At 42.9% G+C, this 72,089-nt stretch overlaps 1 protein-coding gene across 1 annotated transcript; it reads left to right on the top strand.

The window, feature by feature from the left end:
- The first annotated feature begins 28,944 nt into the window (after positions 1 to 28,944).
- On the top strand, positions 28,945 to 46,629 carry LOC144752750 (uncharacterized). Its single transcript, XM_078640607.1, has 2 exons — positions 28,945 to 29,009; positions 45,817 to 46,629. Exons 1-2 carry the CDS (start codon positions 28,953 to 28,955, stop codon positions 46,627 to 46,629), a joined length of 870 nt encoding a protein of 289 aa, XP_078496733.1. The 5' UTR covers positions 28,945 to 28,952.
- Positions 46,630 to 72,089: the final 25,460 nt, after the last annotated feature.

Here is a 72,089-nt window from a genome sequence, read left to right on the forward strand (position 1 = left end):
TAAAGGAATTGGCTTGGTAGTTTGGTTTGCCCTGTTCCCATCATGCACTGGGACAGGAACAGACTAATTTGCCTGTAGCCAGGTTCTGAGCTGGGATGGTGCAGTGAGCTAAAAAACGGTGATGGATCAAGCCCTGATCTTTGGACTGGGTAAGAGTGGTCTGCTTAATTGAGACACTCTGTTCATCACCACCCCCTTTTCTGAATCATTTTGTCCACCATAAGCGTGGAAGCGTATACTTAGATGTGAGTCCCTTGCTCATTGCACCATCAGGATTCAAGCAAGCCGGGCCGGCGACGGCTGAAATGCCAGAAACCGGTCCCCGGAAGCTTGTTTCCTTCCCAGTATAAGAATTGGCTTGGTAGTTTGGTTTGCCCTGTTCCCATCATGCACTGGGACAGGAACAGACTAATTTGCATGTAGCCAGGTTCTGAGCTGGGATGGTGCAGTGAGCTAAAAAACGGTGATGGATCAAGCCCTGATCTTTGGACTGGGTAAGAGTGGTCTGCTTAATTCAGACACTCTGTTCATCACCACCCCCTTTTCTGAATCATTTTGTCCACCATAAGCGTGGAAGGGTATACTCAGATGTGAGTCCCTTGCTCATTGCACCATCAGGATTCAAGCAAGCCGGGCCGACGACGGCTGAAATGCCAGAAACCGGTCCCCGGAAGCTTGTTTCCTTCCCAGTATAAGAATTGGCTTGGTAGTTTGGTTTGCCCTGTTCCCATCATGCACTGGGACAGGAACAGACTAATTTGCATGTAGCCAGGTTCTGAGCTGGGATGGTGCAGTGAGCTAAAAAACGGTGATGGATCAAGCCCTGATCTTTGGACTGGGTAAGAGTGGTCTGCTTAATTCAGACACTCTGTTCATCACCACCCCCTTTTCTGAATCATCCTATCCCTAGGGCGGATGAGCTCATTGACCGACTAGGGGCTGCCCGATACCTGAGTACTTTTGACCTCACGTCAGGGTACTGGCAGATCGCCCTAACAGACGGAGCTAGAGAGAGGTCCGCCTCTTCCACCCCAGAGGGCCACTACCAGTTTAGAGTGATGCCCTTTGGACTGAAAAATGGTCCTGCCACCTTCCAACGGCTGGTGAACCGGGTCCTCTCCGGTTTAGAGGCCTTCTCTGCTGCCTACCTGGACGACATAGCTGTCTTCAGTAGCAGCTGGGAGGACTATTTGGGTCACCTCCAGGAAGTGCTTCAGGCTCTGCAGCAGGCAGGCCTGACTATCAAAGCTAGCAAATGCCTTATAGGGCAGGGGTCGGTAGTCTACCTAGGACACTTGGTAGGCGGGGGCAAGGTGCAGCCCCTACAGGCCAAGATAGAAACCATCCTGGCCTGGGAGCCTCTAAAAACACAGACTGAGGTCAGGGCATTCCTGGGCCTCACAGGATACTACCGCAGATATGTCAAGGGCTATGGCACCATTGTGGCCCCCTTGACTGAGCTAACCTCTAAGAAATACCCTAGGAAAGTGATCTGGACAGAGGCTTGCCAAAAAGCCTTTGACTCTCTAAAGCAGGCCACGTGCACCGCTCCTGTGCTCAGGGCCCCTGACTTCTCCAAAGAGTTCATCGTCCAAACGGATGCCTCAGAGCATGGCATAGGGGCAGTACTTTCGCAACTCAATGAGGAGGGACGGGACCAACCAGTGGCTTTCATCTCCAGGAGGCTACTTCCCCGAGAACAGCGGTGGAGTGCGATAGCGAGGGAAGCCTTTGCGGTGGTCTGGGCTGTGAAGAAGCTGCGGCCATACTTGTTTGGCTCCCACTTCCTGATTCAGACTGACCACCGGCCCCTCAGGTGGCTCATGCAAATGAGGGGCGAGAATCCCAAATTGTTGAGGTGGTCCATTTCCCTACAGGGGATGGACTTCAGGGTGGAACACAGACCCGGAGTAGACCATGCCAATGCTGATGGTCTCTCTAGGTTTTTCCGCCTTAGTGATGAGAACTCCCTAGAGGTTGGGTAGTTGTCCCCACTTTCAGCTGGGGGGGCCACGTGTTAGACCTGTCAGCCTAAGGGTGGTCTCCCCTACATTTTTGCCCTTTTTGCCTCCCATTTTTATCCTATATATATTGTTGGACTTAGGACTCTTGGCGCCTCAGCACTGCTAAACAGTGCTGAGGTGCAGGTGCTCTCCCCTAAAACCTTGTGAGGCTGGCATATCTGCCACAATCCCCTGCTAACGCAGTAAGGGTTAATCCTCCATAGGCTAACATTGGGAACCTCCCCTTATGGACTAACTTCTGACAGGGACCTAATAAGTCTATCATGTTTGATCTTGTTGGACTCGGGGCGGGGAACCCTTTCCAATGATATATAAGGTTTGGGCATTCCTTCGCTAGGGATCCCACTTTTATAAAGGGGACCTTTTCCTGCCTACACTTAGATTAGGCTGCAGACTCCCCCCTCCCCTCTGTATACTGATAGCCTGCCTGGGTTGGGAGGTGGGAGTGGTGATTCACACCTTCTTCCCTGGGATGAGCTGTGATGGGCTGCCCACTGTAGCCTTAACGGCCTGTCTCTCGTCACTGTGACAGCTAGGTCAGGGAAGGCAGGGAACATACCAGAACTCCCTGGACTCTTCCAGAAGCCCCTGCCCCCCAGACCCTTCCAGAGACTTCCACCACTTTCTAGCCCCTAGACTAAAAAGATATATGAGGGAGGGTCCTGGCCTCACATTCTTGTTACACTGCTGGACTTGGAAGAATCCCTGCTGGAGTGAGGACTGCTGCGCAAGAGGATTGCCACTGGGAAGGAGGCTGACTGCTCCAGGGAACTGCTGCCCCACAACCTGCTGAGCTGCCCTACTGTCTGCTGATCCTGCCCTGCACGGGAGACTGCAACATCACCACCAGAGTGTCTCCACAACATCCCAAAGGAACTACTTTTCTTTGAATCACATTTTAAAGAGTCTTCAACCTTTTAAAGATTGCCTTTTTGGGACTGCACCTTTTTTAAGCTAAAGGAAACTACCTGTCCTTGGACCACAGTGTTTTAAAGACTGCCCTTTGGAATAGCAACAACACTCTCAAGATTTGCCCTGCAATGCTGTGCCTGCCCTCAGCACTGCTTGCCCCGTGATCCTCCCGAGGGCTCTGTGATTGCCTCTGCTTCTGGCGCAAGCCGACTGAAACTGGCCCTGAGGTCACCGCCACTGGGACCGGAGCGCGCTGTGTAGCGCTGAGAAGCGAAGCACTGTGTGGCAGGAGGCTCCGTCGTTGCCCCGGACTTCGAGGCACTGTTAACCGCTGCTGCTGCGAGGGGGCGGGGTGCGGGTTGGCCGGGTACCTGGAGTGTGAGCTTTGTGCTTGGCTGGGAACCGTCCTTCACTGACCGGCCTACGGGGGCATAATTACTTGGTAATTGACACTGGGGCATTTTTGAGCATTACCAGCAGCGCCTGGGCAGCCGCACTTCCTACGCTGGGAGCATCATTTCTATGAGAGGCACACTTATTACGCTACAAGGGAACTTTGGCCTAAGAACCTTCCCCCAGTGAATTTTGACCATAAGAACCTACCTCAAGTGAACTTTTGCCATCCAAGGACACTTTGAGAAAGACATTACCAGCAGGAGCCCTTGGCACACATGAGCTTGTGGTGATTTGTTCAGGCCTGGGAACTGGATTCATTCTTATTAGTTATTGATCTTGCTTAGAAACTGGAATCCTTTTTATTAATGATCAGGCCTGGGAACTGGATTCATTCTTATTGATTATTGATCTTGCTTGGAAACTGGAATCCTTTTTATTATTGATCTAGCCTGGAGCTGGATTTACCTGCTTTTGGTTCTCTCATAATTTTTAGATAAAGAAATTCTTATTCTTATACAAAACTGGTGTGGTGTTCCTCTTGTGAGTGTTTTACTGTGTCATCGCCGTTGTGTGTTGCACAAATACTTTACACATTGCCTCTGAAGTTACGCCTTTGCTGCTCTGCGCCAAGCTACCAGGTCGGAAGCGGTGGTCCCTACTTGGACTAGGGTGCATACCCCTGCCAACTAGAGACCCCGGTTCTAACACAAGGTATACATTAAAAGGCTACGGTAGTCCCTAAAGCAGCAGAAAATAACGGAAAGAAAAACTAACAAACCTCGAACAAGGTAAGATGCGATGAAAATACAACTCTGTGCTAGAATGATAGGAGGCTCCCTCTGATGATCCCGGGGGTCCCAGTATTTACGTGTTCCCTCCGAGGAAACGGGGGCTACACAGGGCCAAAGACAGAGATATAGGTAAAGCAGCCATGGATCCACTAAAACGGCCCCCATGAGGTCACACTACCCCCAATACATGTAGCGAGACCCAACAGCAGACATACCTTAGATCAGAATGAAAGAATGCTCCCTCTGATGCTGCAGAGTAGATCCCGGGGGTCCCAGTATTTACGATTTCCCTCCAAGGAAACGGGTGCTAAACGGGGTCAAGGTAAACAGAATAGGTGAAACAGTGTTACGTTGACAGTCTTTCCTATCAGTTTTCCTATCGCGCATTGTCCCCTGTGTACCCCCGTCCCTGCGCGCGACTTACCTTATTTGCATATGTTACGTCAGATGGCTTGTCCTATGACAGTTAGCCGAGTTGACAGTTATGTTGAGAGTTGGTCTGTCCATGTTGTGAGCTGGTGACCGGAGCGCTGCCTTGTTTACCGGGTGTGTCATTATATGAAGAATAAAGCTCTTTTAAATGCACTCGCCTTGAGCTTTACTTAACAATTTTGGCGACGAGGAAGGATCGACACACCGAAGAATCCACGACTGGAAAATTAAGTGAAACTGAAGAGGAAGGCAGCGCGAGGCATCGGGAGAAGGGTATGGACATGCACGAACAATTTATGAGCAGAGAATAAGCGCTTTCACCGGATCTTTAGATTGATGATTGAACATTGGGTGTTCGAAGGAAACAGATAAAAAAAAACTGAGGAAGACCTGAAGCTAAACAGTTGACATCGGCGAAATTGAAAATGAGGTGAGCCGCGAATGCTGGGTGAGGTAGAGTGATCCGTGAGGGAACACAGTTAATACCCTGCAACTGTGAGTGAAACTGATTTGAGGAGACGCGACAAGCGTGTGAGGAAAAACTCGCCTCAGATCTCCAGCTCGCATCCGGAGTAAACGTAATGACGTAACTGCCGTCTGGGAGCCATTTTGAGTGAGGAAGTCACCGAGCTAGTTACGTGAGTGAGGGAAATAATAGCGTGAGGTGAAACTGAAGTGAAGCATTGACAGCACCGCGCAGTTCTTTATAAATAAAAAAAGAAATAACAGCACGTGTGTGGAGAAAATACATGTAAGAATACTTTTAACAAGAAATTTAATGAGAAACTTCATTGGAAAAAATAAAAGAAGGACTGTATTAGGTTAAAATAAGAACAAGATTTTAGTGGTCCATTTAAGGAGAGATCACAACTAATTCAAAATGGCAACAGGCAACTTATACAATCGACCACCCCCACAATCATTCCTAAAAGGTAAAGGGGAACCGTAAATTAAATGGGAAGAATGGAGAGAGTTCTTCAATAATTACATAACAACTTTTGACAAACCAGATGAAGCTTTACCACCTGAGGAAAAGAAAAAGATACTGTTACACTGTTTAGGGGCAGGTGGCCTGAGGGTGTACAACAACATTGCAAAAAAAACACGTGGCGTAAATGAAGGAGATGTGTTCAATAATGCCATGGAAGACTTGGACAATTATTACAAGCCAACTGTGTGTGTAGCAGTTAACAGATATACATTTTATAGGCGTAAACAAGGGAAGGAAGAAGGTATAGAAGATTATGTTTCCGCTTTAAAAAATTTGGCACTGACATGCAAATTCGAGAACATGCATGATGACTTGATAAGAGCCCAAATAGTAATGTGTGCGGCTAATCCCGACATACAGGACGCATTATGGGCTAAAGGAGAGAAACCACCCAATGAAGTAATTGAAATAGTAAAGAAGAAAGAATTAACGGGTCGTTGTGCAAAAGCAGTCATAATAGAGGACGAGAATAAAAAGGAAGAAACAGGAATATTAGCTAAAATAAGCGGAAGTAGGAAGAAGCACTTAATAAGGAAAAATGTAAAGGAGGAAGATAATGATACAAAAAGTGAAACTAGAAAATATAAAGATCTGAGATGTTTCAGATGTGGGAGCAAAAAACACTTGGCAGATAATTGGGAATGTCCCGCAAGGAACAGTAAATGTACCCAATGTGGACTGATAGGTCATTCTCAGAAGGTGTGCTACAGGAGAGTTAAGGGGGAAATGAATTATGTTGAAGTGAGCGAGGAAGAAGAATCAGAATCTTCGGAGAAGTCAGAATACAACCTATGTGTGCTCATCATAACAGAAGGAGATACCAATGACAAGGAAGAAGAGTATGTAAAATAAACGGAGTGTATCATCACCATGGGTGGGGTGGACATTGACATGGTCGCTGATTCTGGGTCAGATTGCACAATTGTAAACGAGAATGTGTGGAAAAGTGAATTGGCACGAACACTAGGAGAAGAGGTAATGGAAGCTAATTTAACCCTCAAAACATACACAGGTGAAATCATTGACCTGGTTGGATGCAGAGAGATGGAATTGAGTTTCCAAGGGAGAAGTACCTGGAGTAAGGTATACATTTCAAAAAAAGGAATTTTGGTACTGGGATGGAAAGAGCAGAGTAAATTAAGAATAACACTAAATCCCAACAATTCTCAACAAGTGAATTGGTTGGTTCAAAACGGAAGACAACAATATAACCATTCCATGTTGTTGAGCGAGAGGACTTCACAGGCCAAGGACAATGATAGATGGAATAAATCTGCATGTAGAGATGGTAGAACAGGTGAAGCAACTGTGGAAAACAACAAAATAAAACTAGGTACTTACAAGGAGAAAAAGGATGACAAACACGAAAGTAAAGAAGGCGAGATCAGGAAAGGTGAAGGAGTAAAAGTGGAAGAGAATGAACTGGTTGAAAAGGGACAATGTATACCAGCACAACTCAAGGGGAAAAGAGAGGACTTGTGTCTGGATGAGCTAGAGTGCAACAACAAAGTGGATTACTTTGACTGGCTATATCTTGTGGAGTCAGAGAATGAGGGTGAAGAGACACTAGAACCCTTACAACGTCTACACCCTAAGGTTGTTTTTGAGATGACCGAAATGCACAATAGGTCCAGGAGAGAATACGTGCACAGCAGTAAAGTGGACTCTGCCGACTCTTTCTGTACAATTGAATCGTCCATGTGGAAGGAAGGAAAGGTACTAGAGGGAGTTTTTACGGATGAAATGGATCCTAGGGACAGTAACATCACCGGTGGCCCTAGTACTGTGTGCAATCCTAAGGAAGAGGATTATCTAGCGAGTGACACAGACCAGCGTGAAGAAGGATGTGCAAGGAAGAGGAGTCTCGTGCACAACAACATGAAGGACTACTATGAATGGTTGTTCTATGAGGAGTCAGAGAACGGGAGTGAAGGGACACTAAACACCTACAGCGTCCACACCCAGAAGTGGATTGGATAGCGAAATAGAAGCAATTTGAGTCTTTGGAGAAGCACGAATTCAGGGGATCTGAGGACCCTGCCGACCTTTTGTGCGGAATTGAATCGCAAACTTTGGACAAAGATCAGGACTGGGTGGAAGCCATCCCGGATGGTAAGGACCCTGTCGACAGGGACAACACTAGTGAATCGGTAATAGAGAACTATGAGAGGGCCGATGTGGGACTTTACACGAATTATTACAACGAGGAAGAAACCAGTCGCACGGTTGACATGAACGTCTGGTGGTCAGGTTCATGAAGTACAAGGACTTCGTGTTTTACTTCAGTTCATGTTTTTTCCTTCTTCCTAGGGAAGGAGATGTGTTACGTTGACAGTCTTTCCTATCAGTTTTCCTATCGCGCATTGTCCCCTGTGTACCCCCGTCCATGCCGCGCGACTTACCTTATTTGCATATGTTACGTCAGATGGCTTGTCCTATGACAGTTAGCCGAGTTGACAGTTATGTTGAGAGTTGGTCTGTCCATGTTGTGAGCTGGTGACTGGAGCGCTGCCTTGTTTACCGGTGTGTCATTATACGAAGAATAAAGCATGTTTAAATGCACTCGCCTTGAGCTTTACTTAACAAACAGCCACGGATCATTACACCGTCCTCTAAGGGGCCACAGAGACTCAATTAAGTATAACGAGCACAAACAGCGACCATATCTTAATTCGAAATCACAACGTCCTCAGGCGGCAGCATGTCTTCCAACAGAGCGCCGGTGGAATGCGCCATACTATCCTTCCATCTACAAATATATGGCCCCAGCCCAATGGTAAATACACACACCTGATTAAAGCAGAACGATAGAAAGGGGACTAACAGGACTCAAATACGGGGGCCATGATGGAACAGGCAACACAAACGAGGTAAGGAGCGCCCGGACTTTAAACAAAGTGAAAGGGCTAATGGAAAACTCACATCCGGAAAAAGGCGCCTTATTAGAACGGGCAATACCAACCCGCGATATAACATAAAAAGAGCCAACAATAGCTCGAACTGACATGGCTCAAACAAAATCCAGATAGTAAAAGAAACCATTACTAGGGAGCCAGGGAAAAAATAAGAAGAAGATCTCCACCAAAGCAGAGAAGTGTACCTAATAATACGAGTACCAGATGAAGCCGACACCGGAGAAAGAATCAGAGCAGTGCATTGTGCCACGGTATAGATTAATTCAGACCTGTAACCGCTGTCTGTAAGGTATAGGTCCAAAAAACCTCTCTTTTATCTCTTAAGCCATTGATGTTATTGTCATGGGGCTTATGCACTTTCTCCAAAATTCTCCATTTGACATCAGACAATGACTGTTGTTTTTCGTGCCAATGTGCCACTAGGGGGGCCCCTCTTTTATTGTTCTTAATCGCAGACCTATGTTCGCTGAGTCGGATTCTAAACTCGTAACTGGTCTCACCTACATACCCCTTTGGGCATGGGCACAAAATCAGATAGACCACATTGGCCGATCTACTATTCGTCATTTCCTTCAAGGGGAACTTTCTCTTGCCCCATATCAATTCTGCGGAAACAATCGCCGAACCACAGGCATGGCAATTTCCACATCTGTGGGTACCATAGATGGGATTCTCCCCAGTGATGGATTTCTGGAGAGGCAGCACAGTGGTGTTGAACTTGGAATGAACCAAGTGGTTCCGTAGGTTCTTGTTCCTGCGGAACGCAAAAACAGGTTTAGGAATGGCTACCCCTTGGGATCCTGAGTTAAGAATGTGCCATTGGGAACAGACACTGTGACGTAGTTGGTTATTGATACTAGAATGTCGTGTGACACAGACGAGTTTGGGGTCACTGCTCTCCTTATTGTTTTCTAGCAGGGCATCTCTATTATAGTATTTCGCCCTCTTATATGATTCTTTAAGGAGTCTAGGAAGATAACCTCGTCTAAGTAATTTGTTTCTCAGTTCTTCAGCGTGAGTCTCAAAATTTCTCATGTTGGTGCAGTTACGCCTCAACCTCAAAAATTGGCTAAACAGTATACCATCTTTCTGACTGCGGGGGTGGAAGCTCTGATATTGAAGGAGCGTGTTGCGCGCAGTAGGCTTGGTGTAGAGTGATACTTCTATCATTCCATCACAGGCTTGAATCCAGATGTCCAGGAATTCAATTTGATTCCTGCTCGTATTGGTAATGAATTTAAGATGGGAGTCGCATAGATTAAGCCAGAGGGTAAATTCTTCTAGCTGTTCTTACGGTCCCCTCCAAATGAAAAAAATATCGTCAATGTAACGATACCAATGACAAATATTTTCAAAAAAAGGGGAAATTTCATTGAAAATAAAACGGTTCTCAAATTCTCCCATATAAATGTTAGCCACGTTTGGGGCGCAAGCTGCGCCCATACTCCCTGTACTTGCTTAAAGACAGATTTGTTAACCTCAAAATAATTTTCCTGAAGAACGGTACCTAGACATTCCAGGATAAACAAATTATCAAAGTGATTGTCGTGCCTCTCTAGAGCTTTTTTAACCGCTTCTAATGCACCCCTTTGGGGGATGGCAGTATAAAGTGCCTCTATGTCCATAGAGACAAGGATGTCAGTATGGTGGTTAAACGTCAGCCCCTCAATAATGCTGATCCGATGTCCAGTATCCCGGATCTAAGCTGGGAGCAGCTGAACCAAAGGTCTCAGAAATGTATTGACATATTTTGACAGTGGTTCGGTAATCGAACCAATTGTCGAAACGATAGGCCTATAGGGGGGTTGTAAAATACTTTTGTGCATTTTGGGTAACCCGTAAAGTATGGGTATACTGGTTTAGGGCTGATTAAGGTAATCAAATTCCTGCTGGCAAATAGTCCCTCTACCTAGCGCTCCTTGTGTGAAATGTAAGATGTAATTTTTAATTCTTTTTCCCGGGTAAGAGGTCGGTCGCTGATAATGTTCTGGGATGCTAAGCATCGCTTCAATTTGCGCTACATAGTCCAGGGTATTCAAAGCCACTCTCCCCCCTCCCTTCTCACAGGGCTTAAAAGTAATATCCTGGTTTTTAGACAATGTTTTAAGTGCCATGTATTCCTCATAATTGAGGTTATATACAGGTTTTGGAACAAACTTAATCAGGTTCTGGATCTTGGAACATACAATTTTTTCAAAAATACCAACCTCTGGCCCGACTTCGTCCAATGTAGGTGTGAAAGTCGAGTCAGGCCGAAGTCCTGATAAATTATTATTAGATGGTGGATCATGGTTTTCAAAGAATTTTTTTAATCTAATCTTTCTGAAAAAAGATTGTATATCCTGATTGAGTTCAAACTTGTCAATTCCAGTAATCGAGACAAATGATAAGCCTTTGGACAATAGGCTCAAAGTGTAGGTATCAAATTGAACCTTTGATAGATTAAAGATAGGAATGAGATCCCGTTGCTCCGATGCACCATTGTCTCAGAGTCTAATCCTACGTCTCTTATGGTGTTCAATATCTCCAATACTGGTTCCTCCTCCCTTGTGGATGTCGAGGATAACTCTCTGGGTAAAATTGTTCCTCCACTTGCTGATATTGGCCCCTGCACTGGGATCTGAACCTGGTTCTTGGGGTGAACTGTCTGTTCCCTAAAAAACGACTGCCTCTAAAATGTTGATCAAAGGCTGGTCTCCTGTAATTATTTCCCCTATAATACTTTGGTCCAGCTTCTCCTTCAGAGTCAGAAGACTCAGAGAAGATCAAGATCTTTTTGTTAGGCCAATAGGGAAAGTCTCCTTGATAACTCTGCTCCCTAGGGATATTATAATACTGGGCACCCAAATATGGGTAGACTCTTTACTCGGAGAAAAAGCAGATATCCTTTTTAAGTTTCTCAATTTTCTTTTTTATCAAATGGTCACTAAAGGAGGCAAGATCAAAATTAACCTCCTTGAACTTTTTCTTAGCCTCTTCAACCGGATTGTTTTTATTAAGAGTTTCCGCAATCTCTGCTATTTCTTTCAAAAGTGCATCAACCACCTCATTGGCTGTTTCAATAATAAGAATCATTAAATCCCCAGAACATCGGTTGGCAATGAGCGACCACTTTTCAAGGAATTTTCTTATTTCGATGAAAAGACCTGAAATATTTCTCACACGAAGACCATTCGGAATAACCCCCGCTTTTAAATAGGCTAACATGAACTCAGTATGGGACTCAGTTCTTCTGGCTTTCTTTTTAAGGTTCAGTAATTTCAGCCATTCATCATTATCTGTTTTATTCAGAGTAAAGGGGCGTTCAGCAGACATACTCTGTCCAATGAGTTTAGAAAAATCCTCGTCCAGAGAATCCAAAGGTTTTAATTTTCTCCATAGATCAATCCTAAAATAAAAAAGGGGGTCAAGACAGATTTCAGAATTCAAGCAAAGCACGAAGATACGAACACAGCCTCCCCTGATAGGTAGAGAGAAAAATTAAAAAATAATAGTATGTACAGAAAAGGAAACAATGTAGAGGTGAAGGTGGAAATCTCCAGTAGCAAGAAGACACAAGAGCAACCCTCACAGCAGTGTGCTGGGGAAAATATCAACAACAAGCGAGGGTCCCTGAATACAGAAATACTAGGAAACTAGAAACACTGGCAATGACTCATCAGTGCAATAATGCGCGAGATACCCTTCCTGTATTATTGTTTTGTTTTAATAAAATATTTCAAATCAAGTAAAGTAAAGGAAGTGTACAGAAATTCCGTGATTTAACTAAACAGTGGAAATTGCCAGAGCTTTTCCAAAAGACGCACCTTGTGTCTTTGAAGTCCATGGAATAGAGTTGGGCGAACCATCAAATTAACAGAGAAAGCCGAGCCAGAGCCGAGCCAAAGGGTCTGGCTGTCAGGTCTCTACGAGCCCATGCACGAGCTGAGCCCTAAAAATAGTTGTTACATAACTTATGCAACAAACAGCATAGAAAAATATGATAGCCTCTTTAAAAATAAAAAGCGTTTCACCATCATTCTGAATATTTGTGTCAGGCACACATCCTGAAATCATGTATATGAAATTGCTCTCATATCTGATAGCGAAGAAAAAAGAGGCACTGGGGCCATACTTTCAAGAACGGCCATAACATTATCGCCAATTTAGTGGCAGGAAACTGCCGTTAAAGAGGCGATAAGGGGCTTGAAAATATGCCCTTGAGAATTCCCATAGAAGGCAAGGTTCAGGAAACTGCCATTAAAGCGGCGATAAGGGGCTTGATAATATGCCCTTGTGAATTCCCATAGAAGCCCAGGTTCAGGAAACTGCCGCTCAAGCGGCGATAAGGGGCTTGATAATATGCCTTTGTGAATTCCCATAGAAGCCCAGGTTCTGGTGTGAACCTGGGCTTCTAAGGGAATTCATAAGGGCATATTATCAAGCCCCTTATCGCCGCTTTAGCGGCAGGGTAATTTTATCGCCGTTCTTGATAATATGGCCCATGTAAACTAAAATATTTTATTAGGATCACAAAATTTGCTCATGCAGGGAAGCCGGGATTGGTCTAAGGTTTTCTTGTTTCACATTAGGCAATCCACCCATTCAATGGCTACCTATTTCTAACTATTTTAATACCAAAGGCTTTTGCTTTCTTTTTAGTTCTTAGCACTCATTAAAGGTCAGCTCATTTTGGGCTCAAAGGTCCAAGAGGACCTCTAGCTGAACCAGAGCCGAGCCAGAGTGAGGCATCTGGCCCAAACCTGGCTCCAGCCTTAAACAGCTCAACCACATCTACCATACAGGGACATTTAGAATAAAATAAACTAAGTCAGAACCTAATCCCAGAAATGTCCATGCTGAGTGTTTTGGGAAGAAACCAAGAGTATGGGTTAAAGGAAAGACACAAACTAAGAAAAACAAATGACAAGATCTTTGGTCTCTAAGCTAAAGAGTATTGTCCACCCCTATTTATTTCTAATGCGGAACCCTGTATGCAAATCTCTGCCCCTCTTCCTGTTTATATCCGGACCCAGGCAGAAGGACAGGGCTGAGCAGTGACTCTGACCTGCACAGACATGGCCTTTCTGGTGGTATTGTGCTTTCTCCTGGCTGTGTCCACATGTAAGTAAGGCTTTTTCGCAGGTCGTATGTTGGGGTCGGTAATAATGTTTATGGATCACATTACTAACACTAATATCTGCTGTTTCCCATCCTGTAGGTGTCTTCTCCCAGTTAACACTGGTGCAGTCTGGGGAAGGACTTCTGAAGCCCTCACAGTCTCTGGAGCTGACCTGTGCGGTGTCTGGAGCCCCCATCACCGACAGCAGCAAAATATATTCAATACATTGGGTCCGGCAGCCTCCGGGGAAAGGGCTGCAGTCGGTGGGGGGGATTTGGCATGATGGTACTCACCGCTACCCCCAGTCCTTACAGAGTCGATGCACAGTCTCGAGAGACACATCCAAAAACCATGTGTTTTTGCAGCTAAGGCAGATGACAGCCGACGACCAAGGGACGTATTACTGTGCAAGAGATGCACAGTGAAACAGAGCAGTGCAGGATCTGCACAAAAAGGGAAGTGCTGTGTAAGTGCCATTGGCAGAAGATGCAGTCTTGTGACTACGTTGCTTGACGGGTCTTTCGGGCATAATAAGGGGTTGGCAAATGAAACCCTTCACCCACAAAACAGGGATTACATTTGGAAGCTTTACACTTTGAAAGAAGACATGTGCGGAAAATGCAACATACGCATGTAGCATAATCCTCATCATGAACTAGTGTCCTAAGTAATATGTTGATGAAAACGGTATCATGAAGACAAATTAAAGGAATTATGAACTTTGGTCCACATAATATGTTGACAAACTGTATTCTGCAAAGTTATCACACAAGGATAAAATATTTTGACAAAAACTCTTCCTGATGTCTGAGATCTATGTGTTTATGTTGTATTTCTCCATGCCTGCAGGTGCAAATAATGGTGGGTGCTATTCCCAGGGCCATAGGTTGTACTTTTTAGGTCAAGCCTAGTCAGCGCATGCGCTATCAGGATGACCTGTAGTAGGGGAAAAAGATTAGAAATGGACTTATGTCCCGCCTGCTGCCTTCCTATTGGTTCAATCCACCGTCACTCTTGGCTGTGTTATTGTCCTTCACAAAAACTTGTTTGGCCAATGGGAAATCCTCCCTTTATGTCCCTCCTTTTCGTTTCCGTTTCGCCAAATACAGCACCCCCTAAGTACCATATTGTTATGCCTTAGGTGTTGATGTCTTCCTCTGAGGACTTCTTATCTTGTTTTCTTTAACCGCGCTCTGCCAATGTGCGCCTTCCTTTTCCCGAGCAAGGCAGTGCTCATCTGACCCCCGCTGATTTCTTTACACACGGCACCTCTTTCCGTGCGTGAGGCTACTCCGGCACTCTGCCAAAGTGAGCCTTCAATTTGCCCAGCTGAATGGCAAGGAGAAGTCAGTCATGGAAGTGGCCCTTGCAACGATTCTAAAGATCTGATGTTAATCAGTAACATTTCTGATGGACAGAGGCGCACGTCTGGTGATCCGGTCACATGCGAGGCCTCCCCTCTCCAGCTGCTGCCACTGCAGCTGTTGTAGTTTCCCTGCCCGTATTTTTACCTCGCACGTTCCCTACCTCTCAGTCTAGGAACGCACAGATCAGCAATAGCACAGGAGAGAGCGATTCCGTCTTCGGGCAATGAATCACATCACAGACCGATGGGGGTTAAAAGGTCTCTTTTATTTCAGCAACGACAATTCAATACAATAATACAATCAATGAATTTGCATGTAACCCCACATGAAATATCCCCAATGAAATGTCCCCATATTTATCCCCCATGACTTTTTCCCCACCTTGATCCCCTATGAATTTTTCCCCCATATTGATCCCCCATGAATTTTCTCCCACCTTGAACCTCGACCCCAGCCCCTTAGTTTGTCTTCCTTCCTACCTTCTGCCTCATTCCTCTGTCCTCTGTTTTCCCTCTGTCCTAAGCTATTCTGCCTGCCCCAACCCTTCCTGCCTGCCTCAATCCTGTCCAAATCTGTTTTTCCTGTCCCCCCACCCCTAGATTTAAATTGGGAAAAGTTCGCCTTTCAGCAAAGATGATATCAAAATCCCAATTCAGTGCAGTATCCACAGCCAATTAAGATGAAGACTCCAGATCGTAAAATCTTGTTGTCAAGGCACAATTAAGGGACTGTCGCCAATACAGCCCTTAACCCCAAATTGCCATACCAATATATCAAGTAACTTTCTTCAATATTCGGATACAATTTTTTTTTATCGAAAGTTCAACCCCATCAGGTTTAAAAAATCTGAAAATCATTAACACAAATTAATCTTAATAACTCAAAGCTAAAAACTTATGTTAGATCTACAATAAATCAGATCAGTCATCATGCTTGTCAACTTAAGACAGGAATGTCCCACGATCCGGAAGCTTGTCCTGTATGCCGAAGAAGAGATTTGACAACATGGAAAGAAAAAAGATGTTAGCAAGACCAAAAAACTATGCCTACAATTCATTCAAATCTCTCACATATCTTAGAGTTTTGCTGTCCAACAGCCCAACCTTGCAGTTACTGCACAGAAAAAAATCCCTCTGACCGCTTTCGAATCTGACCCTACTCTAATAGCATGGATACCAAATTCTGAAAGATGTAAGACCTAACAAAAGCAAAATTTCTTCGAGAACCTTAACAGCTGTGAACCTGTCAATGCAGACCCAACCTGATTCTGAACCAGAAAATTTGTATTTGAATAACTTCCAGATTGTTCAAAGTGTAACCAAGCTGACCATGGGCATAGCGGACCGCTAAGCTTCCGCAATATCACCATAGCCCCTATTTTTATTTGGTCTGTTTTATATGATTCTAAGAGAATATTAACGATCTTGGTGTGGTTGACACATTGGAATATTTTAGCCCAGGAAAAAACTGATTTTCTTAACAACTCAGATATCCTAAAAGTTCCAAAGAATAACTATAACATGCAGACGTGAAATAATGAAGCTTCCAAAGTGGAACAACAAAATCTAGGCAGTGTCGGTACAAGTGCCTCCCAGTAAGGAAAAAATATGTAGATTTGCACAGCGCAGTGACATATCCCTTTATGTAAGACCATCCTAGGAAAACATTTTTTTATTTTTTTTTATTCATTTATTATTTATTTATTTATTTGTTTATTTTTTCCAAATCACCTAAAGAGGGGCCATAACCCTAAAAATACTTACCATAGAAAGAAATACCCTAAAGCTTCCCCGCAATGGTGGTAAGGGATATATCCTTATCAATGTTTCTCAGAATAACGCAGTATGTCATCGTTACTCAGTAAAGAGCCTAACTGGATCATTGTTACAACAAGCCGTACATGACTGGAGAAATTCGCCCAAGCCCTTATGTAAGCTAAGCATGCGCTGATAACAAAAGAGAGTCCCACCAACATTTTTATCTGCATCCCGCTAGAAACCATACCTCCTGATGAATCCAATCTGTCCCTGTTCTGCTTTGGGTGCCAAACCCAAGGAATACTGTTACTGAGAACAAGATCATGCATCTGCTATAATATTGTCCAGACCAGATATATGCTTAACTGTAAACTTGTATTAAAAGGCACACAACACAGCATGACACAGCACACAACATAAATCTCTGCAATAACTTAAGCAGACTTTTTTCTTTTTCCCTTTGACCAGTTACCAGATCCACTTACAGTTTGTCGTGGATATGACAGGCACTGATTTGTTGTCATGGGTACTTAGCCCAAACTGTCAACACTACGATCAGAGGATAGAATTCAAAGCATGACATACTGCGATTCTCATTAATCCACGCACCCTTTCCAGCCCAAAAAACCCAAAGCCGATATCTCCTGGCACGTGAGAAATATTTTGTACTAACCATACAATACGTTCGTCCAGAGACATGATAGGAAAAAATGTTTAAAAAACTTTAAGAAACATTATCCCAAACTCGGAATCGGATGTCATGGACAGAGACATTCTAAATCTGTGATGAGGAAAAGAAAGGGGCAGCCATAGCGGTATACACTTAAAATATCGAGTTTTTAATATCGATTAGCATTAATATCTATTTCAAAATATAGAATGGACAAAATATCGAATGGACAGAATATAGACAACAAAAATATAGAATGGACAGAATATAGACAACAAAAATATCGAATTTGAGGTAAGTAGGTTAATTTAAATTTTTTAATAATATCCAATTTGTTAAAGTGATTTTTTATGTTAGTATATGTGTGAAAAGTGTATAATTATTTTATAATTTATTTTAATTCATTCATTTTATGGTATTTCATTTTTGCGTGATATAATTCTGTAGCGGGTTGTGGGTTTATAGGGGCACAGGGTTGGAATTAAATTTTTTAATTTAATTGGTATTTATTTTTTATTAATTGTTAATTCATTGTTAATTGGTAATTAATTAAAATATAATTGGTGATTAATTTTAATTGATTGATTAATTGATAATTATGTTAATTTTATTAATTTATTTTCTGTAGCGGGTTGTGGGTTTATAGGGGAATAGGGTGGGAAGTAAGTTAAGTATAAATAATTTAAAAAAATTATTTATTGATTGGTATTCATTTTGAATTAATTGTTATTTAAATTAGTAATTGACAATTACTTAAAATATAATTGGAAATTAATTTTAATTGATTGATTAAACGATAATTATGTTAGTTGTATTAATTTATTTTCTGTAGCGGGTTGTGGGTTTATAGGGGAATAGGGTGGGAAGTAATTTAATTATAATTAATTAATTTTTTTAATTTATTTATTGGTATTCATTTTGAAATAATTGTTAATTAATTGATAATTGGTAATTAATTAACATATAATTGGGGATTAATTTTAATTGATGAATTAATTGATAACTATGTTAATTTTATTAATTTATTTTCTGTAGCGGGTTGTGGGATTATAGGGGAATAGGGTGGGAAGTAATTTAATTATAAATAATTAAAAAATTGTATTTATTTATTGGTATTCATTTTGAATTAATTGTTATTTAAATTCGAAATTTGTAATTACTTAAAATATAATTGGTAATTAATTTTAATTAATTGAATATTTGATAATATGTTAATTGTATTAATTTATTTTCTGTTGTGGGTTGTGTGTTTATAGGGGAATAGGGTGGGAAGTAATTTAATTGTAATTAATTAAATATTTTTATGTATTTATTGGTTTGTTGTTGTTCTAACTTTTAATTATTTTATAATTGTTAATTTTTTAATAATTAATTTTTATTTGTACTTTTAATTGATTATTTATTATATTATATAAAATTGTTAATTACTTTTAATTAGTTTGTAATTGGTATTAATATTTAATTTATTTTTATTTATTATGTTGCACTTTCTCGAGTGGGAATAGTAAGTTTTACCCCTACGCTATCCAACGCTTTCCCTACTGTTGCACTCTCTGGAGTTGGAATAGTAATTTTTACCCTACCGCTATCCAACGCTTTCCCTACTGTTGCACTCTCTGGAGTTGGAATAGTAATTTTTACCCCTACGCTATCCAACGCTTTCCCTACTGTTGCTCTCTCTGGAGTGGGAATAGTAATTTTTACCCCCCACGCTATCCAACGCTTTCCCTACTGTTGCACTCTCTGGAGTGGGAATAGTAATTTTTACACCTACGCTATCCAACGCTTTCCCTACTGTTGCACTCTCTGGAGTTGAAATAGTAATTTTTACCCCTACACTATCCAACGCTTTCCCTACTGTTGCACTCTCTGGAGTGCAAATAGTAATTTTTACCCCTAGGCTATCCAATGCTTTCCCTACTGTTGCACTCTCTGGAGTGGGAATAGTAATTTTTACCCCTACGCTATCCAACGCTTTCCCTACTGTTGCACTCTCTGGAGTGGGAATAGTAATTTTTACCGCTACGCTATCCAACGCTTTCCCTACTGTTACACTCTTTGGAGTGGAAATAGTAATTTTTACCCCTACGCAGTCCAACGTTTTCCCTACTGTTGCATTCTCTGGAGTTGGAATAGTAATTTTTACAACTACGCTACCCAACTCTTTCCCTACTGTTGCACTCTCTGGAGTGGGAATAGTAATTTTTACCCCTACGCTATCCAACGCTTTCCCTACTGTTGCACTCTCTGGAGGTGGAATAGTAATTTTTACCCCTACGCTATCCAACGCTTTCCCTACTGTTGCACTCTCTGGAGTGGAAATAGTACTTTTTACTCATACGCTATCCAACGCTTTCCCTACTGTTGCACTCTCTGGAGTGGGAATAGTAATTTTTAGCCCTACACTATCCAACACTTTCCCTACTGTTGCACTCTCTGGAGTGGGAATAGTAATTTTTACCCCTATGCTATCCAACGCTTTCCCTACTGTTGCACTCACTGGAGTGGTAATAGTAAATGTTACCCTTTCCGCTATCCTACGGTAAGTTTTTTAAACTTTTTTATTAATATTACGTTTATATATATTTATGTATTAACAAATCAATTTGTATTTTTTTTACTTACATTAATTATTTATTATTTTTAAGGTTATTTAAGTATTTTATGTATGTTTAAGTTAATTATATTTATTATTTAATTAATTTTTAATTAATTGAAAGCATTTTAAAAAATTTGATATTTTGACTAACTATATTTTTTACATCGATATTTTTGATTCGCTATTTTTGGACTTACCTGTTTGGAGATAGGAGGTCGATATTTTGGTATTGTATATTTTTTCCTCAATATTTTTGTAAATCGATATTCTTGACATCAATATTGTTTCAGTGATCCAGCCATAGCAAAGCCTAACCTCTGACAGAAAGATCTCCCTGCATTTGTTACCCTGCGAGCAAAATTGAGGTGACCTAGTAACCGCTGCATTCCAAAAAGAGTTAGGGGCTCATTAAGATGGCGGGCGGATTACCCCCGCCAGGCTGGCGGTAGCCACCGCCAGCCTGGCGGGGGCAATCCGCCCACCATCCGCACCTAAATGACCCCCGCCATATTAGTATGGAGGGGGGGACCGCGGCGGACAAAAAGACCGCGACCGGGGCGGAAAAGGTCTCACATGGTGGTGGTGTCTAATAGACACCGCCAGCCGTATTAGCATGGGCTGGTTTAGATGCCTTTCCATGGCGGGTATGGCACCACGGAAAGGCATGCGGTCTTCACTTTGGGGGGCCCTGCGGGCCCCCAGAGTGAAGTAGAGGTGGGGGTGCACAAACTGCCGCGTTCTACAGCAGACGCCTTTCCTGCACGATCTCGTTCTGGGCAATACCATGCCTGAAGCTGCCCGGGGGTGGACATTCTTCGAATGCCACCCCCAAGACCCCCATTTTGAATGAATTTTGTTATTTTGGTGCTGTGCCAAAGCTACTATTAAACACGTGTCAGTGCCGGGGAGCATCAATGTTTGTCATAGTATGGAGCCATGGAGCATGGTTAGCAGCCCCAGTTCCAATATGTTTAGGCGCCAGCAGCTGCCTGGTGTTTCGGTCAAAGGCTGTGCTTTTCCCGCGCACTGTCAGTGACACGTAATTCTCCGCAGTTCTATGAGGAATCGAACTGCCTTAACTGCATGTCTAATTTGACCAAACAACCCTTAAAACATACTGACAGCTTCACACTATAAGCTGTGTTTGTGGGCCCAGACTGCAAGTGCTTCAGGGTTCCGTGTTTGACCTCTGGTTTATAGTTCCATTCCTGGTGGTTTCACTCTGCCTTTCACCTTTCAGAGGCTGGTAAAATGAGTACCGTTTGAATAGTGTAACAATATACACCCACATTCCCTCACGAAGCCATACCCTTTGAGCTGACCTTGAATTCTACAGTCATGGCTGGGGTTTGGCCCGGTATCAAAGTGAGTAGTAGGTGTGAAGGGGCGGTGAGGTAGGCAAGCAGCAGCAGAGGGGAGGGGTCGCCCTGGCTGTGTAAGCTTCCTGCTGCCGGCTCCTCTGTGCCGAGTGTGTCTCGTGTCTGGGTCACCAGTGCCTCTCCGTGACGGATACAGGGCGTGGCGAGTGAAATTCCACACATTTCCTTTTTTTCCTAATGTTCATTACTTTGAAAGCACCCGCAGTGGCTGATAACGAGAGCCTACACCCTTTTCAAAGGGCAGGGCTGGTGAGGCAAGACCCTTTCCTGTTAAGAACCTTATTATATTGTTCTAAATACAGCCCTTCTTCTGTGCTCTGTGCACAATGCATGTGACTGACACCCAGTCTGTGGGATTCATTATTGACATCCTCCAGAGAAGCATCAGAGACTGGGATTCGAACTCGTGATGAAACACCGCATTTGTCAGCAGCGAGCTGCCTGCTCAGCAAGGGATGATTCAGGCTCTTCCCAATAGGGAGCACATCATTGCATTATGGCAGTGCTATCAGCAGACCCCCGTGCTTTTAATGCGACATTACTGGCATTTAAGGGAGCATCGCTGTCACTTCTCAGAAGGGCTGCTTTGCTACCATACTTGCATCAGAAGATGTTTTTTTAAGTGTTTTCACCTACAGCCTGTGATTGACTGCTTAATCTTTTGTGACTTTTGGAAGTAGCCAGACAAGTAATTATACAACAGAAAGTTAATTTTCTCAGGGGGCCTTTTGGAAGAGGGGGGCCTAGCCAATTGCCCAATTTTGCCCACACCTTAAAACATTGCTGATTCTGCTGGGGCATTACTCATTCATTCACTCGTCCATACATTACATCAACCTATGAGTGTGTGTTAAATGACAGCATATTGCTCACATTGTAACAAACATTGGTATCACAGTACAGTGCGAGTTCATGGACCATATATATTTTCCTGGAAATCCTGAAGCTAAATTGTCTCTATTCGAGCTCGTGGATTTATTTATCATCACTCATAAAGCAGAATGACCTCATCCAAAACAACAGTGAGCCAAATATATTAAGGCACACATATTTTTGCTCATTTTTGAGCACTGTATTCTGCAATGAAAACCGATTGCTTGAGGCTGAAGGATATCGAAAAAAAGGCAGGGTCTGTGGCACCAGTGAGACATTCGCACATCTGTTTTTCAAATGAGCCAGAAGGCGTTGCTTGATATTTTCCACTCACAAGTTTATGAGTTAATAATAACCACACCCATACTCGACCGAGGACTGTAGGGAGGTTCTGTGAATCTGACTATTCGTGTGTCTCAAGGAGGTTTAGCATAACCGGAAGCTTAGAATGTTGATATTAGTCTTTAAATTCAGAATTACATGGGAAATCGTTGTTACTGTCTACTCTATACACCCCGCCCAGACGGGTGCTTTCTAATGAAGCAACCAGTAGAAAAGAGCCTAGCGAGAATATCCACAAGTAATTCAAACTGCTAGAAGTAACAAGCATTTGCAATGCAACAGATCTCGCATTTACGCAAGTTCGAGCTAATGGCATTGTAAATGACAATGCCTTTTATTTATGTTTTGGTTTTTAAAACATAAATAAATCTCATTGTCATTTACAATGCCAATAGATTAACCTTGCGTAAATGCGAGACCTATTGCATTGCAAATGCTTGTTCTATGTTTGCTTTCTTTTGATAGATTGATTATGTTAGTAGAGTGACGTTTTTGAGTTCCTGATGCTAGAGCTTAATTTGTAAAAACATAAGTGCCAGTGCTCTTGTCAGGAGGGCTCGGAGCTTGTACCACCCATCGGCCCTGCCAGTGCAGCAAACTACAGTATCCACAACTTATAATCATAACAATCCTATAAGTGTGAGAATTCAGACATCCGGTGTTATTCATTTATTACATACTCCTAGTCACCCAAAGCTATAAGAATGGCTCGGGCGGCAGGCATTACTCATTGTAAAGTACATTCAGTTATTAAACAACCTTTTTTGTGCTGAACCCAAAATAAGATAAACATACTACCATGTGGAGGATTATCATAAGTGCCAGTGTTGATAATTAAGTGCTGGTGCCGAACACCGGAAATCACCAGCTCAATTAAGTACTGTCTGACAACTGCCCTGCTATCTGACATGGGGTTTTAACAGAGCAGAAACATATTAACCACCCACTCACCTTGGGCTTGAAGTCCTTCCCCTTTATTTAGAGTTTTTAATCCTATCCCTTGTGGACACAATAAAATAGCGAATTTCAACCGAGAGATAGTTTTATTTCACATTATTTTCCCACTGCCATCACCCACACCTGCTACATATCTAGGGATCATCTATCCAGAAGACCTGTTCCTGATTCAAGGAGTTGTAACCCACACCAAACCATGTGGTTGTGGACTCAGGAGGAACCCTATGATAATGAAGCATGCCACCTAAAGGTGGGTGAGGGTATTCGTTCTAAAAGAAATTGACGCGCAGAGACATAGAGACAATATTTTCCTGCAGCTGGCATACTGTGCAATTCAAAGGCAAAAGACCCGAGTTTTTAGGTCGAGCCTTAGCGTAGCACGCATGCCCTGTGCTAAGGCGAGGGCCTCTTAGAGCTGACATGCACTTTTTACAAGCTGGTGCTTGTGGCTGTTTTTCCTGCAATATTATATATATGTTGGCGTTTGCGTGCGTCTTTAAAAAAAAGACCGCACACAATTGAGTAAAGGCGGGCGCATGTCCTGCCTTTCCCAGCCAATGTCCCTGTGTAGTATTGACTCCACACAGGAATAGCGGAATTATAAGTTTATTAGGAGGAAAGCACAGGAGCAAGGTAGGACACAACCTAGGCAAGACTTCTTCCCCAGCAACTGTCTCCACAGAAGCTAGGAGAGAATCCTGCAACAGCACAGAATGTTAAAGGAAAACAATTCTAAAGAATTACTTAAAGGCACTACATGACACATCTTCTTCCTTATAAAACAAACAAAAAAAACAAAAGAATCAACAAACAAAATCTTGTAACCATTTGGGTTTGGAACAAACACGTTTCTCAAAAATAACAATATCGTTGGCACTGTTAGAATATTTAACAGTAGTATTGTTGAAGTTTTGAATAAGTGAATTACTATCACCAGATATGTTGGTAGAATCCAAAACAATAGCATCACTAGTATTTTCTGTGGGAACAAAAACTTCATTGGTGACACTTTCAGGAATACCTTCATTGGTGACACTTTCAGGAACAGAAACACCTTCAGAAAAAACCAAACCACCATGATCCTCATTTTGAACAAGATGGTATTCCAAAGTAACATTTGAGGAATGTTCAGAATTAATTGAATCAGTACATAAATCTCTCTTCCCTTTATAAATAGCAATTCTCTTTAAATTCCACACCTTTCCATCACTCAAAAGAACAGCATTCCGTAAAACCTTTTTAATCATTAACGGTTTTGAAAATTTAGATTCACCTTTGCGAACCTTAACCCACATGCCAGTTTCAACATCCACAGAACCAGTAGCAAATTTGTTATCAAAATTTCTATTATACTGTAAATGTTTCTCAATAATATTGTCTCTAACTTCATTCATACATATGTCTAAACAGCTTTTCTTATGCAACCAATTTGGATTATACTTAGTCCTAGCAATTCGACCTCTCATAATTTCAAAAGGTGACATCTTCAAGGCGTCATGAATGTTTGTTCTGTAGGACCTAACAGCTTTGTAAATGCAAATTTACCAAACTTCTTTCTTTAGACTGGCAATTTGAATAGCGTTCTTTAGGACTCTATTAAATCTCTCACACAACCCGTTTCCACTCGGATTATATAACGAAGTGGTTTTATGAATTATGCCAGTTCTGTCAAAATAAGATTTAGCCAATTTTGACATGAATTGACCACCATTGTCACTAATAATGTGAGTGGGAAGACCTTCTTCCATAAATACTTTATCAATACATTCTAAAACAGTGGCTGAATCGACTCTATCTACAATGGTGATGCAAGGCCACCTAGAAAAAATATCAATAATAGAAATCACGAATTTGTGATTGTCCCCAATGGGTCCCATAATATCAATTGCCACAGTGTGCCAAGGACCATCAGGAACTATAGGTTCACACATATCAGGCTTTAAAGTGTTAAGAACTTTATCTGAATTTGAGCAAACCACACACTCACGTACCATCCTTTCAGTCATAACATCAATACCCGACCACCAATACCATTGTTTAATATTTTGTTTAGTCTTAACTATGCCACAATGATCCTTGTAACATAAACCTAAAATGGAATTCCTTAAAGATAAGGGAGGAACAGCTTTGTCACCACGAAAAATAGTATCATCCAAAACAGTAAGTTCATTTCTGACTTCCCAGAATGGTTTGAGATCAGACAACAATTTGCTCTTCTCCATCCATCCTTCGCGAAACAATGAAATCACAGAGACTAACACTCTGTCCTTCACATACTCCTCACTCCATACCTTCTTTTCAACACAAAAAGGGTTCTCATCATGAATAAGGGCAACCTGAAAAGAATCCCACTCATTTATTACACATTCTTGCAAATCAGAAGGCATGCGCGAAAGAAAATCGGCAATTACGTTGTTTTTACCTGGAAAATATTCAATTTCGATTATAAAATCTTGTAACCGCATAGTCATCCTAGCTATTCTAGCTGTGGCATTGTAAAGACCATCAATGGAAAGCAGCTTGGTAAGAGGTGTATGATCAGATCTAACCACACATTTCTTGCCCCACACAAAACTTCGAAAATGTTCTAACGCCCAAACTACAGCAAGTGTTTCCTTCTTGATAACCGAAAACTTACTCTCAGGGACGGAAAGAGCCCTAGACGCGAACGCAACAATACGTTCTTTGCCAAAACGATCAATTTGCTTAAGAACACTGCCTAAGCCTTTATTATTGGCATCAACAGTAATCACAGAGTTGAGATCCAAATCAAAAGAAGATAACACAGGGGCATTCATGATGTCGGATTTGATGCCATTAAATTCATTTTCACAAAGGGCAGACCACTCAAACTTGACTTTATTCTTCAATAGTTGTCTTATATTAAAAACTTTACTAGAAAAACCCTTAACGAATTTGGAATAAAATTCCACCATTCCAAGAAATGATCGAACACCATCCTTACTTGATGGAGAAGGCGCTTCCTTAATAGCGTCAACTAACTTGGGTTTGGTAGACACACCATCAGAACACAAAAGGTGACCAAGATAAGTCACAGATTTAACTCCAAAATGACACTTTGAAAACTCAATGGTCAAAACTTTTTTTTCACGAATACTCAAAACCTCTTCAAGAATAGAATTATGTTCAGCCTTATCTTCCCCGTAAACTAAAATATCATCCTGAAAAAATTTAACCTTAGTATGTTTGCCAAAAAGCTGGTGCATAATACGTTGGAAAATGGCAGCAGCGGAGGCTAATCCGAATGGCATTCTCTTAAACTGAAAACACTCCATGGGAGTAATAAATGCCGTAAGATGTCTACTGTCATTATCAAGAGAGATCTGATGATATGCAGCAGAAAGATCCAACGTTGAAAAAATAGAAGCACCTTTAACTGAAGACAGCATTTCAGAAATTTTAGGTAATGGGAATTTATCAATTACAATGTTCTCGTTCAAAAGGCGAAGATCAACACATAAGCGAATTTTGCCATTTGAACATCTGGCGAATACAACTGGAGAAATCCATTCGGAGGATTCTATCGGTTCAATTATATCCTCCCTAACCAATTTCTCTAATTCTTTCTCAACATCACTCCGAACCAAAATAGGACTATTCCTGGCTTTAAAGATCTTAGGTTTGGCATCATTCTTCAAAACAATACGGTGAGAAAATCCTTGGAAACTACCAATCTTTCCACTAAAAACTTTAGGAAATCTTTTAAGCATAGAGTCACCAATTTCTACACCTTCATTAACTACTAAAACGGGTTCGGGACTATTGGCTTCCAATATAATTTCCAAATCCCTCTGATCTCTCCATCCAATGACAGAAGGACCACGTTTAGCAACATAAAGCTTACCAAATGATTCCCTGCCCTTAAATCTAAATTTCAAAGGCTTGAAACCAATCATATCAATCTTTTCCCCTGAAAATCCTTCAGGAGAAATGTTCCACACTCCCTCATTGACTATTGTGTATGGAGAACCCGAATCGGCATAAATATTAATAGGAACTCCACCAATCAACATATTGCAAATGGGTTTTTTGAGAATATTTCCCTTAAAAGAATCATTAATATTAAAAATGTAAACTTTTTCAAGTGGTTTTTGGACACATTCATCCTCCATCAAGCAATGCATAACCTTTTTAATACACTCATCTTCAACAGAACAATGTAAAACTTTCTTGACAATGTCTTCATCATCACAAGAAGATAAATCACAAATCACTTTAACTTTTTTACCTTTAGCTCTGTGACAAGCTCTAGAATAATGCCCAATTAACCCACAATTAGAACATTTCTCCTTAATGGCTGGGCACAATTTGAAATTAGCCAAGTGTGAACTGCTACCACACCTAAAACACTTGAGCTTATCGTAATTTTTTACGTCACTAGATTTGGGTTTAATCTGATATTTTTGTTTATAACTAGGTTTACCTTGACCTTTGGAAATAGTATGTTCAGAGACAACATTCGAATCAGTAGAAACTTTTTCATTAACCTTGATAGCTTTTGCGCTGCGACCAGAGAGTTCGGCCTTCCTAACGATAGCTAGAACATCTTTAAGATCTGAATCTCCATTAATCCAAAGTCTATCTTGAATTGACGGATCAGAGGCATGCATAACTACCTGATCCCTTATAAACTGTTCCTGAAGGTAATCAAACTTACAATCCTCTGCTATCTTTTTCAGCTTGGCCACATACACATCAATAGTTTCTCAAGGCTGTTGTTTCCTGCGAAAACATTTGTACCTGGTAATACCTATACACACTTTAGGAGAAAAGTGATTTTCAAAATCCTTTAAAATATCAATAAATACATTAGAATCCCCACCACGAGCACATTTTGACATTTCCTCATAAACTTTCAAACCCCCAGCACCAAGGGAATGTAAAAATAACTTTTTCTTTCTTTCAGGTTTCATTTTTCCTTCCTCGTCGATAGTATCAATAAAGTTTAAAAAATAAGCCTTCCATTGAAGCCACTTCATACAAGGTTCTGTCCCAGAAGGCCAAAAGGCTTGTGGAGTTGAATGGTAAAGTTTTGTGTAGCCATGGTGAAATATGCAATCCAATAAGTCAGTAGCAGAATATAAAATGAAGATGTCTTCAAAATAGTCAAATCGTCAATAAGAATAAAATGAAAGTCTTACTTGATACAAAATGATGAGCAGCGAAAACTCTGTGAAATTCTTTAAAATGTGGAAAACAAAATAACACAGTAAATGGAAATATTGAAGTTTGAAAAATATTAAGAAGAAAAGCTCCAAAAACGCTGGTAAATGATGTTCTAGACTGAAACTACGATGAAAAAATAACAAGCGCTGAATTTGTTGATCGTGTTGTTATGGAAACGCAAAATGGCCTCCAACGTATTACGTCAAAGCGCAACGTGCGTATTGTGTCATGATCAGACGTGCATCAGATGAAGCGTAGAATGGGAGCAACACTCGGCGAGCGTGGAAAGAATGTAGAAGCTAGATCCGCGCTGCAGGTAACCCCTTCACTAAGACTTTTAAAAGATGCACAATTAATAACAACGCTGCATAAAGATCAATTAAATAACAGATCTGCGCAACAAAGTTGAAATTTGCCCAGATCATTAAATTCCAATGCGCTTGAAAACGGGAGTCCTCGAGTAAAAATAAATAATGAAAGTTCCTTTACTCACACGGACTTCACGAAGACATCGGAGAATCAAACTTGAATCAGGCTCCCATCAAGTATCAACCGAAAGTATTCTTCTCACATGAAATGAAGAAATCCTTTTTAAGTAACGATGGAAATAATGTAGAATAATTCCCTCTTCAACAGAACGCTTCTTCCTTGTAAATCAGGATAAATTGAAGAATCCTTCCAAAATTTTAAATAAGGGTTCGAGAGATTTCCTAGTGCTTCTTGGACCTCGTCACCAAAATTGTAGTATCAACTCCACACAGGAATAGTGGAATTCTAAGTTTATTAGGAGGAAAGCACAGGAGCAAGGTAGGACACAACCTAAGCAGGGCTTCTTCCCCAACAACTGTCTCCACAGAAGCTAGGAGAGAATCCTGCAACATCACAGAATGTTAAAGGAAAACAATTCTAAAGAATTACTTAAAGGCACAACATGACACCCTGCTCATGGCCTGAGGCTTGCGGTTATGCGCATGGGCCGCATCTGTTTCCAAATTGGAAACATATTGCCTGCTGCTCTCTCTCGTGCACACCACTCATGGGCTTGTTATTCTTTTAGTGGGAGACAAAAATGCATCTCCTCTCCTTTCCTCAGATGCCTGGCTGCTGCCCCTTAAGAGCTCACCCAGAGACCCTGCCGTTGTGCCACATACGGTGGCTCCCGGCAAATGACGAGCGCTGTCAAAGGCAGTAGGTCTTGCTTACTAATAACAGGGCCAGAAATAGTAGCTTTAATAGTACTTATTTATCATATACATTAATCCAACATTTACTTTTTTCCTACTCGCTAAAATGTTGCCACATTTAAGTGTGACATCAACAGCAGAGGCCTCCGTTTTAGCAGTATACGCTGGTTAAACTGGAGGTGAGTGGAGTTGGTACCATTGTGGGAGCATGAAGGCAATTGGGTAAAGGGGGGCGCATGTCCCACCTTTCCCAGCCAGTGTAACCGCCCATGGCCTGCGGCTTGCAGTTATGTGCACGGGCCGTATCTATTTCCAATTTGGAAACAGATTGCCTGCTGCTCGCTCTCGCGTGCACCACTTGCAGGCTTGTTATTCTTTTAGTGGGAGACAAAAATGCAGCTCCCCTCCTTTCCTCAGATGCCTGGCTGCTGCACCTTAAGAGCTCACCCAGAGACCCTGTCATTGTGCCACACCCGGCGGCTCTCAGCAAATGACGAGCGCTGTCAAAAGCAGTAGGTCTGGCTTACTAATAACAGTGCCAGAAATATTAGCTTTGATAGTACCTATTTATCATTCTCATTAATCCAACATTCACTTTTTTCCTACTCGCTAAAATGCTGCCACGTTTAGGTGTGACGTCAACAGCAGAGCCCTCCATTTTAGCAGGGTACGCTGGTTAAACTGGAGGCGAGTGGATTTGGTACCATTGTGAGAGAATGAAGGAAATTGGGTAAAGGTGGGCCCATGTCCCACCTTTCTACAGCCAATGCAACCGCCCATGGCATAAGGCTTGGGGTTATGCGCATGGGCCGCAACTGTTCCCAATTTGGAAACAGATGGCCTGCTGCTCGCTCTCACGTGCACCACTCGCAGGCTTCTAATTCCTTTAGTGGGAGACAAAAATGAAGCTTGTCCCCTTTCCTCGAATGCCTGGCTGTTGCACCTTAAGAGCTCATTCAGAGACCCTGCCATTGTGGCACACCCGGCATCTCTCGGCAAATGAAGAGCGCTGTCAAAGGCAGTAAGTCTTGCATACTAATAACAATGCCAGAAATATTAGCTTTGATAGTACTTATTTATGGGAAACATCCTTTACAACGCAACTTTTACCACGCAGTGCCTTTACGATGCAACTTTTACAACGCAAACCATTACAATGCATTGCGCTGGGGGGCACTCTAGGATAGGGAATACGTTTAATTTACTATCCAACACCTTCCCTAGTGTCCACGGGGACTGGAGTTTGAATAGTAAATTAAACTATTCACTATCCAGCACCCCAAAGCGCTATGCGTTGTAAAGGTTTTCATTGTAAAAACCGCGTTATAAAGGCATGCGATGTAAAAGTATGCGTTGTAATGTCATACATCCCTTATTTATCATTCACATTAATCCAACGTTCACTTTTCTCCTACTCGCTAAAATGTTGCCATATTTAAGTGACGTCAACAGCAGAACCCTCGGTTTTAACAGCATACGCTGGTTAAATTGGAGGTGAGTGGAGTTGGTACCATTGTGTGAGCATGAAGACATGCGCACACCTTTATGGAGCAGTGTATCTGCTTTAAATGAGGTTACTTCTTGAAAGCAGGACCAGCGTCTTGTGTAACGCCAGAGAGGCATCCGGCCAGACTCTCAGGAATGCAGGAATCTGGACAAACCTGAAATTCTGTTAAATAAATATAAGCAGTTTCTACAAAACTGATATAAAAAAAAATCAGTTGCTAAAAGTTTGTTGCTTTTTGATTACCTGGATTACCTCACTGGTGGTTTCATTTTACCTGTTCAATGCATCACTTAAAAGCATTTCCCTCCTTACAGTTTTCCATTCCCCAGCTTTCCATAGGAACAGCTGTTGCCAGTTGGATTGTGCTCTCTCAGAAATGTAGAACTACTTGACCTACATTTTGTTGTTTGACCCAGCAAAATAGATTAACAGGGATGTAGAATCGAGAGAAAGAGTATGTATATGCATGCTTCACCTCTGTGTGCACCCGCATATGGCTAAACATATTTTCTTAGCGATCACCTCAGCTGGTAACAACATTTTTCATGTTTAGCAGTTTGAAAATAAAATGCAGACACTGCTTAGTAATTTTATTTTCTTCAATGGGGTTCTTTGTCTGCAGCAGTTAGTATGTCTTCTTCGCCAGTGATATGTCTTGTTCACGTTTCTGACACATACTTCTAAAAATTAATTAATAAACCACTTTTATTCAAACTACACAGTGCCTTATAAGTGTTTAACCATGCAATAGTTCATGTTGTTGCACCAAGGATATTGTGCTGCATAACTAAATACTTATAAGGTCCCAAAAGTGAGGCCTCCTGGCTATGTCAATGCTTGTTTGAGTGTTGTATTAGTCAAACTAAGACACCATATTGGAATCTTAGGTATATTTTTGTTATATCAAGTTCGATAAGATAAACTGGATACATTAATAATTTCAGCACTAATAAAATTAGGGGAAACCAGGTGAATTTTCTGATATATATGGAACGTTTAACTGCAAAATTGCCTCCATCTAAGTATTTGGCTTTTTGAAATATATTTATACCATAGCATGTAAGTCCTTTTTTCTCCTCTCTGTGTCTTAGCAGAGTTATGGTGTCTATATACCCAAAGTGGTACCCTCAGGAGATATACCTTGCTGTGTCATGTCGGACAAGGATGACGGAAGGAAGGACCCTTATACATAGTTATTATGCAGGAGATGGTAGTCCTGCTGACATTCTAAGAATCCTCATGCCTAATGAAGGAGGCTAGTTTTTTGGAGAAAACCCCATTACCATAACTAGGTAAAAGGTCAGTACTAGTGTAGTGTAATGGCAGGGGAAATGTAGGTGAAAGGTGTATTCACTACTTGAGCCTATATCGGGGTACCTGTATGAAACATGACAAGGTTATACCAGCACATTCTAACTAGTCTAGTCTAGTCTGGATACTTGTATTGCGCAACATATCACGTCCCAAGGGAGTCTCATGGCGCTTGCGGACGATCCTGGGGTGGGAGGATGAGCCAGAGGATGGAACTAGCAGAAGAGCCATGTTTTCAATTTTTTGCGGAAGGTCGTATGTTCCGTTGTTGTGCGTAGGCTTAAGGGAAGTTCATTCCATAGGGATGGTACCATGAAAGAAAAGGCACAACCACCCTTTCTGGCCGTTTGAACTCTGAGTGGCGTGAGCTGTGATTTAGTACTTGATCTCAGCTGTCGACCAGGCATATACCATGTCAATTTCTGAGTCCAGTATTTTGGTCCTCGACCGTACATGTGTTTATGAACCAGACACATGGTCTTGAAGATAGTTCTTTTGTTTACAGGGAGCCAGTGTAGGAATCTCAGGTAGGCCTAGAATCAGACGGGCGGCCGTATTTTGTACTACCTGCAATTTCCTGGTATGGCACTCATTTATAGCGAGGAGGAGTGAATTGCCATAATCTAGCCTGTATACGATGAGGCCCTGGACCAGATTTCTGCGTGCTTCGGTTGGTATCCATTTAAAGACCTTGCGTAGACTCCACATAATTCCGAAACAGGTGCCCACCGTATGATTTACTTGGTCCCTCATGGACAACTGGTTGTCTATGCGGAATCCTAAATTGCGGACTGATTCCCTTGGGACGGGACACTCCCCTAATTCTGGAGGCCACCAATCTTGGGTCCAGTGTTCACTTGCTCGCCCAAATAGCATGACTTTGGATTTGGTGCCATTTAACTGGAGATGGTTATGGCCCATCCAGTTTTTTTCCTCTACCATACACATTTTAAAACGCCTTTTGGTATAGTTTACGTCAGGGCCAAATGTGACCAGTATTTGTGTGTCATACGCGTAGGATAACACATCAAACCCGTATGCCCTGATCACATTGGCCAGGGGGGCCATATAAACATTAAAAAGTGAGGGGCTCAAAATAGAGTCCTGAGGCACACCTCTTATGACAGGCAGAGTACTGGCCAGAGTATTCTCTACTTGTAATGTGGTTGTTCGGTTAGTCAAATAGCTGGCAAACCATTTTAAAACCTGCCCTCTGACACCACACTCCCACAGTCTTCTGATCAAGATCTGGTGGGAGATGGTGTAAAAGGCAGCCGACAAATCTAAGAGGACAAGAATAGAGGATTTAAGTTTATCCAGAGCAAGCCTAATGTTGTCGACAACTTCGATCAGTGCAGTTTCCGTGCTGTGGGCAGCACGGAAACCTGACTGTGAGGGATCAAGTAAGTTGTTCGTCTCCAAATAATTTACCAGTTGTTCATTTACAAATGCTTCCAACACTTTCCCTGAGTATGGCAGCAAGGAGATAGGGCGATAGTTTAGAAAAGCATTTGCATCGACGCAAAGTTTTTTTAATATGGGTTTAACTCTTGCTGCCTTCCAAATTTTTGGGAATTCTGCTTCTTTCAGGGATTTGTTTAAAAGGCTGGAAAGAGGGTCTACTAGCGTTGGGGCAAGGATGGCAAATAAGTTGGAGGTTAGTTGATCACTGGGGGAGTCTGATTTAATTTTCCGTCCCACTAGCATAGTTTTTTCATTGTCGAGCAGATCGAAGGTGGCCCATCTCGGGGAAGAATAATTTGTATGTACAGATTCTTCTGCGTATGGGTCCTGTTGTAAATGTGGGGGGGGGTGTTATCCAGTTCAAAAGATTTACATATGTTTGTAATTTTATCATCTAAGAATTTAGAAAGGTCTTCCGTCCATTCTTCAGTTTTTGGTGTTAATTGTGGACTTTTAAAGGAAGTGAATTCCTTTAAGATGTGGTAAAGCTCCTTAGACGAGTTCTCAGCTTTGGTTATCCGTTCAGCTAGGTGTATTCTTTTTGCTGTTTTTATTTCCCTCATATATTTAGTGTGCAGGGTTTGATAGGTTTTACGATCGTTTGGATTTTTACTTTTCCGCCAGATTTTCTCTGCATTTCTTGTTGAGGTTTTAAGGTTTTTTAGTTGGTCAGTAAACCAAGGTGCAATTTTTTCCCTGCATTGGACCATTCGCAGAGGGGCGATTTTGTCCAATACCTTACAGACGGTGGATTCCAGATGCATAGCTGCAAGATTAACATTTTCCTTCAGATCTATTTGATCTGCCACAAAGTTCTCAGAGAAGGCAGCTAAAGTAATCTTTTTCATATTTCTACAGAATTTTTTATTTTTATTTCTTGCCATTTCTGGTCTGTGGTTGTTTATGGCGAATTTCACCAGATAGTGGTCAGTCCACAATAGTGGAATAGGGTTGGCCGTCAAGACATTAGGAGAGTTGGTAAATAGAAGATCAAGCGTATGGCCGGCTTGATGAATGGGACCTGTGATCTTTTGAGTCAAATTGAGGGTGTTCATAGAAGAGATTAATTTTTCTGTGTCAATATTTGACGGGTCGTCGGCGTGATAATTAAAATCACCCAATAATAGGAAGTGGTCCGCTGTCAATACGTGAGGGGCTATAGTTTCCAGTAAGGTGTTGGCGAAGTCTCCTTTATTCCCTGGGGGTCGATATAGCAAGGCCCCTTTCCATGTTTTTTCTGTTCCCAGGTTATTCACTCTGAAACCTATAATTTCAGAATCATTTATTACGAGGCTTTCTATAATGTAAACATTCATACTCTCCTTGGCTGCTATCAGTACTCCTGCCCCCCTTCCTCCTATTCTGTCAGACCTGACTATAGAATATTGCTGGGGAAAGGCTATGTGGAGGTCGGGAATGGCATGCTCATGTAGCCATGTCTCGGATATAAAGCACAAATCTGGCTTCTCAAGGTCAAGAAGGCTCCATATCTCCAAACCATGTCTTGGGATGGATCTGGCGTTGAAGTAGATGGCCGTGTATTTTGCCTGCGTGGGGCTAGTGGAACTGTCTGAGCATCATCAGTCTTAGTGCAAGTCTGCACTGATGGAAGTAGTTTGACAGCACAAGGGGCCTTCCGAAGGTCAGTTAATAATGTTTCTGATGGCAGAAAGTGAGGCCAGTTTAATGCTAAAAGTTCATTTCGTGTATACCTGATATAAGGTGAGGTTGTAGTAGCCATTTTCAAAGGGTGAGGGTGACTAGATAGAATGAGAGGACCGACCAGAGCTGGCGATAATAGTGTAGCAGCTGGCAGCGTTCTGGCGCGGACGGGCACAGACGGGCTTGCCTTTGGTGCGCCTTTGGCGCGCCGCCGTCGCGCCGCTGTGCGCGTCCGCGCCTCCCTCGAGATTAAATAGGGAAGGGGGCCGGATACGCTAGAGCGCTAAACTGTCTCCTCCGTCTTAGAAAATGGAAGTGATTATGCTGCATGTATGACCCTCCGCAACAAACGGCATACGCCGCGGCGGACCGGGGTCTGGGCAGGTGAAAAGCACTAGTAATTCAGTGACATTTGAAACAGTTTTAAAAATGAATTTCCATCAATTGTTATGGCGCAAAAATCAATGACATGGGGAATTTTAAAATTAAGTGCAGAATCTAAAAATAGACATCCACGGTAGCATCTAACAGTTTTACCACTCGTATTAATTGTGTTTGTTCCAAGAGCGACTCACCCTCTTAGTCAGGGTGCCGCTGCGCGCGTCCGCGCCTCCCACGAGATTAAATAGGGAAAGGGGCCGGATACGCTAGAGCGCTAAACTGTCTCCTCCGTCTTAGAAAACGGAAGTGAGTATGCTGCCTGTATCACCCTCCGCAACAAACGGCATACGCCGCGGCGGACCGGGGTCTGGGCAGGTGAAGAGCACTAATAATTCAGTGACATTTGAAACAGTTTTAAGAATGGATTTCCATCAATTGTTACGGCGCAAAAATCAATGACATGGGGAATTTTAAGATTAAGTGCAGAATCTAAAAATAGACATCCACGGTAGCATCTAACAGTTTTACCACTCGTATTAATAGTGTTTGTTCCAAGAGCGACTCACCCTCTTAGTCAGGGTGCCGCTGCCTGCGAACTGCAACCTGATTCACCCAATGGAAAAGATACAGTTTCAAAAATAATGCAAACAAATACTTTATTGCAAATTAGGAGATCAAGTATTCCGGGGATAGTGGCTGCTACCACTCTGGATCCACATTTTCCACCCTGAATATTTTTCACATCCAAAAAGTAATGGGAAAAAAAGTTGATGGAGTGCCCCAAGTTGCAGCTTTACAAATGTTCAAAATTGAAGCACCACAAGCCTCTCCCCAGGAGGCAGCAATTCCTCCGGTAGATCTACCCTGCACTCAATCAGGTAGCACAGTATCCTGTGAATCGTAAGCAAAAGAAATCAGTGTCTTAATTAATTTACTTAAAGCCTGGGCCAAAGTCTTTTTATAATGACGAAAATCATCAAAATGTAAAAGCACTGTCTATAATTCTGTGATCTGGAGATATTCATCTTCACAGCTCTTAACAAATCCAGTTTATGTAAAGAAGGCTATATGTCTCTCTCTGCGGGTACCAAAAAGGTGGTTTCATGCTTATATGTGGCTCTTCGGGAGGATCTTGGGCACCCTCTTGAGCATTTATGACTGAGATGGGAAGAAGATCTGGGGACTCCTATAAAGGCTAAAAACTGGGCCACTATCCTAGAGAAAACCCTGAAAATATCTAGAAATACCTGCTTCAAGCTCATAAAATACTATGTCCTTCACAGATTATATCTAACCCCAGAGCGTATAATTAAGTGTTTCCATTGGTCTGCGGCAGCCTGCCCACACTGTGGGAACCTGGGGGCCCAATTTCTGAATTTGTTTTGATCCTGCCCCGTACTTGACCTGGGAGGAATTCACACATACTGTTGCGACTGCTATTGAGCGGGAGATCCCTATCTCCCCAGGACAATGCCTATTGGGATGGTTCCCTCACACTTCCAAGAATAGAGTTGTCAGTAAATTCCAGGACGTGGCATTCATACTGGCCAAGCGAGAAATTGCGAGAAATTGGACGGTGTCAGGAGGCATCCCAAATAGCTAGATGAAGACGGGAAATGGAGAAGTGGGCAAACTGCAAGGGAAGAGTGTTGCATTGAGAGGCCACACATGGGGTGGACAAACTGGATACAGCCTGGCCCTGGGCATGGAATACACTTGTAGACAGCTTTATATCCCCACAGTCGTATCCCTCCCGCTGCAGCTCACCTTGTGTCAACTTATATTTTATTAGAGTCCACAGAGGTTAGGGGAATCCTCTGGTGGCCAACTATGACCCCCCTTAATCACTAGCTGTGGTATTCGGACAACATGTCTTCTGGGAATATGTAGGTGCCTTTGTACTGACTCACAGCGAGGGTGGGGGGGAATTGTTCAATGTTGGACAAAGAGTTTAACATCATTGTTACATAACAATGTCCGACATGATTTATAAAACCTCAATAAAATCTGTTTTAGAAAAAATACTCTTCTTCACAAGTAGAATAAGCTGGAAAAAAGAGGACAACATGATTTCCTGATTCTGATGTAAGGAAATCATCAACTTTGTTCCCTGGAATGGCTCAAAGGGATGAGATTGCAAAGCCTTCAGTATTAAAGGAAGATAACAGAAGGGAGAGGCTGATCAAAATTGTGGCCTCATTAAAGAAAGACCCTTCAATAGTCTTGATCCTAATACTTCCATCTCTGGGACACCCCAAGGCACCCTGTCTGCTTTGATTGCTGGCCAATGGACTAGATACGGTTAGACCCTTATCAAAACCCTCCAATAGGAAATGACGGATCCACCTGGATTCGCAGAGAGTAGGTTCTAGAGAACTTCCAGAGCACCATTGAGAGAAAGTATCCAAATGATTATCATAAGCATTTCTCACAGACACCCTTCTTGACTGTTGAATGGAACAAACTACCTAAGAAGAAAGACCCAACTTACAAGAAGAACCATCCTTGGCCAAAATGGAGCTACCTAATGAGCTTCACTTTCTACATCCACAACCTCCTTCGAAACCTGGGGCTTTGAGGAAATGGAGGGAAAGCAAATAGCAGAACAGGAGATAAGGGGAAAGGTAGAGCATGTACACCTGAACAACCCGCTTCCTGAAACCTGGACAGAAATGCTGGAAGTAGAGAGTTTTACTGCTGTGGCGAACAGATCTAGTTGAGGAGAACCAAACCCTTGACATGTTTGATCAAAGATAGTCTGGAGAGACAGACAGAAAGTCATGGGATGCAAGGAAAGCCTGCTTAACCTGGCCACTACTTCATTGTACTTTCCTCCAATGTAAATTGCTGACAGAGCTATCAGGTGGGTTTTTTCCACCCAACTGATTATAAGGAGAGTGAACTCCTCAAAAGACCGGGAATCTGTCCCCGATTGTTTGTTTAAATTGGCCTGCATAACAGTGTTGTCTGTCACAACCTGATTTAACAGATGATCTGAGAAATTAAGAAGAGCACGGTAAACTGCCATCATTACTTTCCAATTGAAGGAGTGAGATTCCTCCCCCCGCAACCACCTCCAATGAACCAATAAGCTTCCTAAGGTGGCTCCACAACCTATCCCATTATTTCCATACTCAGAATATAGGGAGGAGGCATTAACAACAAGATCCCTTTTGAAAGATTTATAGGATACAACCATCACTGCATATTTCCCCAAATGTCCATTTTCACTAGAAGCATTTGATCCAGACTGATGAGCCGGATTCCAGAAGTGCTAGATATGACAAACTAATAGACACAAATGATGGCAGCCCACACCATCACAGACACACAAGATGCCTGTACTAAAAAACACACATAAGGAGTTATAAATAAACATCAGCATGCAAGAGGATAAAATGATCCCTAATAAAAAATACCTCACCATATGCACCTAAAACCGTAACCATTCTTTGGCTGAGACGTCGGAATGGTGTCCCAGAAACAGAAGCTGATTCCTAATAGACAGGGCTCTTGGTAGAGGAAGGCTCACAACTCCCAGCCGAGTCTGAAACCGTAACTTGATGAACTCCAGATCCTGAGAAGGGGTGAGATGAGATTATAACAATTGATCAAGAGACAAAACTCCTGTAGAGTCTGGCAAACCAAATTGGTGTGGTCCAGCAGCTTTGTCTTGAAGGGAGAAGGAATGAACCAATCATTCAAATAAATAAGGATTAGGATCTCTGTCATGTGAAGATCATTTTTAATTGGGGCAAGAACGTTTATAATTATCCTTGGGATGATTAAGTCTAAAGGAGAGTACTCAAAACTGCTAATGGCGACCCTCCACACAAACTTGAGGAACATCTGGTGAGGGCAATGAATTGGAATGTGGAAGTATGCATCTGTCAAGTCCAATGACGTCATCCATTTTCCTGAAGTCACCAGAGGGATGGCTTTCTGAAAGGTTTCCATCTTGGCATGAGGCTTTCTGAGAAAGATGTTTAACTTCTTTAGGTCGATTATTAACCTGTATTTTGCTGAAGGTTTTCTGACCAGAAAGACTGTGAAATAAAATCCTCTGCCTTTCTGATCTCTCAACACTGGACAAAGGCATTCTTTTGTAAGAGTTCGGAAATGTTTTGAGATAATGCTAGAGTCTTCTCCAGATCCCCTGGACAGAGGAGATGCACTGGTCACTGAGTGGGGAGGGATGTGCCTGAATTTTAAGGCATACTCTTTGTCTACAATTTGAAGAATCAAGGCATCTGAAACATTTCCTTTCCAACTTTGCAGTAAATAGAAGAGGTGGCCTTTGGTGTCTGCATAGTCAGGAGCACTTCTTTTATTCATTTGTGAAGGAAGGAGCCTAGTCCACTGACTTCTAGCCAAGTAGGGCTGATGCAGCTTGGTCTTTTCAGATTGGAAATTACATCAAAACCTTCACTGGCACTTTCTGATGGCGAACCTTCTGGGAGGATATATTTTGATTAAAAGGTCTATGAACTATATGTTTGAACTGATCTCCAAATAATGCGCTTCCAGTAAAGGACATATTGAGCACACCTGCTTTATCAGGCCCGGACTGGTGAGTCCGGGCACCGGGCAATCCCCCGGTCGGCTGGAGGGTGTTGGGGGCCGGTTTCAGAAAAGGGGGTCGGTTTTGTGTCCGGGGGCCGATTTTGCCCCGGGCCCCGGCAGCGACAGCGTGCGTCACTCACTGTCAGCCTGCCCTGCTCGCACAACTGATTCTGTATAATGCAGGCCTGCCTGCACGAACACTGCCCCCAACGCCGCCACAAGCAAGCACTGCAATCTGCAAGCAAGCAAACCACCGCCGGGTGAGGGTCCGAGTCCGACCGTAACCGGAAGTAAACACATGAGTCAGTCAGTCAGACAATAAACAAATGGATTATGGTTATGGAGGAGGAGGGGGGAGGTGCCTGTGCGCAGCGCGCAGAATTATGCCTGCCCCCTCCTCTGCCGCGTCTGCGCGCGGCGCGCCTCTCTAGGGTGCGGCACTAATTCTCCTCCTTCCGCATGCGCATTGGTAATTTACTGCGCGCGTGACGACGAGTCACGAGAGAGGAGAGCAGTCCCTGTCCAGTCGGTACGCACGGAGTCGGAGTCCCGCCAGGCCCATAAATAAATTTTATTCTAGTGGGTGGCTGGCTACTGGCAGTGGACTCACTGGCTACTAGCGCCGGCGCCGCCTAGCCTGACCCCCCTGTGTCTCTGCCACAGACAGTGCCTGCCTGTGCCACCGTCCGGGACCGTGCCTGACTGACACTGACCAACAGTTACAGCAGTCAGCAGACACTGGACGGCAGCCAGGCCTGAGTGAGGAGAGTGACTCTGTGACTGAGTCAGTTTAATTTCATTTTCTGCCCGGCCCCCGAGAAAGTAAAGAAGCAAGCAAGCAGCGCTCCTGGAGCTGCGCTGCTTGCAGTCACGTCCACTGCTGCCACCAGGGCCTGGTCACGTAGCGCTGGCTGCGCTGGAGAAGCAACTTGCTTCTCCAGCGCAGCCAGCGCTATGTGACCAGGCCCTGGTGGCAGCAGTGGACGTGACTGACACTGACTGTGTTGTACCTGCGCTGCCAAGGTTTCAGATTGCTTATGTGTGACAGCCAGCGCTACGTGACCAGGCCCTGGTGGCAGCAGTGGACGTGACTGACACTGACTGCGTTGTACCTGCGCTGCCAAGGTTTCAGATTGCTTATGTGTGACAGCCAGCGCTACGTGACCAGGCCCTGGTGGCAGCAGTGGACGTGACTGACACTGACTGTGTTGTACCTGCGCTGCCAAGGTTTCAGATTGCTTATGTGTGACAGCCAGCGCTACGTGACCAGGCCCTGGTGGCAGCAGTGGACGTGACTGACACTGACTGTTGTACCTTCGCTGCCAAGGTTTCAGATTGCTTATGTGTGACAGCCAGCCCAGCGCTACGTGACCAGGCCCTGGTGGCAGCAGTGGACGTGACTGACACTGACTGTGTTGTACCTGCGCTGCCAAGGTTTCAGATTGCTTATGTGTGACAGCCAGCCCAGCGCTACGTGACCAGGCCCTGGTGGCAGCAGTGGATGTGACTGACACTGACTGTTGTACCTGCGCTGCCAAGGTTTCAGATTGCTTATGTGTGACATTTTCATAATTTTGGTGTAATTATGAGTGACATTAATTCAACATCTATGAGTGACACTTTCTCGCGAGCAAAAATAAAGCAATGAAGGCAAAGGAAACATATAAATATCAGAAATCACACCCATTTGAGCAATGAGAAACTCTAGGAGATTTTAAAACATGCTGCAAAACACCAGAAACATAGCTGCCAGAAACATAGCTGCCAGGTTTGCAGACTACTTAAGTGTGACATTTTGGTGGCTGTCTAATCTTAACATAACGAGTGCCTGGCAGGCTGGCCTTAGCACAGTGACAGACACTCATCCCGTGTTAGAAAAGGGAGGGGGGGTGCCACTCTACACATTTTTATATAAACTAGAAATCACAAATGGCCTACATGTGAACATCTCTCTACAGACAGGCCAAAGCTTGGATAGCGTAAACACCTTAATTTGACCAATTGTGGGAAGCTCTCTGTGCCTTCAGCCTCCCAGCTCTCTATCATGTCCCATAATAGTCACTCACAAGCTTTAACTAGCTCAGACACCTATAACCAACCGAGTGCACTGTAGTAGATTCATGTCGGTTTCATGAAAACACTGCAGAAACAACATCGTATGGAAAATGCAAATACTTTTAGGGAAAGTAAAATAAAGTCGAAATTGTTTTAACGGTTTGGATTTTCTTATAATGTGTCACCCTGGGTCACGGTACCCAGGTGAAACATAGGTAAAAAAATTACCAAGCCCAAATCTATGTATCTTTCCTTCTGTCACACCAACCCCAATGCCGGGGCTGTCTCAAACGTCATGTGGGAGTCTTGTTTTTGCCAATGATAGCAGGTGTGCACAGCAGCTTCGGGATAGCCGGTTCCGGCATAGGTGATCTGTCTGAGAATCTGTCATGGACGAGATAGCTCTGCCATACACATACACAAAGGCCTAGCCCTACAGGGTGCGTAGGTAATGTGAGCACGAGCAGGATAAACAAATATCACATAATTTAAACAATAATCTAACAAATCTTACATGTTGGAGTGAAACAACATTCAGTAAAATGTGTCGTTATTATTAAATCAGGTTACCTAGGGGCCGATTGCTGCTGGTGGAGTTTCGTTCGGGAGCTGAGCAGCTGGTTGCAAACATGACGGTCACAGCGTTTGACCAGCTCTCCAGAATCTAGAGGGCGGAGAACACCCATGACCCTCATTACTTTTCTAAATACGTGCCTCAAGTATGAAACAAGCTAAGCGTGAAAGAAGTGGGGCTGTGGATTATCGAGTCTCTGGATGCTTTCCTTCCTCATATGCCGGTTGTACCCCCGGGGCACGATGCATAATACTGCCCCCGGGGCCCTATGCATAATACTGCCCCTGGTGTAAAGTACAACCAGTACTTGGGTTAGTGCTATTTAAAGTGTGGTCTGAAGTGACTCCAACATCGACGTATAAGCCACAGAACCAGCTGTCCCCAGATCTTTGTAACGACCCACAGGCGTTACTCTTCTGGACAAACTATTGGCTTTGCAGGGATTAAAACTCATGGCCTTTCAGAGGAGGTCCCGCAATAATATATAAGTAAATAGACAACCTACATAAGTTCAAGTTAAAATATGTTTGTATAAGGTTGAGACAATTGTGGATTTCAACGTTTTTCACGCAACTTTGAGCAAATGTTCAGGTCTTTTGTGGTATTTCATATGACTAAAAATTCAGTTGTGGTGGTAATCGTGTGATCACGCATTTGTTTGTACTTTGAGGAGCAAAGGAAAGTGAGGCTGACAAACGTAATGTCAAAAAAGCTGTCTCTTCCTTTGGATCTGCTGCAGCTTATAACAAGTTTTGAAATGCTGACTCAGAGGTGTCCAAGTTTGGTTCAGGAAGGCTGGATCCTTGGCTGGTGTTGCAATGAGCACAGACTGTGTAATGTGTTCCATTTCACTTTCAGACTCTGTGGATGTGCATTTATCTCATGTCCATAACCTTAAAACGTCTGTATGACTATGTACCTTTTGGTTTAAGTGCTGCCTGCTGTCAATATTGAGACGGACAGGTAGCCCAGTCGTGCTCTGTCTGGAATGCATGTTGCCCCATAGGTGGCTGAAGCGTAGCCAGTCAGGGGTGTAGAGATGAAAGGTAGAAGAAAAGACAAATGCGGACAGAAAAGGGAACCGCGTGATCTCTCTCTCTCTCGCTCTCTCTCGCTCTTTCCATCCCTCTCCCCATCTTTCTCATTCCCCGCCGTCCTCTCTCTCACTCTCTTCCTCTTTTTCTCCCTCTACTTCTCCCTTTCTCTTCTTCTGTCTCCCTCTCTCCCCCTAACTTTTCCCCTCTCTCTCCTCCCCACATAAAAACATAGCCAGACCTATTCCTGCAGTTAGTGCTTGTTCGTGCTCCCAGCGTTTCTATACAATATATTTTGTCAATAAATGTATTATGCAGATGTCTTCATTTGTTTTTCATGAGTGTTCAGACCTCTTGGCGGATCCGCCTGGGGGTTGGGGTAGAGGGGGCCCGGACTGGAGCCTCATCACTTTTCTGAAAATGTGTACCCTGAACAACTGATCTTGCACAAACTGCTTAAATTCAGAGGAATAATTGTAATCATTATTAAGAGTTACACTGCATGGGTGTGATGTTTCAATAGTTTCTAACCTTTGTGTGTACCCTAGGTGCTACTGCTAGTTATCAGATGCTTATGTGTGACATTTCCAGAGTCTCTACCCTCAGTGCCTAGGTGTTTATGAGTGACATTTCCCCAGTTTCTGACCTCGGTGGCCTGTGTGACATGACATCTCAGTGCTTAATGTGTGACAATGTGAGTGGCAATTAATTGAAAGTACAATAAAGATTATCAGAATGTAGTTTTTATGCTGTAAATTTATGACGTTGAAACAGTGTTAAAAAAATGCTTAAAACGCATAGCACTTTGTTGAAAAGACAAGAGTGGCCCGATTCGCCCGAAGGGTGTTGTGATCATCACTGTAGTGCCTCTTAAAGAGTCCTGGGCAGCATTGTATGCAATGTCACTCTCTTTTACACCTACCTAGGGAGTCTGTTGGTTTCACACCATGCCTCAGTCTGACTCTGTTCAATTACGCAGATTCTCCTTCTGTTGCGACTTTAGCTTCTATAGAGTTTCTCGGAGTATGTCCTGGGAAACACTCTCTTCAAGAGATATGTTCACTCAACATTGTGCAGTCTACTCTTGAAACATGCTCCCGCAATATAGTATGCTATCTTTTAAAGTGCACTGGAGAGAAGCCTCTTACTCTGTCTTGGACACCACCACTCCCATCCTTTACTACATTATGGCTGCCTGAATCTGTAGGATTCCCTGTTAGGAAATGAAATTGTGCAAAGCAAGCTCTACGCACACGATGTGACACAATACTTTCTGTGTACATATAACCAAGCCCCATGCATTAGGTGTGGGATGTCTTGTTTCAAATGTATCAGTTTGCATCCACCTTGAAACCCCTCTTGAAACCCCTCTTGTCTATCATTTTTAGATTTTCAATATGGATATGAAAGGTGCTGGGAAGAGAAAATCACACAAGAAAGGAGGAGCTGAGAAAGAACGCGAAAAGAAGAAAAGAATGCAAGAGAAAGAAGCAAGCCAATACCAAAAAGTGACTGATATGTTTACTCCCAAAAAAGATATCATTTCTTTCGAAGGCGGCAGTACGTCTACCAGCCTCAGGATTGAAGGTGCTGAACAAACTGCTGAAGACCAAAGAATTGAAATAAGCAGTGAAGGCACTGTAACTCAGGCCACTTCCACGCATATAGAAGGTTACATTGAAGTGGAAAGTGATGTAGATTCCGAAGAGAAGTGTGAAGAGGACCCTGTAGTTGAGAAATCAGCATGTGCTGATGTGATTTTATCTCATGCAGCTCTCGGAAAGAGGAAAGTGTACCAGAAAGGAGGAGCTGAGAAAGAACGTGAAAAGAAGAAAAAAATGCAAGAGGAAGAAGCAAGCCGCTACAAAAAAATGACTGATATTTTTACTACCAAAAAAGATTTGATTTCTTTAGAAGGTGACAGCACGTCTACCAGCTTCAGAAGTGAAGCTGTTGAACAAACTGCTGAAGGCCAAAGGACTGAAATAAGCAGTGAAGGCACTGTAACTCAAGCCACTTCCACGCATATAGAAGGTTACATTGAAGTGGAAAGTGATGTAGATTCCGAAGAGAAGTATGAAGAGGACCCTGTAGTTGAGAAATCAGTATGTGCTGATGTGACTTTAACTCATGCAGCTCTTGGAAAGAGGAAAGTGCACCAGAAAGGAGGAGCTGAGAAAGAACGTGAAAAGAAGAAATAAATGCAAGAGGAAGAAGCAAGCCGCTACAAAAAAATGACTGATATTTTTACTACCAAAAAAGATTTGATTTCTTTAGAAGGTGACAGCACGTCTACCAGCTTCAGAAGTGAAGCTGTTGAACAAACTGCTGAAGGCCAAAGGACTGAAATTAGTAGTGATTCCACAGTAAAGGAGGCAGCTCCCAAGTGTTTAGAAGGTGACATTGGAATAGAAAGTGGGGAAGATTCCAAAGAAAAGTGTCAAGAAGACGCCATCGTTGAGAAATCAGCATATGCTGATGTGACTTTGATTGATCCAGCGGAGGACCAATGGTTTTTGAGACCAACATCTGAAAATTTGAATGCGTTTTTTAAGTTTCATCCCTGTCAACCTGATGGTCTATGTTGGAATGCTAAAAGATTATATCAGCAAAAAAATGGGAAACCAAGGCAGTGGTTGACTTATTCACGCAAAGCCAAAACCTTTTTCTGTGTGGTATGTCTAGCTTTTAGCAAAAAGACAGATAGAAGTGCTTTCATTGATGGCTGTTCTGATGAAAGGCATATGTATCAAAGAATCGATGAGCACGAAGACAGCATCCTTCATCACAGTACTTCGGAATCCTTCATGATGCGAACCAAAAACATAGATATATGTAGTCATCTTTTTAAAAAACACACAACTGCAAAACAAGAGGAAGTCAAGCGAAAACGTGCCATTTTGGAAAGAGTAGTGGAAACAATAAAACTGATTGGCAAAAGAGGCCTGAGCTATCGAGCAACTACAGAAGCTAGCTACACCTTAGAAGATGAAACATTGGATCATGGGAATTTTTTGGAACTTCTTCAGTATCTCAAAAAATTTGATCCATTATTGAAAAGCCATCTTGAGGATGTCATTAAAAAGAGTAAAAAACATCATGAGGTTGCAAAGAGTGGTAAAGGACGTGGCAGTTTGGTTACCCTAATTTCAAAAACAACTGTAAACTCTCTGATAGATATTATTTCCTCATTAATAAAAGAGGGTATTGCTGAAGAAATAAGGGAAGCAGAAATGTTCTCAATACAGCTGGATACAACACAGGACATACATGTTGTAGACCAGTGCTCTATTATAGTCAGATATGTCACCGATGTTGTCCACGAACGTCTTGTGGCTGTTGTTAATTGCACAACGACAACTGGAAAGGCATTGTGTCAGCTAGTTTGCACTGTACTTGAATCCATGAACATTAGCGTTGCAAATTGTGTTGGTAACTCAACAGATGTGCCTCCAATATGCAAGGACAGTATAATGGGTTCACAGCATGGCTGAGTAAAGAAGCACCTGGTCAGATTCATGTCTGGTGCTACGCGCATGTACTTAACCTTGTTATAACTGATGTCACTAAAACCTCAGTATCTGCAATTTCACTGTTTGGGCTGTTAAATTCTTGTGCCGTATTTCTCAGAGACTCATACCTTCGAATGAATGTGTGGCGAGACAAAAGTATTGAAGCACGGTTTCGCTCCATCTCTATAATTGGAGAAACAAGATGGTGGGCAAAAGATGTAGCACTCAAAAAAATCTTTGGTCTATACAATGACCCAAGCAAATCTGTGTACATTGAGGTTCTTCAAACTATGGAAGAGATATCCACATCAGATAACTTCAATGATGAGATCAGATACAAAGCCATTTCATTTCTGAAGTCACTAGTTACATTTGATACCATTTTGACTGCACAGATGTATCTATTTATTTTTCATAACACCACTCCTTTATCGCTGTACTTGCAAACACAAGGTTTGGACGTACTGCAGGCATAACGAATGGTGACTAAAACCATTGACTCCCTACAGCAACATGATCGGGATTTCAGCAGCATAATGGATGCTACAAATAAATTCATCAATTGGGCAAAAGAAAAATTGGTTCAGTGTGACAGCGAAATTTTGATTCAAGTTGACTTCCCAGAGGTTCGGGTACGCAGGAAGAAGATGATGCCCGGCGAAACTGCGACTGATGAACCCATCAGATCAGCTACTGATAAATACAGAATAGAAGTTTATAATGCTGCAATGGACAAAGTAGTTACCAGCCTTCAAAGTCGATTCACAACTCATGGCCAGTTGTTTGCAGATTTGGCATGCCTGGACCCCAGAAACTTTAGAGACATCCTCCAGAACTTTCCACAAAATGCTCTTCAATGACTAAGTGGCTTGTTAACTAGATTTGATCCAGAAGCATCTGTTGAAAAACTGCAGCATGAGTTGCTTGATTTTGCATCTAAGTGGAGCAGACTAAAACTCAGTCTTGAAGAAGAGTACAGTATCATCCAAGAAGTTGAAGATGAGCAAGACTTAGACACACATTATCTCAACTTTGATGATGAGATAGTACAGTCCGCAAATGTTGGGCAAAAAAAGTATAAGTGTAAGACTTGCAGGGACTGTATTGCTTGCTGCTATAGTTTATTATTGCGTTATAATCTGTACAGTAAAGCCTACACTTCTCTTTTTAATGCCTATAAGTTGGCATTGACACTTTCCTCCTCTCAGGTGGCTTGTGAAAGATCTTTTTCTAAGCTCAAGTACATCTTGAATAGGCTGCGTAATTCTCTCTCTCAGTCACGTTTGGAAGCCTTTATGCTTATGTCTGTGGAAAAAGATGCTTTAATGCGAATAAGCAATGACAAAATCATTGATCTTTTTGCCTCCAAAAGCAAATTGATGCAAGGGATGTTAACACTTTAAAATGTGAGCTCAAGTTACCACATTTCTAAGCTGAGCACTTCTAATACAATATTTTCTTTTATGGTTGCACTCTTGACATGAAAAGCATTTGACTTTTGCATGTTACCGTCAACATCTTGAGGGCCATTTATGAATATCAAACAATGCAGTGCAATAACCAGAGTTGACCTCCTTGCGTTGGCTCTCTTTGAGCCTGCTTTACACCACGCACACACCTTTGTACCATAGTGAAAGCCTGTGAGCATTATGTCTACTGTCTAGCATAGGCTTTGCACTAAAACAAGTAATATCCATCCAATACAAAATCCTATGCTTAGGAACACTTTAAAATGTTTACTGAACTGTATTTATGCTGTACTTTACAGCATACATGCATTCTTGGAAAACCTCAAGAAGGCGTCAGCTTTTGTTTTAAATCCAGGTCTACCTTTGTTAGTAGGTAGGATTTTACATCAAAACCCATGGGTGGTTGCTTGGGGACTTGCTCCGACATCTCATCTGCGAAACACCCTCTCTTGACACAAATGAATGCAAAGTGCAATTGAATATAACACTTGTTTGCAAAGAAGTATGTTGTTATGTTTTATAGTATATAAAATCATATTAAGGATTTGCTACTACAGGCAGGTCATGTTAGCTGTTTACAATGTCAATATACCTAGCCATAATGTTGTGCACTGTTTCACTTTACATGAGATCCTTTATTTAAGCACTGTTTACAAAACTCTACTCAGGATATAAAAATCATTTAATGTTTGCACATTGTCTTGTACACTTTTTACTCTGAACCTTTGCACACTTGTTTGAAGTTCAGTGTGTTTTTAAATGTCTTTATGCTATTTTATATGAAGAATAAATTGGTTATATTTAAATTCATGTTTCATGCTTGACATTTCATTTTTTAGTATTCACTGTAGCAATGTCTGTGATTTATGATTGGGTATCCTGGTGCTCTATAAGGTAATCATTTACTATGCTTTAAAAGTTAATACAATCTAATATGTAATGAAAAATGTGTTGAACAATGCTTTGTTTTGGCCTTTCTGTCTCCCAAATTTTCTTGGGGGGTACAAGTTCAAACTCCTCCTAGTCGTTGCTCACAGCGCTTGCTCCCTACACACCATGTGGGGGTTGGTCTCACTTTTACTTTGTTCTCTCTGATTCACTACTTGTGTCTATTTTTGGTGCTCTCTGAAAGAATGCCTATGAATACATATGACTGGGTGGGTAACCTGATGTTCTTTAAGGTCATCATCTACTGTTTACTGTGCTTTGAAAGTTGATACAATTTAAATATGTAATGAAAAATATGCTGTAAAATTCACCATTTTGGTCTGTCGTTTTTCAAAATTTTCTTGGGGGGAGAACCCCCCCAAAACCCCCTAGTGGCCGTCGGGGTCGCTCGCTGCGCTCGCTCGCTACGCGCTGGACGGGGGCTGGTCTGCTACGCGGACGGGGGCTGGTCTTGCAAAATTTGCCAGGGCTGCTTTCAGTTCCCAGTCCGGCCCTGTGCTTTATGAGCATCACCAGCCTTCCACTTACTTAAATAAATATGATACCTAGCAGCTATGCTGGATGCCATAGAAGAGGCTGCTGCTTTAAAAATGTCACAGGATTCGTCAGAGATTAATTCTTCCTGTATCTCCATGTTGGAGAACAAATCAGAATATTCAAAACCATCCTGAATTGCTGAGGTTAGAGCTTGAAAGCTTTAAACTAAAGACTGTAATCCACAGACAGCATATAGTGACATACAGAGAGCAAGATTCAAGGCCGAATAACCCTTCCTTTGAGCTCTCTTCCTATCCACCATATCCCCAACAGGAACATCCTCAGCCAAAACAGTGGACCTACCAGCAAGATTGGCTAACTTAGAATCAATTTTAAATAGATGAAGGTATCTTAATGGCACCCTTTGTCAAGGGGTACAGTTTGGCCCAAATGTTTGGAAGGTCAGCCTTCTCTGGAGTTTTCCATTCTCTCAACAGAAGATCCAATACCTCTTTGTTGATTGCCAAACAATTTGTAGAGTGAGGTTGTAGCTGTTGAAACATGCCAGTGCTAATTTTCGGTTATTCATCTTCCATAGGAATTTACACATTTTACCCCAAATATCTAAATAAAGCAGAAAGGTCAGATTTCTGAATGAACTTGCTTATGACTAGAGTCAGACTGGAAGTCCTGTACTTCTTCATCAACATACTCATGAGACGGCCATGAAGAAACAAATGAATGTAAAGAAGCATCAAAATAAGACACTGAAGAAATAGGGAAAGAAGGAGAATAATGGTCATTGGACTTTTTTTTAGATCTATGAAGAGCATCTGAGAGTGAGGCTACCAAATACTGCAACTGTTCAGTTGAAACCCACAGCCTAGGAATCAGGAGAGATGAGTTCTGCCTGCGCCTTTTATCATTAACATCCTGGATTCCAGCAGAATGATGGAGCTTGGAGGCATGCTTCCTATTCTCCATGATAAGGTCTGTCGATGAATTAAAAAGTGCCCTTATATACATCTGCAACGAGGGCACCAGTCCATCCCAAAGAATGCCAGTGAGACGGACAGTATTTTGCTCCAAAACTGTTTTTTTTCTCCTAAAAAATATATATTTTTTAATTTCAATTTAAATGTAGAAAATATAGAAAATATAGGGGATTCACCCAGGATAGGCCTAGGCCTGCAGGTATGAGCAGGCTGTAAAAAATCTGTAGAGCTATAATCTTTTTACATTTTTGGCCACCAGTCTCTATACCTAAAGCAAGAAGTGTCAATCAGGCATTGCAGCAGCCGCCTCATATGAGAGATTAATCTCCCCAAGAGAGATGCGCTAGATCTCGAGTTATGGCATGTGCCTCTTTCAAGCAAGCTCTTTAGTCAAAATACTGCCTAAGGGGATGCCCAGCAGCAAAAAACATATGCTCGTCTCCCCAGCATTCAACACCGACACAGGAGAATTCAGCAGCGATACTTATGACCCCAGGGAGGCACAGTTAAAGGAAACACCTTCCAGAGCAGTTCTTCCTCCTTCCAGCTGCCTTCTACAAAACAAACATTTGCAATGAAATAAGTCTTACAGTTCACTGGCACAATATGGATGTAAAACATTTTGATTTTAAAAATATTGACAAAAAAATATAGAAAACAAAAATATCCACTCCTATACTTAAACAGGTAAGTACAAAAATATTGACTAAAAAAATATCGATGTAAAACACATAGATGTATAAAATATCAACTTTTATAGCAATGTAAATTAAAATAATATATATTAAATACATTAATATTAAATATAATATTAACCATACAACAAATGAACTTAATGAAAAAAATAAACACACATACATAAAAATGTATACGTATATATATTTACTTTCCAATTAATAAACAATTTTTTTCATTTATGGTAAAAGTTTAAAATAATATAACAAATAAAAATATATAGTAATGATTTTGAAAAATCTAAAATGAATTAAATCGTTAAACTATTAGAAAAATATTTAAACTTAAATTTCACAATACAATCAGTTCAAAAGTAGGGTGAGTGTTGGATAGCGGAGGGGTACAAAATTACTATTCCTACTCCACTGAGTGCAACAGTAGGCTAAGTGTTGGATAGCGGAGGGGTAAAAATTACTATTCCCACTCCAGTGAGTGCAACAGTAGGGAAAGTGCTGGATAGCGGAGGGGTAAAATTTACTATTCCCACTTCAGTGAGAGCAACAGTAGGGAAAATTCAAATAAAAAGAAATTAATAACTGCTAAAAATGTAATACATATATTAAAAATACAAACAATTCTTATACAAAAAATACATCACATACATATAAAATATGTGCTAAAATACATACCATTAATAAAAAAACAATATTTTTAACAACTATATTTTTGCAAACGATATTAAACTCCTCGATATTTTTAAAATCGATATTACTTTCCTAAGATCGAAATTCTTGACCACTATATTCTTGCTGTCGATATTTCTGACCCACGATACTAATGACTCGATATTTGTGCAACTCTAATATTATTTACTTGATATTCTGTCTCTGCACCAGGTCTCGCATTGCTGAAAGTTTGAGCTATTGGCTTTCTAATAATAATGCACCAGCAATAGCTCAAAATGTCAGTAATGAGAGAGCTGGGGAAAAGAGGGAAAAGAATCACAGCAGGGCCACTCTCCATGTGGAACAGTTTTTTTCAAAGTCTGTCGATGTGCAGGTACGTTTTGGCAGTAGTGGTGTTCCGACTGAGCACAACAAGCCTTGGAGCTTTCATCTGACTCTGCTACCCTGAATATTGACGGTGGGCGGCTCCTGCGGGGCCTTGGAGCTTTCAACTGGCTCCGCTACCCTGAATATTGATGGTGGGCAGCTCTCAGTATCTCAAACAAGAAGTCAGCTAGATGCCCCTTGAAGCCACGTCTGTCACTCCTGGGTTCAAGGAAAGCATGTTCCTTCTTCCTTCTTATGACAGCAGGGCAGTGCTACTTCAAAATCTTCCACGGGTCCAGGAATGTTCTGATGAGTGTTTCTGAAGGTAAGGTTCCTGTACCCAGTGCCAGTCTGGCCTAGATGAGAGCAGCATTTGTCAGTGGTGAGGCAGGCAGCCTTTAGAAGTCAGAAAGGGGGTAGGTACAGCCCTCAAGCTACTCTTTAAAGCTCATGAAGGTCTGATTACAGCCCCCATTGTGCTAAGGAGAATGCCCTGCCCCACAACCATAGCCATTTGTTCCCGTGTCTGGTAGGAACTCACAAGACACCCCATGAGAGCAATTCACCCTTATGTGACCCTGTACACAGGCAGAAAGGCACATTTGGTTTAGGCTTGAGAAATTGCAAGCAGACGCTCATTTTTCAGTTACGCTTTCATACAACTAAGAATGGCTATTTAGCAAATATTTATTTATAAAATCAAGTTGGAACCCCCTGTTATACAAACCGGGTTCCCTTTTATTTATTTTCGCACAGAAATTCAAGAGTTTACTGACTGAATGCAGTGCCATATTTTAGCAGGGAATTCAAAGTACCGCTGCAGGTACAAGCCTATTTTTCAAAGAACGTTTTGTGCCACATATGTCTTTTTTGAATGGAGCCCTAGAATATGATATTACAAAACCCCTTTTAATTTTGGCAGGTCTCCAAAATACAGTATATGGCTTGGAATGGATGAATATCTTCTATGCCAGGTACACTTGTTTCTATTTTTGGCTAATACGCATAGCTGTACTTTATCGGTGGGAGCACCAATAATAGCAATTGTTGTTTTATTGTTTTAGACAAACACCACTGCACATAGGAGTGAAGCATATGCTCATAGGAGTGAAGCATAGTGCAAATTTCGAAACTCAGTAGCCCTGATGAAAGTCCTTGTACCTGACATGAAACGCCTTGGCATTGTTCATGCATTGAGGAACGTAAGATTTAGTTTGGGGAGATGTAGATGGCTTCAAATTAATTTCCCTCACATTCTTTTATTAACATTGTTCCCTCCTGATTATATAAATTGCTCTTCGACTATTGAAACATTCAAATGGACTAATCATGTACAAATTCTGAATTTATGTCAAAGAATTGTCCTCTTGATGTATTTTTCGTAGTGTTGTTTGATTTAATTTGTTTATTTTGTTCACTATGTCAATCAGTTTGTTGATTGTTATTGATTTCTGGGTAGAATCTTCTTGATACGATTGTGTGTTTTTCTCATATTCGAATGTAAATAATTTTTTATAAACCAATAAGGGTTAATAAAAACCTGATCAAAAAGAAATGAGCAATTTTTGATCAATACAGCCAACTAGTGATGTGCTGAAAATTGATAAAAGGTGCAGGTATCTCTCTTTTTTCTTCTAAATGTATGGCCCTACCTGCTTCTTGCCCCTCTGGGCCTAACTCCTTTCTTGTTGAACTTGTGGCATTCCCATAATACTTACTTAAAATCCGACTATACCATTCAAGAGGATTTTAAATTACAATTCAAGTCAGAGAAAAAAAATCTCTCAATTTCCTCACAAACTGAAGTTATCTCTTATTAGGTGTAATAAGGTAACCCAGTGTAAGCCAACGAGAGAGAGAGCCTTGCTATAGTGACAAATTACTTTAGGAGTTTTTTCACTGTGAGGACATGTAAAACGCAAGTACACATGTTGTAATTTTTAAATACCATGAACACTGCCCTAAGAGGATTTCAAACATACTTTAGGGGTGGCTTATAAGTATTTAAAAAGGACGGTGTAGGTCTGGCAAACGTTTTATTTTACCAGGTCGAAATGTCAGTTTAAAACTGCTCTACATGTCCCAGGCTAGAGTGGCAGGCCTGGGATTTGCTTTATAGTGTTACGTTAATGAGTGGCAAAATCAGTGTTGCACCCCACTAGTAACACTTCATTTACAGGCCCTTGGTACATTTAGTAGCTTTGCCTAGAATCTTATAGCTAACTAAAATGTACCAATTGGGTGTACACCAATTTTGCATGTTTAACCCCTTCCATGCTGATGACGGCCCCCGGCCGTCATGCACTACGGGGCTCGTGTGCTGATGACGAATGGGGGCCGTCATAAACCCGCCCACTCACGATTCTGCCGCACAGGCACAGAATCGTGGCCGCATGGAAGGGGTTAAAGAAGGAATCACATGCTCTTTACCACCAAATAGCAAGGAAAAGCTTCACAAAGTCCTGAAAGCCAACACAAATAGGTTCAGCAATGAAGGCATACATCTGAGGTGACCTTGCAGAAAGATCCATTTATGATGACAAGCTAAGGGATTTGATTACTGCACTGGTAAAGGATATTCCCAATGTCATAGATCTAATCTGCTTATTAAGAAATTTTATGACAAAGACAGTAGTCCTAGCATATTTGTGTGAAAAGCACTGTATAATGCCAGTAGACATTTAACAGTGGATTGCTATCACATCATATCATAGGCTATAGATGGGTATTTTGTTAAAATGTTCTGTTTCTGATGTTGACCACCCACTGTGACGAACCTTGCAGGTTTTCACTGTGATGATTCATATTAGGCCCTATTCAGAGGAGTTGGATATTGTTTTGTAAGCTGTGCTCTACATATTTTAAATTTTATAATTTTATGAATGATGATTGCAACTTTATGAGTTTTTGAATAGACCTTTATTGGCATCAAGACAACAGAAGTTCATTTGGAAAAGTTATGCCAGATTCCATAAGTCTGATCTGTGTATTACAAACCATTATGACAAAGTCAGTAGCCCGGAGTGCCTTATTGTGATAATCATTTGTTAAAGACAATATACGTTAAGTATGGATTGCAGAAGGCTGTAGATAGGTATTTTATTACATGCAATGTCACAGATTACAACAAACCTGCCAATTTAATGAAAATCTCACCATGTGAGGAGGGAGCGTGCCTTGGAGGGGGCGGATCCCCGTGCCGAGAAGTACCTAATAGGCACTTTTGCCCCCACACTGCCTTCAATCCCCCTCCTCCAAATTTTTCAAAAAAGCAAAGCCTCGGAAAATGTTCTCTCTACAGGAGGATACCGGCTCTTAAGGTCCAAAATAATAATAAAGTGCCTGATCATTTCAGCCTGCTGACTGACTACATGGTAATCTCAATGTTCCCGCCCTCCTATTTCCCGGTACTGTTGAAATTGCTGAAATTAAACTTAGCATCCCCTGGACCGCCCCAGTTGCAGCCGGAGGTGCGAAATCACTTGTGAACCCTTACGAGCCAACGAGCGCAGGTGAGCTCAAGTGACCAAGAGCTGTTCCACCACTGCTGAGGGACTGGCCGTGGGGCTTGAAGTGCCGAAGTGGTTCTGTGGTTGTAGCGCTTCTGCGAGAGAAGCTAGTGGAGTACTGCCTGCAGGCGGTATCCCCGCCGGTGGGTGACGGGGGAGTCGATAGTCACAGTGCCAGACGCCCCTAGGGGGTAAAAGGCGGAAGGGAATTCAGATGGTTTTTACTGCAAGTGGAAGGAACAGACCGGTGTCTGGTCCGTTGTGCTCTGGTGTGCCCCGCAGATAGCCTGAGGTGGTGGCAGGTAAACAGGCAACTTGACAATTAGGAAACTCGACCTACAACTGGAACTGCCGGGGAGGCTGCGCCCATTGAATTTACTGCTCCAGAGGGTCAGCGGCTAATATTGGGACTGTTGGGCTGTCAGCAGCTACAACCCTTGTCGGTGAATTTTTGTGGTATAAAAGAACAAAAGGGGGACTTCGATCAAAGGCCAATTGAAGAAGAAAACACAAAAAAAAACACATTTAGGAAAGGAGAACTATGAGGTCAGGACGAGAGAGAGCTACCTTTCCTTCAATAAAAAGGAAGAAAAAATCTCAAGGTTCAACTGCAAAGAACAACAAAGCAAAAACAGAAGGGGTGGCTCAGCCTTTAATCTCACCAGTGTATGAAATATTTGCAAAATCCATTACTATTCCAAGCAAATTTGATTTCTTAAAGGATCCAGCGGGTGCAATGCTATCCCATCACGAGGGTCTGGATCAATTACCTGCACCTATTTCACCATTTACATCTATAGGAAAAACAAACCCACGGAATGGTCAAATCAACACTAACAAAAGGGTCAATACAGGGCCCATAAATCCAACTGGGTCGCAGCTGGAACAAGAATTTAGAGAACATATGGATCAATCATGGGGGTCTATTACGGATCTGGAACTTTTGACAAATGGAGACCACTCCTCACACAACAGGACAAATATCCCTCTGATGCCCCTATTAAGCAAATGCCACAAAATCCCTGAGAACAATTTCTGAGTACTGGGGCCCACCAACCATTTGAGACCAACGTAATAATCAATAAGCAACCTTCACACCATATTCAATATGTGGGGAAAAAAACGTATCAGATGTCAGCAAACACATCACAAACATTGATTCTTACAGCACAGTCGCCTAGAACACATTATATCATAACAAATGATTTATTGGGAGGAAAATATCAAAGCCCCGAAGGAGCCGAATCCCATAATATGGTGTCATATGCACGGGAACACAGGTGCCCTAACAGTAAAGATAATACTCAAATTCACGCAACTGTAGAGAGTGAAACTCCGAGCAATATCTTGGTAAAGGATAATCTTAGCCAAAACCTTGATAGCAATCACTCCGTAGTAACAACTGACTCCGGAACAATATAGGATATCTTCTTTAAAACATATCAACTCACATTAGAGGCACCGAATTATCAATCAAACAAGATGGATGTCCAAGTACACTTGCTCAATATTATGGCAAACACAATATCAGGGATTGATCAAAGACGAACTAATTTGAATACATTAATAACGGGGGCCAAAGCATACGCAACTACATTAAACACAGACTGCGCCTGTGGCCCAAAAATTGACAAACTAGCATCAATCCCCGAAGTGCGGTCTACTCTTATTGAGGGCCTAAAAATAAAAGTAACTAAAGTAGGGGGTAATAAAACTATTGCGACCAAGCAAATCACTATTGAAAAGGACGAACAAATACAAATACAAATACAGACATAGTAACTACAGATCTAGTAATTAATAATCAATTGACAGTAAATAGCAGAAAGACAGATTAGGAAGGCTAGCAGAAAAATTACGTACCCGATATTCACTAAGACTCACAAACAAAATAAACCTATGAGAGAAGGTCCTGCTACGGTAAACATAACGTCAAACCCGCCAGCTACTCATGAGTCAGAGCTCATTGTAAACGGAGAGGCAGTAAAGAAAGTCTTACAAGCCACAATTGAAACCTGTGTTGACAAAATCGATTGCGGACTTTCTAAAGAGATCCTTGGCGAAGGAACAAAAAACCAACAGCCTTGACTAGTTATATTTTCAACGCACACACAGAGATACAAAGTGAAGGAATAATCCATTTCCAACCAGTATCTAGCATGACACGAAATTCTGCCTACACTAGTAACACGTGTAAAACCATTTTTCAACCACAATATAAATCACTAGGAACAATACATTAAATAGGAGGAATCTACAAAGGCTCCTTAAATACATACCATCATTGTCTCATATAAAAAGTGTAGATATGGTTAGTATTCAGTTTGAACCAAGGGACGAAGATATACCCAAAGAAGATACTATAGTGACCTTTATAAACCACCATATGTCAGAAGCAGTGCTTACAGAAAAAGAAATCTTTGAAAACTGAGGTGTTGCAGTAATGGAGCCTGAGCAAGAAAAATAACCATTAATTTTACTCGAATCAGCTAACACAACTAACCACATAATGAAAGTAAAAGATCGCTTGCATAGTATATTGAGAGGTACATCGAAAATACAATCTGATCAGAACTACAAGAATTTCACCATATCAGTAGGAACACAGGGGGACATGATAATAAACACGATAGTAAAATATGCTACTCTGCAGAAATTCCAATGAAAGGATCAACCGAGCAGGATAAGTAGAGAGACACAGCATAGTACTCGCTACTCCTGATGTTCAAGAGCAGCCGACTATAAATCATTTAGTACTGGAAAAGTCTAGCATATCTCACCCTAATCAAAATAGTAATTATAATCTTAAAATCGTTTGCTGGAACGTTGCAGGCATACATAAAGCTCTCAAACAAGCAACAGCAAAAAATGTATTGCAGGAAGGAGACATTTTATACCTACAAGAAACTTGGGCCATAGAACAACTACATCTGGAAGGGTGCCCCGGGTTTCATAAATTAGCAATAAACACAACCGGGACGGTAGACCATCAGGCAGAATCTCTATTTACGTATAACATCTAAAACAGTTGACAGTAAGGAAGATAGAAACCGAGTTAGATATGTTACAGGCACTCGTAGTTGAGGAAAAAGGGGATAGTGAAGGCAGCGCTTCAATCCTGGTTATAAATGTTTATTTAAATGAGCATGGACCGTCAAAATTGGAGGCTACAAAAACCATTATAACCTCAATACAGGAAATTCTGTGTACTCATCTTCTACCAGCTAAAGTGATTGTGGGTGATTTGAATCTGCACCATCTGGGAATGAACACGAGCAACAGGACGTACCTAACCAGCTCTGAAAGAATTTTTAATACCTTCTTGCAAAATTATGATCTAAAGTCCACCAAGGAAATTTTGAAAAGTTCAGATCCCAAACGTTTAGGAACGGCCACATTTAAGAATTGCTCGACAATTGACTACATCTTTCTATGTAACCAACTTAATCAGAAAAGAGCTCACTTTGTATTAAAATCACACACAACCAGCGACCATGCAATTCTTCATGCTGAATTGAATATCACTATCAAGCAACGGGACCAAGTTTCTGCAGTATCTCATTCAACAGGGACTGAGGAAAACTGATTAGTCAGAAGGTTAAAATGGAACAAAACCAGGCCACCTTGTTTAATGCATGGAAAGATAAACAAGTGGGTAGAGGTAATGATCCTGTAATCCAGCCCAGTATGGATAATTGGATGGTGTGGATCTCCGCCTTGGAAACTGCTTTGAGCAATAACAATAAAGCTAGTATTCAATCAAAGATGAAAATTACACCACAAACTAGATATGACAGCACAAAACTAAGGGGCCCATTACCATGGCGAGCGTACAGCCACCTGCCACCGTAATGGTCAACAGGACCAACCGCCATAGGTGTGGCGGTCCCGCTGTGCACATTAGGATGTGGCTGCCACCCTGGCGGTCGCATCCCACACATTTAACCTTGTGGCGGGCAGTGTTGTAAGCAGCACCCACCACAAGGTTAATTGGGCATGTTGTGCATTAGCATGCGTGATACCTGTCACCTTGTGCATGCCAATGCCAAGTGCAGCCCCCCACCCCTCCGGCGGCCCGCAACGAGCCCCCAAAGCAATTGCCACACGTCTTTCCATAGCAGCTTCTCCGTCATGGAAAGGCCTCCTCCACCAGGCATCCTTATATGGATGGTGGTGTCTTCCAGACGCTGCCACCATATAAGGCCGGAGTACTGCCCGGAAGGCTATTGGAACGATTGCCTGCCAGCGGAAATGCAACGGATGGTCTTTCCATATGCCGTTGTAACCCCCGTGTTAGAAATGGGATTTCTGGTTGGTTGGCGCCAAAGTCAGGCAGAAACCACACTCTAGTTAGGGCAAGGAAGTTACACTCCAAAGATAACCCCTGCTCACCCCCATGGCAACTTGACACGAGCAGTAAGGCTGATCCTCGGGGCAATGTAAGTTAAGTATTTGCACACGCACCCACCAGCAACAACATTCCAGGCCCCCCACAAAAGGAACTCCACACAAGGTTATATAAAAATAGCCTTTATATTATCAGAACACATCAGAATCATAATCACAGGATGTACATTGTGCCACCTGGCCCGGGCAGTATTTACAAGTGATTATGTACATGGGACAGGGCCACATGGACCGCTGTCAGGAATAAGCACTTTTAGAACTAGCACTTTTAGAACATATCAATTGTAGCACCAAATAATCATGGTAGAACACAACCAGTAACCACTGGTAAGAGGTAAGTACCACCTACGCAACCCTAACCACCTTAGGAAAATATCACGCAGGGAATTATGAACTCACTAGCATAACTATACTAGGAAAACAACCACCTCAGCATAAAAATACATTTAGGGGTATAGGCTAGAAGCTTTAGACATGATGCATTAAAAACACATTAAGTGGTGTCAGAACACAGGGTGCGCAAAACATACTACACAGTACCTTTCCTAACACCCAAAGCATTAGCGCATAAATCATAATATCACATAAATCACTTTTAGCGCAGAAATCACATGTAGCACATAACTCACATCAAAGTCCAGGTTGCGCCACTGCGCCAATACCTAAACGTAGCAGCTGCCCACTACTTGCTGGGTAGCTGGGGGACAGAACAGGGCCTAAACGCTGCAGCTGGCACTAAGTGCTGCGCAGCTGGGGAGGGTCAGGTAGGGCTGAAGGAGTGCGACTCACTCCTAAGTCCAGAAGAACCCATGTCCCTAAAAGAAAGAAACCTAAACGGTGCAGCTGCCTACTACTTGCTGGGCAGCTGGGAATCAGCAAAAACTGCGACAGGGCCCTCAGTGGCCCGAGGAAAAAACTGCGTCAACTGTTGGAGCCCACTAGGCTCTGGACACCCATATTGCGCAAAAACAGGGGGGAGTGCCCACTAGGCCCTCTAGGCCCTGCACACTCTGTGTGCCTGGGAGTACTCTGGCACTATATGAAAAACTGTACGCCAGCTGTTGGAGCCCTCTAGGCTCTGGGGATACTATTTGTGCCTCGTGGGAGCCTCGCAGGCTCTGGAGGCACGAAATGCTGCCATCCTGGGGGGAGCGGCCCGCTGCCTGCCGGGGCCGCTCTACTACCCAAAATGCCCCTTATCGTTGGAGCCTTCTTGGCTCTAGGTAAATCATGAGGAAACCGGAGGAACAGCCCGCTGCCAAACGGGGCCGCTCAAATACTGCCACTGCAGCCCCTTGGACTCGTGGGGCCTTCCCCCCACCCCAGCCGTCTTAACTTACCGGCTCTTGGCGGGGGAAGGCTGGCTCTTCCTCGGGCAGCAGTAGAGGAGCTCTTCCGATACCTGGGAGATCCGCCCGACAGCGCCCGTGCTCACCCGGTCCCCCATCTCGGGACCGGAGCTCAGAGAGGAGCCTACGAGGCTCGGCTTCCCTCGACCTCATGGGAGCCCCGCACCGTCGACGTCACGCTGGCGTCACTTCCTGATCTGTCTGGGGGCCCCACCCACAACCAGGTGGGCCGCGGACGGCGAAGATTCTTGGGGGCACAATGAGGGGTGGGCACCCTCAGTACCAAAAGTGTATCCGCGGGGTGGGCACCCGCTAAAAGAGGCTTTCATAAACGGGGTGGTCACCCGTAAGTAGAAAAACGATTAAATGCGCGAGGTGGCACCCTCGATGACAACCACAGGGCAGGAGCGCTTCCCCTGAGGGAAAGTGACAGCGCTCTGCCCACAAATGAAGAAAAAAGCGCTCACAGGGCGCTGGGGGCACAGCAACCATGAAGCCCCTAGAGAAGGACCCCCTTAGGGCAAGAGGGGGACCCAGCAGCAAGCAGGGACATCCAGGAGAAGGTCTCTAGGGCAGGGAGAAAGTCTCCAAGCCATCCATAGGCCAGGGAGAAGGGCATCCATGGGCTGCGCAGGGCCCAGGGAGGCAAGCCTTCCCCTGGGCCCCAGCAGCAGCACGCCCCTGGTAGATTCTAGTCAGGAAACAAGAACATCTTACAAGAGGTCACAGCCTCTTTTTATACACACAATTCCTTTGTCTAAAGGTGCAGGCAAGGGGCGAACCAGATACAACTGGTTCCTGAGCACTTTGTTTTGCTCAGCCCCTCTCTCTATTCACAGGATGGGTCAGGGACATCAGACACACCACAGGGGGTGGAGCCAGCATTGTGAGGGGAAAGCCCAGCCCTATTCAGGTCTCAGGTGCACTCCTCCCCAGCCATCAACATGCAGGTCTCCCATTCACCACCGGGGCAGACCTATCCTGACTCCAGGAGCCTGGCACACCAGCCAGCCCCAGCCAATCACAAGCCAGCACATTTACTGCATAGACAGGCCAACTTCTAGAAGTGGCACTTCCACACTAGACACAATAACGCCACACACATCATCGCGCAGCATTTAATCACACGAGTCCGCACATACCAAACTCGCACTTGCACTCCCCACGCATCAGGAATTACTATGGACACACACATTCCCCATGCATTCCTATGGGAGGGCAGGCCAATCTCACACACGCACTCAGAGAGCGCACGCACTTTACACTGCGCCACAGTGCAAAAGTGCGTAAAGACCAGGAATCACTATAATGAGGTAACCTTACAAGGAAAAAAGTTCAGGGGTGAACCTGCCAGAAGGGCCAAGTCCAACACCCCGCCATTGTAATATGGCGGGGGTAAATGGAGGGCGGGCGGGGAATGGTGTCGGGCGGATCGCCACTGCCGGTCGGGCGGTGGCAATCCACCCGACATCATAATGGACCCCTAAGTATTATAACACGCAACCTATAGAGGACAAAAATAATGCATAGGATTGCAGGGACCCAAAGAACAAGGGATACGTGTAAAGACTTATGTAATAAACGCAAACATCTGCTATGGTCTCTCAAACAATACAATTATAGGAAGACTGGATAACAGACAACTGTCTCACAAACAACGACAGTTTGGGACGGGTATCCCCCCCGACATGGGTGCAGTGCTCTCCATGTCAGTTCGGGCTGTACTGCTCCCATGAGGCACAGGGTCAAGGCTGATTTGCATATGGCCAGGTCTGAATAAGGGTGGCATGGTAAGCAAAAAGAATGATGGATTTAACCCAGATCTCTATACTGGGGCTGAATGTTTTGATTTGTTCTGCATTCAGACCATCAATTGTGTTTTTTTGCAATCCTGTCTTTATGCTGTTTAGTGCTGGTGATTGGTTTGTTTTTGTTCTCATCTGGCTTTTGGTTATCCTTTTGCAGAACAGTGTAAATACATGTCACTAAGATTCTCCTTGTTGTAGACTGCATTATCTGATGATATTTCAAACTTTGGAAGGTGTTCACATGATTGAGTAATTATTGTGGTAGCCACAAAGAGATGTTGTTGTCATTCTCACATAGAACCAGAGAGGAAATGCATTAAATTGTAGTCATCTGTGTGGTTTGGAAAATAGTTAAAACAGGTGTTTCCCCAAAGTATTAATCTGTAACTGTGGGCGCTGGGCGAGGAGGGGTGGTGTGGGGAGGGTAGAGAATGGGGTGAGGGGGGAGCTACTAGGGGCAAAGTGGCCTCCGCTCTGGTGATACAAGATTCTTTACTGTGTTTAAACCATTAACAAGTGTGTGTGTTTTAGAAATTGTAAAATTATCTGCATGATAATTCTGTTAATCTGTCCAAAAATGCACAACTTTGGAGGAGGGAGATGATTGGGAGAATGGTTATACGAGTTAAGAATTCACAACACAACTTGCCTTGCAGTTGGGTAATAGTTACAACTTGTACAGTGCTATGAAACAGCAGCAAGTACAGTATCAAGTTATGTATTCAAAGCAATCATTGCTAAAGTCAATAGGTCTCACCTTTGTAAGAGGTTAGCCAACATTTTGGATTTGGCAGTGACTTTTGCCAATGCTTGATAGCATCAGCCAAAAGACAAGCATTGGCATAGCCAATAGGTCTCACCTTTGGGACCTTATAAGTGTTTAGCCATGCAACAGTAGATGTTGTTGCACGAAGGATATTGTGCTGCATTAACTAAATACTTATAAGGTCCCAAAAGCGAGACCTATTGGCTATGCCAATGATTGTGTTGTCCTTGTATCGAAATGCCACCATCTCAGTGGATTTGTGTGTTATGGTATTCCATCTTATATTTCTGTTTAATTCTGTCCCAGCACCTATCTAGAATATTTGGGAAGGAGCGGTTGATAATGCGTGTGATACCTTCAGCCCTACTCAACCACAAGTCATGTAGGATTTACTAGCTGACTGGGCAGCAGGGTAGATATCTGAGAAAAGCACCAGCATGGCCACTCTATCTTCTATCTTTTTTCTGGCCAGCCTCAGCACTGTTTTTAAAGATATTTTAATAGTCAGGCTAAAGGGTGCCTAGGAAGCTGTCATTAAAAGGGTGCGCCAATAGAAATATGGGCTCTTTCTGTTTTGATTAGCTAGATAACGTTGGGCTTCTTAAGAGATCGAGAAGAACCGTTCCCCCTAAAGGTTTAAATGCTGGCTAGCCTCTTATTTTCCTACTCTTACAAGTGCACTTACATTGTTCTTCCTCTAGCTTCCCTCCAAATGACTCTGCCTGACCTGTTTCCAGACTATCTGCGATAAAGTGTTTAAACCACTGTGGTAGTTGTGCCTTCTATAGCAGAAATCCTTTGTTTGTCTGGTTCAGGCTAGTAACAGCATGGCAAATCTCAGTTGAAAATGTTTTCACCTTGCAATATAGTGTATCCCGTTTCTGTGCCATTGAAGATGCGAGTCTCAAGCTGTTCATAAATTGGAACTGGGTTAGGGCAATACTGATGGATACTGGGATGTTGTTCAATGTCCTAGGTGCATAAAATTAAGGCCATTGTAGGTGGTGAACTTACCAACCAGATAGGTACCAGTTGTGATGGCTTTCTGCAGGGTACAGCTGGTTTTGAATGTGGCATGGTCTGGTAAGGGGAGCCAAGTCCAGTTCCATCAGGGTAGAGAAGCTGTGATCATACGACTTTTGATTATTAATGAGGAGTGCTGCTTTGTCTAGAATGTCATGAAGGGTAAGCCTTGTGGAGTCTATAAGGTAGTGGAGCAGGGCATTGTCACCATCTAAAAAGAGTGTAGTAGGGCTCGAGTGGTCTTTCTAAAGTTGCTTTTTGGGAGGAACAATTACACTTTGTTTTCCTTTCTTAGTGGTGTTCTCCTTGAGGGTGAGATCAGTGTCCACAGTAAGTCTTGACTGACTTGGCAGTGGGTGAAAGTCGGTGTTCTAATCTGTTCGGGTTCATGTCATTAGGCTAGGTTTTGACTAATTGTTGCTTGTTGGTGAATAATAGGAATTCTGTTTTTTGAGATTGGGCTTCAAGTAGGTGCTGGACTTTCAGGCTTGGGTAATGTGCATACAGCATTTGAGATGCTCAAATGTTCAGAGCAAAGGCAACTTCAAGTACAGTTGTGGTTCTTTGGCATATTGGGAAATGTTTATGCTTACCTGCGAGTAGAATTCCAAGGGGCTTTGTGTTGAAGGTTGAAGATGATAGGAACACAATGGAATCCTTTGGACTCCGCAGGTGATAGTGTTCCTCTGGGACCTGGCTGTGCTCATGATAATTAATTGGTGTCTGTTGGATAGGTAAGTGGAGAATTAGTGAAGGATGTTAGTGAATCCCATTACCAGAATTTTGGGTGTGGATGAGTATGGCATCAACTGAGAAGTTTTGCACTACCACTAAGCAGGTGCCAACATCTGTGGTCAGGATGACATTGTCTATGATGTGTAAGGCACCTGTCTCCATTCTAGAGCATGATTTGAAGCTGGTTTGGTAGTCAGGCAGCCAGGGCACCAGGATGCTGAAAGGTTTTGTTGCACTTGCTTGTTTTAGTTGGAGTGTGTGTGGTCACATGGTTTTCAACACATGCAGTTTAGTAATTTAAAAAGGTGTGTAATGTCAGATGTTGAGATGGCAGGAAATGAAATGAATACAAAACGTAGGTTTTTGATGGAGAAGTCCTTGTAGTATCTAATCCCTCTTGGGTAAACCTTGATGTGTTGGGTGGACATTGAGGAGCATGATGGTTAAGGTGGCGTTGGCAATCTTGTCTAGCGGCATGTGAGGTTTCCCTTTGATGGCTTATGATGTTGAGCAGAAGAGGTTGGGGATTTGTACTGTGTTGTGTGGTTAACATGCAGTTATACGTTCAATTTTCCCGTGAGTTTGGGGAAGGTTTCTCTTGATTGAAGTCATTATGTTGGGTATTGTGGGATTGTTAGACAGGTGAAATGGAGAGGAGTTCAAATATTCTTCTGTGGAAATCCTTGTTCCGTCTTAAAGCCTCTAGAGGATGTAGAATATTGCAGGGTGTATGAAATAGCATGTGAGGAGCTCCCTACAGTTGTTGTTTACTTACCTGGGATGCAGGACCAAGAGGACTCATGGATGACGTTGGGACCTCAATCCTTACATGCACACATTCTACTCTGGATGCTGTTCCCATTGGAAACAAGGACATCTAAAATGTGGTGGTATGCTTCTACCATGAATAGTGTGGTAATGTTGTCGTAGAAGATGCGGCCTGAAATGTCTGGCACATTGGTGCAGAGCCTGTGTCAATAAGTATGAGTTAGAGAGTATGTTCAGCAGCTTTATAGTGGTGTCTGGTGCCTAATGAGAGGTATGTGACTTTGAGTCTGTGTGCTGTGAGAATGTACTTATTGGATTTGTATGGTCTAGATCAGGGTGTGAATATGCGGATGACCTGGGCACATTGTAGGTGCTTGCAAGATTTCATTGGTGCTGGGGCGTTCTGGCCCAAGGACCAAACACGACACCCTTGGATATGTTTGCCCGTAGAGGTGACTCCTTTGTCAGTGCCTGCCATGAGGAGTCGACTAGTGTAGGGCTTGAGGCAAGAGTTTTACGAGGAGAACAAATGATAGCACTTCCTTTAGAAATGAATGCTGTCAACTACACAGATTTCACTTCCTCTAGAGATGGGGGCTGGCAAATGTGCCATGTTTAAGCAGCCAACTAACAGGATTCAAACTCTGTTGCGTGCTGTGGCTGTACAAGTTTAGTTTAGAAAAAAGGGTGCCAGCTGTGACCTATGAACAAAGGGCAATGTTAATTCAAGAATGTAACCTCTGGAGTCTGACCTACACACCATCAGCGTGCACCAAACCGCAAAATGAACTCCATTACTACATTTCCCCAAACGGGGCCATGCGTAGACCACTCTGGTACAGCCATCTTTTCCAACGAAGTTCCAACTTGTGAACAGCCATGGCAAGAAACAGCATTTAAAAAAAAGACCTCATACTCCCTAGCCACTCTGCTGTGGCAACTCTAGATTAGTGCACGCGCTGAGAATCTCTCGAAACTTTTCACCGCTCCTTTTTAAAGAGATGTTGAGTTAACAATACAATATACAACAAGGCGGACGTCGCCATTAAACGCAACATTGTTTTCTAACATTTGAAGCACATACAAGCAAGAAAAGCAGTGATAAACAAGGAGTAACTTCCCTGGTGGCATTGGAGCTTGGGAGGCGTGACGTATTCCATGACAGAGTACAGTCCGCTGGTTCTAGTCACTTCTAAGCACAAAACACTGTAAATTTGCCCGGGTGACTTCCCACACTCCTTGTGTGGTAGTTGTAGCAACACTTTAATTTGAATGAAATGACACCTTGCTTACACAAGCGGTCTTCAAAAAGGAGACGGCGGAGCGAGTGGGCGAGGAGAGAGAGGCGAGCGAGTGGGCAAGGAGAGAGAGGGAGATGAGGTAGCGAGCAGTAGGTGAGCCTGCGAGTGGTACGCGCGCGCTTACTTTGAACGAAAGTGAAATCGCAACGATGTCGAGCTGGTAGAGCAGTCTGCTCTTTTTCAAAGCACATACTCGTGCTTCTGGCGTGCCGCTGCGTGCTCCTGCAAGCTGTATGCTGCCACAAGCACAGTTCGGTGCTTTAAAAAGAGCTGCACAACGGCTAAAGGTCTCCTATGCAGTGCATGTGCACTGCGTAGGCGAGACCTAAAAAAACTGCTGACTGTGACAATGAACAGCCTCAGGAAAAATAAAAGAAAAAATGCTGAAAAAGACAACCCTAGTGTGATGATGTCTAAACCAACTTGCGTCATGACACCCCTACTTATGAGCATTTATATGTCAAGTGACAGTTTTGGAGCATTCAATTAAAAATATAAAAGCTGCACGAAATTGCGTTTTAGAGGGGAACGGCATGATGACAAACTGCAGTTGCCAGGCCATCCCCAAAAAAACAAAGTTTGAGGTGGTGGTGAGCAACGAGGGGCAGTAGGGCAAGGAAGGAGCTGGGTAGTTTAAACACAAACACGTAAAAGCAGAGCGGTACTGTGAGGGGTGGGTGAATGGAAATGCTAGGATGCTGAGAGAGACCCCAGCGTCTGGGATAAGATACCCGCAGTATGTTCCAGGAGAGATTTTACATTAATAGTACTCCCTTATTGACAACATTTTAAATCAGAGTTCCCAGACGTATATACACTGACAGGAGACAACAGAGATTCAGTTGGAAAATATTACACTTTCTGCCTAGTGTTTCAGATTCCAGTTAGAGACTAGTCACACATATCATATAAGTATATATGTTAAAACGTCTGTACAAATTGTGTTCAATTTTAATCATATGATTTTTTGTAGATATAAGCGTTGTCTTTGTAATTTGAATATGTATATTGTGGAGAAACAAGTTGCACAATCAAGTGTTGCCCTTTATGATGACATGACTTACATGCATCTCACACTCTTTTGAATAAGACGAAGAAAAGTGAAATAAATCACATGGGCTTGTGACTTACCGACACCTGCTCGTTTATTGATTATGTTTTGGAAAATGAATGCAACTAGATACCAAGTTTGTATATAAATCTAAAGTGGTCCTTTCTAGTTTGCTTAGGGACCCAAGCCTTCACTGGGTTACAAGAGAGAGAAAAACAGCACAGGAGCAGGGATGTGAATGGACAATCAGCAAGGAAAATGCATCCATCCACAAGGCGTGTTCAATGAAAAGGCAAAACAAGTAGTTCCCATATAAACAGTTGATGGATACAGCTCATCAAGTAAAAAAGATGGCAAAGAGGATAATAAAATAAAAGGAAAGGAAGCAATTGAATAAGAAGCAAGCATAGTCCACTGTAAGTGTTTGTATTGTGTACATTTAGTCTTTCAACAACAGGTGACTATAGCTGCCTGTGTATACGAAAGAAACATTATTATAGGGTTTGAAGTATCCTGTACGTGCTTATCTTCTTTCACTAAGAAGAGGAAAAGACAAAGAGCAAAATCAATGTAGTAAGCTACAGTTGATCTGATTTGAGTTCAATGGATTTTTCACAGCGCAATGAGTTCCTGAAGCACATCTGAGCACTTTATATCAGTTTTTATGCACTGGATTTGTTCAGGACAATTAAATGAATCCTCAGCCATACCTGTGCTGGCGAAGAGACTGATACTGGAAAATCTTGGTATAAGAAATGGGGTCTTTAGCATAGCATTGGAAACTGACTGAATGGTGTTAGCAGGAGGCTAGCACAACAAGATGTTAGAGGGAGTGCTGAAACCTTTCGGCCACTCACTCCCGGTCGAGAAATCTGGGTTTAATCCCTCATTCTTTTGCTCACTATGCCACCCAGTTTGGACCCAGCCATAAAGAATTCAGTCTTGACTCTACTCCTCATGGGAACAGACCAGCCCAAACTGCGAGACCTGGTTCTTCCTGGACTATAGACAAACATCCTAGGACTGGTTTTGGGTATCACTCCACATCACACAGGCTAACTTGAATTCAGTGGCACAAAGAGCAAAGGTCCCAATCTGGGCATACCCTTGGCCACTTAGGGTGAACATAGCAAACACAAGTTGATGAACTGAGTGCTGAAAATGTTCAACCACTGACCTCCAGTCATGAAAATCAGTCTTGACCCTGCACCTCCTGGGAACAGTCCATCCCCAACTGCCAGGCCAGGTCCTCCCTGGACCAGAGACAAGCATCCTGGGACTGGTTTGAGGGTATTACCCTCATCAGCCAGGCTAGCTTTAATCTAGTGGCATGGTGAGCAAGGAAGCCACTTCTGGGCATACCCTTGGCAAACCAGTGGCGTCACTAAGGTTGGTGTCACCCGGTGCGGGTAACTCATGGTGTCACCCCCTCACGACTTACCGCATGGACCATCTCACCCTCTGCTGCACCATCTCTCCCTCTGTCCGCACCATCTCTCCCTCTGTCCGCACCATCTCTCCCTCTGCCTGCACCATCTCTCCCTCTGCCTGCACCATCTCTCCCTCTGCCTGCACCATCTCTCCCTCTGCCTGCACCATCTCTCCCTCTGCCTGCACCAGCTCTCCCTCCGCCTGCACCAGCTCTCCCTCCGCCTGCACCAGCTCTCCCTCCGCCTGCAACAGCTCTCCCTCCGCCTGCACCAGCTCTCCCTCTGCCTGCACCAGCTCTCCCTCCGCCTGCACCAGCTCTCCCTCTGCCTGCACCATCTCTCCCTCTGCTTGCACCATCTCTCCCTCTGCCTGCACAATTTCCCCT

Source organism: Lissotriton helveticus, chromosome 5_1 (genome assembly GCF_964261635.1).
Source record: "Lissotriton helveticus chromosome 5_1, aLisHel1.1, whole genome shotgun sequence".
NCBI lineage: Eukaryota > Metazoa > Chordata > Amphibia > Caudata > Salamandridae > Lissotriton > Lissotriton helveticus.

Coding starts and splice junctions, on each gene's coding strand:
- LOC144752750 (XM_078640607.1), top strand. CDS start 28,953: ATGGGAGCAACACTCGGCGAGCGTGGAAAGAATGTAGAAGCTAGATCC. Junction 29,010..45,816: donor AAGCTAGATCCGCGCTGCAG/GTAACCCCTTCA, acceptor TATCATTTTTAG/ATTTTCAATATGGATATGAA.